The sequence below is a fragment of the Chlorocebus sabaeus genome, chromosome 21, assembly GCF_047675955.1.
Source record: "Chlorocebus sabaeus isolate Y175 chromosome 21, mChlSab1.0.hap1, whole genome shotgun sequence".
Lineage (NCBI taxonomy): Eukaryota > Metazoa > Chordata > Mammalia > Primates > Cercopithecidae > Chlorocebus > Chlorocebus sabaeus.
In genome coordinates this window covers 96,691,747-96,753,734 of record NC_132924.1, presented here as the reverse complement: position 1 = coordinate 96,753,734, position 61,988 = coordinate 96,691,747, and the positions used below count along the sequence as shown (strand labels likewise).

Here is a 61,988-nt window from a genome sequence, read left to right as displayed (position 1 = left end):
CCATGGGAATAACTTTCTGGTGGTGAGTTAGCCAAAGGATTTTTCATCATAGGGCATCTAATACTCAATTTGAAGTTGTTTATGTTGCTGTAATCTCAACCTCATCTTCATTTCCCAAAATGTCATGCCGTTGGGAGTCTGTGGACGTTAATCGTGAGGACTGATGTGGTCAATGTAGTTTGGAATAGTGGCATTAATCATAAGTTTGCAAGATGAATGCTTAGAGTGTGAAACCAAAGAGGACCATGAGCATACAAGCCTTCAGCCCCCACCCCTCCAACCAGGAATTCTCAGAAATCTTGCATAAGACTTTGAGCTGTCATGGAGGGAATTAAGTTTTCAGTTGACTTTATTTGGATCTTAGATATAAGTTTATATACCTTTATATGAGAAATGTTTTTTCTCATGTCAAGTAAAATGACATACTAGAAGATGTGCCTTTTTTATCCTGAGACTTTGGGGAACCTCTGAGTCTCCACCAGAGCAGTGTGCTCACTTTTTGAAGGACTACACTACACTCTTCGTCTTGGTGAGTTGTGCCACACCACTCCTACAATCTGATTTCCACCTCCACTGTCCCATGAACTTGCCGTCACCAAGGTCAATGTTCTGGTAAACAGTTTCTAACTCTAGGACTCAATGAGGCATTTTATGCTGTTGAACGTGCTTTCCGTAGTGCAGCTCTCTGCTTTACAACACATCTGACTTCTCTCTGCCCTCTCTGATCATACTCAGCCTCTGTCATTCTCCACACTCTTCCTGAGTGACCTTATCCAAACCCATACCCTTAAATACTATTCATAACACATGACCCACACATCCTTACTTCCAGCACAAATCCCACCCCCAAGATTCTAGACCCATACATTCAAATAGACAGGCACCTCAGACACCATGTGTTTTAAATTAAACTCATCTTTCCCCCTCCCAAACCTGCTTCTGCTATATTTCCTACCCCGTTTTATGGCATTCTGGACCACCCAGATGGCCCAGCTAGGAATACAAATGTCATGCTAGTCTCCTCTCTTTTGTTGCCCAGTGCCCCCAACCCACCCCCTATAGCTAACTAGTAACCAATTCTGGGGAGTTTATGCTTTCCTAGTCTCTGTTCTATCTGTTCCAGCCTCTTTACACCTACACAGAGTTCATCGTTCAGTCTGCATCACTTCGTTCTTAGATCATTACAGCGGTCTCCTAACTGGTCTTTCCACCACCAGCCTAGGCCTCACTGAATCCATTCTTTTGTTGGTTACAGAAGTCACATTTTTAAAACCTATATAAATATCATGTCACTTCTCCTCTTGAGCTCCTTTGATGCTCCTCTTGGGTTTTCATAATTAAGTCCACATTCCCTAGCTTACGCTAAGTTGCTCAGGACAGACTCCTGTGACACTCAGCCCATATCAGCCTTCTTATTCAGATAAAATTGTACTGGCTTTCAAAAATGAATCTTACAAATACATGCTCTGTGGTTCAGATTGTCATATAATTTGTCTGACAGAAACTTGGTAAACATGACAATTTAATTGGAACCTAATTTCCAGTTTTGGTGTATCACAATGATGCCACACAACTCTAATCTATCTGGGAGATGGCTTTTTAGCTGTGATTTGTCAGCCGATCATTTCTTCTAAGGGCTTTTGGAAAAGTTAAAAGTTACAATAGCTAAATAGTAAGGGAAGAGCTGGGACAAACAAAGTGTGTAACACCAGAGACAGGACTAATCAAAATAATCTAAATATCCAACAGTTCTTGAAATTGCTTAAGTAAAATAGGATTTTAACGGTATGTAAACTATCTTCTTTCTGAAGAAAAAAATAGTTATGTATGTGTTCAAATATGTATTGAGAAGAATTTTTAAAGATGCACTAGACCAGGCACAAGTGACTCATGCCTGTAACCCCAGCACTTTGGGAGGCCAAGGCAGGCAGATCACTTAAGGCCAGGACTTCCAGATCAGCCTGGCCAACATGAAGAAACCCCGTCTCTACTAAAAATATTTTTAAAATTAGCCAGTCATGGTGGTGCATGCCTGTAATCCCAGCTACTTGAGAGCCTGAGGCATGAGAATCGCTTGAACCTAGAAGGCCTAGGTTGCAGTGAGCCAAGATTGTGCCACTGCACTCCAGCCTGGGTGACAGAGCGAGTCTCAGAAAAATTAAAAAACTAAATAAAAGATATGCACTAAAGAGTTATCAGTAATTCTTCCATGTGGAGGTGATAATGGGGTTTTTTATGTTCTTTTGTTTATATGTATGTTCTGATTCTTCTTAATGATCACACGCTATTTTAGTTCTAAAAAGAAAAGGACATAGAGAATCTACACAATATTTATATTCTTAGTCCACCAAAATTATCAATACTAGAAGAAAAAACTAAAATATTAACTTTTTACCAAATTGTTTTTTACAGAATGACATAAAATCCTGTGGTTTCCAACCATTTTTTATACTAGCCTTTTTCCTCAAATTGAAATGTCTTTCCCAATCCCCACACCCATGAAACTTTTTTTTCCTAGCCTGGTCACTTTATTGTTTAAACATTCTGATTAGTGTCTGCTGGGAGTGGTGGCTCATGCCTGTACTCCCAGCACTTTGGGAGGCCAAGGTGGGCAGATCACAAGGGCAGGAGATCGAGACCATCCTGGCTAACACGGTGAAACCCCGTCTCTACTGGAAAAAAAAAAAATTAGCCAGGCGTGGTGGCGGGCACCTGTAGTCCCAGCTACTTGGGAGGCTGAGGCAGGAGAATGGCGTGAACCCAGGAGGTGGAGCTTGCAGTGAGCCGAGATCACGCCACTGCACTCCAGCCTGGGCGACAGAGCAAGACTCTGTCTCAAAAAGAAAAAAAAAAAATTCGGATAGTGTCACATTCTCTGTGAAGCTTTCTTGATCCAGAGTCTGCTGTAGATCAGGGATCTATGATAAAATGTGGTTCGCAGGCTGAAGCCATTCAACAGTTATTTTTGTACAGCCTGTGAACTAAAAAAATTTTTACTCTTCTGGAAAGGTTGGTTTCCTTAAAATTCCCACTACTCTGAGATAGAAGACACTTTCTAATTCAGCTTGGTCTCCCCAATCTAGAGGAGAGTGCCCTGTCCATAGGAGCCACTTGATAAATAAATGCGGAATGCATGAAGGAGCAGTGTAAGCTTCCTCCTCACACTAGAATGTAAGTTACATGAGGACAGGGGTTCTATTGCCTTTGCTCACTGTTTACCTCCAGTGTTTGGAAGAGTATCTGGAACACAGCAGGCACTCAGAAAATATTTGTGATTGTAAAGTGCACCAATATTGTTGCCATATTTCTGAGTTTTGTAAGTTTTAGATCAATTTGTAGTCTTTTATATCATACATTTGGCAATTTATGGAAATAAAAGTCCACCTTAAGAGCTTCAGAAAAACAAGGAAGAGGCAGCTTTAACTGTGTCGAGAAAGGAAGTAGTTATGAGAACTTCTTAAGAGCATATTGATTTCCCCGTCTTTAGGGCGTCTGCATAGGGACACTGCAGCCTGTAATTACCTCTTCCTTTCACCCAGTGGTAGCAACAGTCTCAGGGCAGGTATTAAATCAAGATCCTGCTGACATCGAGTTATGAAATACCTGTGGCAGCAGGGCTCATAAAGTAGAGGGACTCAGCATCCTGGCCCTGTTTCAAATCAGGATGAGCTGTACTGAGCTGTACTTTCAAAGATTAACATGCGCACATTAATCACAGCCTAAACACTTCATCTGCTCTTGGACAGTTTCTCTCCCAGTGAGTTGAAAGCTCTTTATAGAGGATGAACTAATTAGTTTTCATATCAGCTCTATGAGTTTCCAGGGAGGATGGACCAGGATCCCCGTTCTGTGCTGAATAATGATCATCATAATACTTTGCATATTTACAGTTCTGGATTCTGAACGCGTTGTAGAAATGCTTTTTTCATAATGAAAAATGTGCCCGCTTAGAATCTGACCATATTATACTTGTCTTATTATGTGCTTTATCACTTTGTTTCTTAGATTGATGTGAGAGCCTGTATCTTCATTTAAACTTTGTGAAGTCCCTAGTAAGTACACGTTGGTCTCTCTTAAGGCAGAGAAAGCCACAGTAAGGCAGCTTGTTAAAATTCTCAAAGGAGAAAATGTATCTCCTCATCACTTGCTTCTGGTGAGAAGGCTTGACCAGTCTCCCCAGCCTAACCAGCTCTTGGTAATACTCGTACTAGCCTTTTCCTCTTTATTCAGGAGGGCTGCCACACCCCGCTCCTGGGATCTCCGCATGGTTTGATCAATGACCCAGTTTATCAGCAAACTTCTGCTCCTCTGCCTCATCAGACTGGAGTGGAAGCTGTTCACCTCTCACAACCCTTTGACTTAGAAGAGCCCTGTCTTCATGCACACACAGGGTCAGAGGAAGGGAACCTCTGCCTTTGCTTTCTGTTCTAAATTCACACACCTGCACACATACATGCCTTTTAAAAACCTACATTTTACCTTTTATTTCCTTGAACAACAAGAATGAATGTAATTTTGAACACGAGGTGAAAATAGTGACGTCTCTACCAAGGGAAATGAAGATCTCCACTGTTCTAAGAACAGTAAACCTTGGGAGGTTGAGTCTGGATGGAAGAAGAGAGGTACAGTGACACAAAAGGAGCATGAGCTTCACAGTCAGAGACACCAGGCTTACCCTCTCTGTACCTCAGTTTACTCATCTATAAAATTGCAATGGAACCTTTTAATGTTGTTGTGAAAACATGAGACAACTTAGTTCAGAAAATACCAGTCACCTTCCCTCCCTCACATGGAATCAGGGCACCGACTAGCTCATGGGCCACTGGGATCCTTTTTAAGTGATGATGTCAGTTGTTATTCTATAAGAGAATGGTTGAACAGCAGAAACAGACTCAAAGAGCCAGGCTGAAGGACTATGGGAGAGATTTTCTAGTGAAACACAATCCTCTTGACTGGAGATAATCCAAAGCTCTGTATCTGAAGCAAACAATTATGTACTGGGTGACCCAGAGAGTTTGCCAAGACCACTGTTATAATCTGTAGGACACAAAGGATACATCACTAATCATAGTTAATACAAAGGACTTTAGAGGGACTTATAACTTTCATAAATTAAAGTGGAGCGCTAGAGTGAAGTGAAGGTAATTCACTATGTCTTTCTCTTATTTGAATTCAGACACTTCTTGAGTGATGGGGTAGAAGGATAGCTGGAAAAAATGCATGTGCCCCATGTCCCCATGTCTATTTTGTGAATGTTGGCATCGTTGTGATTTGTGTAGAGACCCACTAGACTAAGGCTTATCCAAGGAGAGTTCAAAGAGCCACTTGAATCATCCTTAGCATCAGCCAAAATGTAGCTTTGAATTTAGGGGTCTTATCTTCCAGTATTCCTCTAGCACTTATTTCCTTCCTACCATGAAACTTCTTTTCAATTTTATTCCTTCAACAGATCATTCATTTTTATAACAAATGATTGAATCGACATCTGGGTATCTATGGGACTTCTGGAAATATGGAAGCATCAGCTCCATCCTGGGTCTAGCATCCATGAATCTAAGATGATAATGACCCCAATGGGGATCTTTTCACAACTTTTTATCTCACTTTGAAGAAAGTTCTTACTGGGCACGCTGGCTCACACCTATAATTCCCGTGCTTTGGGAGCCCCGGGTGCGAGGATCTCTTGAGCCCAGGAGTTGGAAGCTAGTCTAGGCAACACAGTGAGACCCCATCTCTACAAAAAAATCAAATTGTTAGCCCGGTGTGGTGGTGCATGCCTGTAGTCCTAGGGACTCCAGAGGCTGAGGCGGAAGGATCAGTGGAGCCTAGGAGTTTGAGGCTGCAGTGAGGTATGATTGTGCCGCTGCACTCCAGGCTGGGTAACAGAGTCAGACTCTGTCTCAAAAAAATAAAAAATAAAAAATAATTCTTGCTTGCAGTCCTTTAGAAAGAGATCTGATCAGATTTTCTTGAACAAGAGGAAACAAAGAAAGGCAAATGCTTAGGACCCAAACCCTTTTTGGGCGAGAATGTAATAGTTTTTAATATCCAGTAATGTTACATACACACCTGACAGATGTATCAACTCACAGAAAAATATTAGTTTGGCTTTTTAAAAAAAGAGAAAAAACTTCAATACACATGTATCGAGATTACAAAAATCTGACAGATGTATCAAGTCACAGAAAAATATTAGTTTGGCTTAAAAAAAAAAGGGAAAAAACTTCAATCCACATTTATTGAGATTACAAAAATAACAGCACATTTCATGAACTCATTACAAGTCGGAGTTACTAACACATCCAGAGATAGGAAGAGCATCTTTAAATTAACTGCTTCTTGCCAATACAAATCTCACAACATAAAAAATAAATTTATTTTCATATTTACAGAAGAAACATGCTGATTGTTTCTTAAGATTCTCTTCGGAATTAATGGGCGAGATTATTTTTAAAGTCAGGGATCATTTTGAATTGAAGAAGTTATTTTAGAAACATCTCACAATGCATTTTGTGTAATACCACTGAACAGTTCTGCATCCTCTTCTAGAGATCGTGTTTTTATCGCAGGGCTTCTGGAACTTCCACCTACAAAAATAGCGGATTTTCTCTCAATGAAACAACACACATGATAAGGGAAAAATATCCGTAGGATATGTCTCTAGCAGTATCCTCCGAAAAGAACTCAAGCATAGGTTGATTATTGCTGCATGGTGATAATTTTTGTTACCATGTTATACATTTTATGTTATAAATTAGGTATCAAATCAATCACAACTCTGTGGTAAAATTTTTGACAAGTGGTGAATCCTTTTGGAATTTAGATTATATTCCCTGGTTTTCTTCTTAAGGGAATTGGGACATGTATGTCCTGGAGTGTCTTAAAATGGTCCTGGCCCTTATATGACTGAGAGGCTGGGAAAGTGACCCAGACGTTCCTCTCAAATGGAAATGTGCTCACTTTTGTGCCCGCTCCTAATGTTTCACACTTGGCGTGTTTGCTCTCGCATACTAAAATATTGAAAGTACTGATAAGTATTGTGAGAGGTGGACTTTGGTACCACCGTGCAACAGAGGACAACTCACTTACTGTATCTGTGCCCCTGTGTCTGTTCTCTGGTTACTTACCCGCTTTAGCTGTTTTATGCTGCTTCCCCGAATTGCTTCCATGAGATTCTCATGAGCTGATCTCTGTGGGGTAGAAGGTCGGGAACTGTCTTCCATTTTCTTCTCTTGCACTGACCTCAGAGAATTTTTTATTTCCTTTAGGATATTGTTTGGCTGTTTCTTGACCTTTTTCCCTTTTTTCTTTTTCTGTCCATTTTGTAATGCCCGTTGGGCACTCTCCTGTTGTTTGATGACTTCCGCAATGTTTCTGGTAATGAGCTTTTTCTCTGGGAGTGGAGGAGGGGGAGGAGGAGGAGGTGGTGGCAGCCTTTGGGAAGGAGGGGGAGGGGGAGGAGGAGGAGGGGGAGGAGGAGGAGGTGTGGCCACAGGAGACAGAGGACGGCTCCTCACAGTCCGGACTTTTTTGGAGAGTTTTGGGGATGACCAGGGTGAGTGCCTGGGAGACACATAAGGTGAAGAGCTAGGTGTTCCTCTTTGCCAGACTTTGGTCCTAAGATTGGGTCCTCCATCATATCCCTCCTGCTGTTTTTGCTCCTGCAAACGTTTTTGCCTCTGTTTATCCATATTTCTTGTCAAAATGCTCGTCATGCTCATTCTTGGTCCTGGGAGCTCAAAATGGTATCCCAGCCTCAGCAGCGTCGTGTTCTCCTTCAGCAGCTTGACAATCTCCATTTCCACCTGGCTGCCCATGATGTGCCTCTGGTTGTGGAAACGCAGCTCCGTGAGCACCGTGTTGTGCTGCAGAGCTCTCATGATGGCCAGGATCCCCTTTCCCGTTATGAAGTTGGAGTCGACGTTTAAATTGGTGATGTGCTCATTGACTTTGAGCATCTCCGCAATGGCCATGGCTGCACTGTCATCGGCATGCGTGTTGGCCAGACTGAACGTCTTCACCACAGTGTTGTCCTTGAGGGCTTCAGCAAAGCGGGTAAGGGTCTGTGTTGTGATGTTCTCAATGTTGTTCAGATTGACTTCTGTGGTGTCAGGGTCATTGCTTTTAATCTTGTCCAAAGCGTCCTCAATCACTGTAGGATTTCCACAAGGGTGAATGGCAGCTGGGGACTCTGTGTTTCTTCCATTGCTGTCGTTGGTCAAATTTATGTTCTCTATTTGACTTTTAAATATCTTTGGCTTAGAGTTATCAGAATTGACACTATCATAATTTACAGTTCCATTAATCCCTTTTGCAGTTTCAATTGTTCTTTCCTCTTCATCGCTGTCTTCTTCCTCCTCTTCCTCCTGGGACTCCTCCTCCTCCTCTGTATACACTTCCTCAGAAACCTCACTGTTACTTTCAGTAAAGATAAGCTCTTCCTCACTTTCCTCTTTGTCTTCTGCAACCTAAAGAGTATGATATCATTTTTAAGTACATTTTTTAACTTGCAAAAGTAGCACATGGCAAGTGACGTAAGTTTATAATGAAAAAAGTTAACAGTCCTCTGCTTCTGATCTGTCTAGTTCTAATGACCAAGGCTGACATTTTATTGCAATAAAGAGCAATAGCTTTTTCTACAAACATTTCTCTTGTTTTCTACAGAATATCCAGAATTCAACTTATTGAATAAAATTATATAATCATTTTGCCAATCTGAACAAATAAATCAGAACTTCAGCTTTGGAAAACCTTGATAAATTTGTCCACCTCCTGAGGACTGACTCTTACTGGTTAACTCTCCATTTACTTACAATGTAGCAAATTCAACTCTCCCCTCTGGAATCACTCTGTCGTATTTCTCCATCTCAAGCAATCAAATGACAACAAAAATATACAATATGTTAATGAGTTCCCCTTTTTAATGCTCAAAAATTCCCAAATTTGCCATCCATAGCAGATGTGAGAAAAGCCAACCACTCTCTGCCAGGCCTTGCCTCAGTGTAGACAGAAGCAGAGCTGTCATTTGCTCCTCCGGCATTTATCTGCCTCTGCGGTAGAGCCGGCGCAGGGATTCAGAGACTCTCTGAATCACCTGAGAGCTGCCTCTGTAGCTATCCCTTATCTGGGCAAGGGAAATCTAAAGGCAGGGCTGCTGCTCAGGACAGCAGGAAGTCAAAATCCAGTTTGATGCAGAGAACACATTCAGGTCACCCTTTTGGGAAGCTCACCTTGAAACCTCCATCTAGTCCAGGGTTAAATGAGACAGACTGCAGAAGAACAGGTGGGAAACATAATCACCCTTGGCACCCACTAGATTCTAACCAGTAAAGTGGATGGAACAGCAGAGAACAGTAGAAAATCTTGAAACAAGCCATTGCCCCAACCTGATGGTCTTAAATTATTTAGCATGTATCAATTATGAAAGGCTTTCAGGCAAACACCATTTCATTCTATCTTTGTCTTTCCTGTTTACAAGACTTGCTGTACAAAGAAGCCCAAGTGACCCCTTGTTTCTGTTTTTCTTGCTATCTTTTCTGATTTTTACAAAAATAAAGGTCTAGAAATTGCTGACAGAGTCTGATATTTTTCTCCTGCTGTCTCTTTAGTCCTTTCTCTTTATCTTTTCTGCAGCTCTGGGACCCTGCCCTGTCCTCCAAGCCCCGATTCTTCTCTCTATATTGGCAACTTTTTTCTGACCCCAAGGGTGCCCGCTGTCTGAGGCATGTGGATCTAGCTTTGGAAAACACCGCACTTATCTCCAGGCTTGTTTGCCCAGTTGCTGTCACAAAATAGCCTCCAGTTATCCACTCTTTGGAGTGGCAGGCACCAAGCGATGTCCTGGGGAAGGCGTCAGCCACTCCTGGGATGACTTGTCCAGTCTTAATTTACTCCCTTTTACTCCCTTCTTCAGGAGCAGGGAGGGAGAGAGACGGATACTCTGTGTGTCTGCGTGTGTGTGTGTGTGTGTGTGAGAGAGAGAGAGAGAGAGAGAGAGAGAGAGAAAGGTTTGGTGGCAGCTGGCTGCAAGTCACAATGCAACAACATAAGAAAAAGAGTGTGGCTCTAGCCAAGTCTGCGGGCATATGGGAGGGGAGACAGGAAGCCTTCCCTGTCCAGCAGTGAAACAAATTGATTAACCTGAGAAGGAAAGAATTGTGGGCTAACTTCTCCTCATCCCCATTCCACTCCAAATTCCTTATCATTCTAGTCCCTGTACAGCTGTGTGTGTTCATGTGTTTGTATGTATTTTTAGCTGTTTTAGTATTTGGAGGAAAGGGGCCTGTCTCAAAATCCAAGGTATACAGCCTTGTATGACACCATTACATTTTATTCCCTTTGGTTTTTTAAAGACCCTCTGGCTCTATCTGCAAGATCTGTTTTCCCCTCGTAATGTACCTGGACAGGTAATACCTGAAACTGTGAGTTGTCATATAGCATCTAAATGATAGCTCTCCCAGAAAGCCTTCTTTGACATCCCCTCTAATTATCCCTCCAATGCATTCCCTTAGCACTGTACTCGCCCCCAATAAAGTACCTGTCACTCTTTATTTTGGTCACTTGTTTTCCCCAGCAGATGGTTAGCTGTTGAGAGCAGCGGACCATGTCTGCTTTGCTCACCTAGCACAGTGCTTAGCATGTAGTAGGAGCTCAATAATTATTTGTTTACCGAATGGCTCTAAGTTGACATTGGTGAACCACAGCTGAGAGTTAGGACTAGACACAGGAGAAAGGTGACAAGCCCTCCCAGTTTGCCTGAGTGCGAAGGCTTCCCCAGGATTTTAGTCATGAAATCTAGACAGTCCCGGACAATCTGAGATGATTAGTCACCCTAGGTGGGGGACGTCTGCAGAAAGAAGAACAGAAGGGGAAAAGGTGTCTACAGAGGCAAGGTGAAAGGATGCAAAAAACAGACTTTGCTTACTTTATAAAATATTCTGTCCCTAGGGGCTTGTTTTATGACAGATTTCCTATATGCCACTGCTTTGGCATTAACCCTGATTATTTGAAGAATGGAGGTGGGAAGGAGGGTGTAGAATGAGGAGATGGGAGATGAGATGTCAAGAGACTAGACAAGGAGAAGAGGAATGTTAGCAAACTTAGAAAACAAATCAGGTAATAAGAAGAGTGGCCGTTTCTCCTGATTGCCTCCCTATTATGTACATACATATCACATTCAAAGTATGTGTTAATTGACTGTTTATGTTATTGGTAAGGCTTCTGGTATACCGTAGGCTATTAGTAGTTAAGGTTTAGGGGAGTCAAAAGTTATACATGAATTTTGGATGCTGCAGGGGCAGGAGTTGGTTGGCCTGACCCCCATGTTTTTCAGGAGGTAACTGTAGTTGAGCGGTTCTTAAGTTTTACTGTGTGTCATAATCACCTGTGAGAGCACCAATTGTTGGGCCCCATTCCCAGAGTGTCTCATGCATCAGATTGAGGGGAGCTCTACAATTTGCAGTTCTAAGAAGATCCCGGGTAATGCTGATGCTGCTGACTGGGCACCCACAATTTTGAAATGTTCATAACTTTCAGGTCTATGTAATTAACAGTTCTGTTAACCTCTAATGAATTTCTTAACCTCACCTTGTCTCAGTTCTCCAGTGCAGAAAGTTAAGAATGAAGCAAGATAATGGGAGAAACTCATTGGCACCTGTGCTGAGATTTAACCACTGTCAATAGGGGAGCTAGACCATTGGGATTCTAGGGTCCCTGGGAGCTCCAGTGTGGCGTAAGTTTGTGTAAGCCCAGGTGGGCAGAAAGGCTGGCATTCAACAGGTGTTGCATCTGCTCTTTATAAGCCTTTACAGAGCCAGCCGCCTGCTAATCAATCAAGACCCTCCGATCCTTCTCAGGGTCCCTACTTTACGGCTCTTCACTTATGCATCTACCTTGCTCCCCCAGCCACCCCACAGCTGCATGGAGGGTTTTCCTGTTGTGGGAATTGGATTTGCACCCTCCATCAGCAGGCTCCTGCTCATCACACCTTGCAACTACAGAGAGCTGGCCAGCAGGGAAAGTACTGGGAGAAAAGTTAACTAGCCTAGAAAGGAACTGAAGTCCATCAACACAGCAGCCTCTCTAATTGAGCTAATAAGCCATTAGCAGGGATCAGCAAAACCTTTGGCAGGATCAGGTGGGTTCGTCCGGCTGACGATAGGTTTTGCCCTTTGCTTCCACCACTAGCACGTCATTGCGACATTGAAGTCTTTGTTGGATTATTGATACACTGGTTGTATAGCCTGGATATTCTGAGACAGTTTTATCTTTTTTTTTCCTTTTTTTTAATGAGACAAGGTTTCGGTTTGTGGCTCAGACTGAGTGCAGTGGCACAGCCGTAGCTCACTGCAACCTCAACTTCCCATGCTGAAGCCATCCTCCCACCTCAGCCTGCTGAGCAGCTGGAACTACCACTTGCTAATGTTCCATCACACCTAGCTAATTTTTTTTGCTTGTTTGTTTGTTTTAGAGATGAGATCTCACTATTTGCCAGAGCTGGTCTTGAACTCCTAGGCTCAAGTGATTCTCCTGCCTCAGCCTCCCAAAAAAGTGTTGGGATTACAGGTGTGAGCCACCATACCTGGCCAGTTTTATTAGAGAGTTTTAAATAATTGTGATAATAATGTCATTATTATTTTGACACTCATTATCACATCAAAGAAAAAAAAAATCCCTCTTAAAACAATGGTTGTGGAGGAATTGACCTGCCCAAGTACTGACTTGTATGTGTCCTTCCTTCTAACACACCCCTTCTAGCTGCTCAATACCATGGCCTTGGCAGACCCTGGCCGGATCCCAGTGACCCTTCCTGCAATGATTGACATGGACAAAACTCACACATATCTTGCTGCAATTGTGGCCCACATAACCCTATCATCAAGATCATCTAACAGCCCTAGATTAGTGCTGTGGAAGTCTTGCCATTGGCTTTAGGCCATTTTGACTTTAGATGATTCTAACAGAGTGCAAGGGTTTTAAACTGTTTCTCCTGACCTCTGTTCTTCCATAATTCCGGAAGAATTTTTTTTTGTTATATGGACACTTTATTATCATTACTATTTTCCCAGAGAATAGTAGTCTTTTGGACTTCCTGCTGGTAATGACTCATTTGGCAAATTCAAAGTAACCGTTTACTGGGCAGTACACAAGAGATTCACAGACCTGAGCTCTGATATAAGCACATTTACTAATCTCAGGATCACCATTGTAAAGGAGACAGAAATCTTAGAGATCATCTATACAGCTGTGCTGCCCCTGAGTCCTCAGATGGGTTTCAGGATGTGTTATCATTTTGAAATTCTATGCAAAAGTTGGTGTATTTTGCACAAACCCAGGGCTATTTTAAGACAGTTCATAACTTATCAAAATTTCAAAGGGGTTCTTGATTCACAAAAGAAACACTGTCTCTAACTCCCTCGATGTCCAGAGGGAAAGCAAACCCTGAAGTGACTGTTCAAGGTCTAACAACATGGGAACAGAGCAGGGACTCTTAACAAGGCCCCGTGACTCTCAGTGTCATGTACTTCCCACCACCCCACCCTTCTTGGTGTTGGAACAGAACTATTTCACCATAGCTACTATCACAGTCAAAGCAACCAGTGTTCCCACTTTTGTCTTTATAGGAGAGAATAAATGTACTTAACTGAAAAAAAAAATGTATACATGTTTTACATACACATATATCTTAGGAACATTACCAACTTATAGCTCCAACAAGACTTATGTTTGGCAAAATATTGAATCCCATACACTGGTTGAGAATTATTTTCCACTTGAGCTTTCTGTTTGTAATCAAAAAGCCCCAATTAAGAATTTTACATATTATGATCCATTGGGTGACCATAGCATTTACATGATTATTTCAGCCTGAAAAATGATTTAATAGCAAGTATAAATGGGTTATAGAAAAATTCAAGTGATTAGAATTGAGAAGTTAGGGAAAACAAGTGTCTAGGTTTGGGATGGGGTGATGGGGAGGTGGAGTTAGCCAATGAAAAGTCCCGAGAGCCTACCTTTCCACATTCCCCCAGTCTCTCCTTCTCCAAGAGTTTTTGGGACTCCTTTTCCCAATAGGCCATCAGTGCCTCTCTGCTGAATGTCCCTGTGGGGGTTTTCTCAGTCAGGCTCTTCTGCCTTAGCCCCACGGGAAGGTTGCGGTCAGGTTCAATGTCTTCCAACTCTCTCTCTAGCTCCTTCAGCTCCTCAGCTGACAGGGAGGCGAGGAGTTCATCCTCGTCGATGGATTCATATTTACTGAGTCCTCTTCGGTAGCCAAAGGTAGACATGGTCCCTGCTTTGTCAGACCCAGAAGGAGCTTGAAGGACCAGGCATTCAAGGCAGCCAGAAGCAGGCAGGGAGGCAAGTGGCAGACTGGTCAACAACTGGTGCTAGGAGTGGCTGCGGGAGCCTTTTAAGAGTGGTGATACAGGGCTGTGACAATGCAGAGAGGGGTGAAAGCATGGGCTGTTTTAAGCATCAGACGTCAGCTAGACATTTGAACACAAAGAATGTCACATCGGTGGTGGATGGAGGTCTCAGAACCAGTGGGGATTATTAACATACTGGCCAGGGCCATATTTAGCTGAGCCTGATAGCTCATGAGGACAGGCAGAGAGTGTTTCAGATAAGGAGTAACATAGTTCTTCTCACTTTGTATTCAAACAACAGGGGAATAAAATTTATTTTGAAAATGACTTGCCGCCACCACCATGGCCATGAAAAGATTTTTTCATTATAATCTTAGGGTTGAAAAATGTCTCCACAGTACTCCATGGGTAGTTATTCTGGTTCTTCTATAAACATACTGTGGGTGCTACGGATGGGGACAGAAGGTCATAATAATATAATATTTCATAATTTTATTGTACTTTGCAGTTTACAAAGCACTTTAATAAGTTTTTCTAATCATAAATCCTGTGAGATGAATAACATGATTCTCATTTATAGATGTTGGCAACTGAGGCATTGAGAGATTAAGTGTAACGTCAGAAGTCAGAGAGCTGAAAGTACAGAGAGGTGTCTCTCTCCACTGAACGAAATGCTTCCTCCTTCTCACCATGATTACTAGTGAAAAACTAGACTTGCAAATAAAACTCTAAAAAGACAAACAATAGTACTGGGTATGATTTGTTAAGGACTGACATTATGCCATTCCAGTGCTAAGCATTATCTCCTTTAATTCCACAATCCTGTAAGGGGTACATTAGTGCCCATACTTTACTAGTACGCACTCAGAGAGGTTAAGTTACTAGCATGGGAGCACAGAGCTAAGAAGTAAGACAGCTAGAATCTGAGCCCAGATTTGTACCTGGCCTGAAAATGGAAGAGATGTGAATTTGAAATTATATATACAACTTGATCAGTATGTATTATATATATATGCAACACATCTTCTTATGTACTCCATACATTTGCACAAATTAAAAAAAGAAAGTATATATGACCATTTTGTTATATATGTTCAAATAAACCCACAGTTTGTAGGACTTCATAAATATAATACCATTTTATAGATATGTAAAATCTATTAAAAATATTAATGCAAACAAAAATACATTTATCAATACATGTAGAGTACATGATATTCTGATTATACCTTCAGCAGCTGGTGAATATTTGGGTTGTTTCTAGCTTTGGGTTTCTAGCTTTTATCTATGAATACAGTTCTATGAACATTTACATACAAGTGTTTGAGTGACCTCAGGTTTTCATTTATTTTGAGTAGCTATGTAGGAGCAGAATTACTGGGTTATATGATAAATTTACTTTTTAAGAAACTGTAAAAAACTGTTTTCCAAAATGGCTGCACCAATTTACATTCCCATCAACGATGAATGAGAGTTCCAGTTTCTTGACATCCTCACCTATTATTGATTGTCTTTCTATTATAGTCACTTTAGAGGGTGTCAAATGATAGTTTTAATTTTCATTTCCCTAGTAACTAATGATGTTCATCATTTCCTGTGTTTATTGGCCATCTTATATCTTCTTTGGTGAAATATTTATTCAAATCTTACCTCCCCCTTTTAAAAAAATTTTTTTGAGACAGGGTCTTGCTCAGTCACCCAGGCTGGAGTGCAGTGGAGTGATCATAGCTCACTGCAGCCTCAAGCTCTCGCTTATGTCCATTTTTAAATTAGGTTAATTATCTCCTTATTATTGAGTTGTAAGAATCTTTATATATTCTGGAGACAAATATTTTATTAGGTGTATGTTTGTTTTATTCTGGAGCTTGTCTTTTGGTTCATTTTGAAGAGCAAACTTTTTAAATTTTAGTGAAGTCCAAGTCCAATTTATCAATTTTTTTTTCTTGTATTGCTTGGTGTTACAGTTAAGAAATATTTTTCTGGCCATGCATGGTGGCTCATGCCTGTAATTCCAGTGCTCTGGGAGGTTGAGGGGGCAGATCACTTGAGCCCAGGAGTTCAAGACCAGCCTGGCCAACATGGCAAAACCCTGTCTCTACTAAACATAAAAACAATACCTGGCCGGGCGCGGTGGCTCAAGCCTGTAATCCCAGCACTTTGGGAGGCCGAGACGGGCGGATCACGAGGTCAGGAGATCAAGACCATCCTGGCTAACACGGTGAAACCCCGTCTCTACTAAAAAATACAAAAAAATAGCCGGGCGAAGTGGCGGGCGCCTGTAGTCCCAGCTACTTGGGAGGCTGAGGCAGGAGAATGGCATGAACCCGGGAGGCGGAGCTTGCAGTGAGCCGAGATCCGGCCACTGCACTCCCGCCCAGGCGACAGAGCGAGACTCCATCTCAAAAAAAAAAAAAACAAAACAAAACAAAATAAAAACATTACCTGAGCATGGCGACAGATGCCTATAATCCCAGCTACTCCAGAGGCTGAGGTGGGAGAATCATTTGAACCCAGGAGGCAGAGGTTGCAGTGAGCCAAGATGGCACCACTGCCCTCCAGCCTGAGTGACAGAGCAAGACTCTGTCTCACAAAAAAAAAAAGAAAAAAGAAAATTTTTTTCCAACCCAAGGTCACAGAGATTTACTCATATTTTCTTCTGAAAGTTGTATAGTTTTAGGTTTATTTATGTTTCCTACCCATTTTGACTTGTGTGTATATATTCATCTTTTTTATTTTTTTATTTTTTAGAAGTATATATTCATCTTTTTTATTTTTTATTTTTTAGACAGGGTCTGACTCTGTTGCTCAGACTGGAGTGTAATGGCACCACTACACTCCATAGCTCACTGTAGCCTCTACCTTTTGGGCTCGGGTGATCCTCCCACCACCGCCTTCGAGTAGCCGGGACTACAGACGGCAAGCCACTACGCCCAGTTAATATTTTTTTATTTTTTGTAGAGATAGTGTTTTGCCATGTTGCCCAGGCTGGTTTCAAACTCATGGACTCAAGTGCTGCCCCCGCCACAGCATCCCAAAGTGCTGGGACTACAGGTGTGAGTGACAACGCCTGGCCCAAATGTATCTTTTTGCACACAGATGTTCAATTGTCCTAGCACCATTTGTTGAAAAAACTATCCTTTCCTCTATTGAATTACCTTGGCACCTTTGTGGAAAATTAACTGACCATAAATACAAGGGTTTATTTCTAGACAGTCAATTCTGTTCTGTTAATCTATATATCTATTCTTATGTAATATCGCATGGTCTTAATTACTGTAGTTTTATAATAAGTTTTGAAATCAGATGTGCATAAGTCTATCTGACTTTGCTGTCTTGTGAGAATGTTTTGGGTAACTATTTTGATCTTAACTCATTATGGTATTCTGCTCCAAAAATAACTGTGACACTTCAGTGATGCTAATGGGAGAGATGATGGTAAAATTAGAAGTAATGAGTTCATTTTTTTTTTTTTTTTTTTTTTTTTTTTTTTACATCCTGTAGCATATGCTTTTGGGTAACCTCAGCTCAGCAAGGGCCCATCTTTTTTATTTGAAAGGGTTTGATTTTTGGCAATGACATCAAGTCATGATAGCCAGATCTGATGCATAAGATGAGTCACTCAGCTGTAGTATTACATTTTAGGTAAAAAGATGAATAAGGATTACAACCATGTAAAAATCTATGTGCTTTTGGGAAATAAAGAAGAAAAGATGTCTAAATGATAGCATGAGCTCATTCTTTCAACAATTATATATTGGCCACATGTGATATGTTGAGTACTGTGCAAGTTTTAGGGTATATAAATATGTGCAAAGAAACAGTGGAATTGTGTTTTACCCTATCTCATGTTTGTAATCGTTCTGTAACATCTTTTTTTTTTTTTTTTGCTAATTTTTACTGGACAATTGACAAAACACATGTTACATGCCAGATTCTAATTTAGTTGCTTGGTTTAGAGAGGTGAACACAATCAACAAAGTTCCTTCCTCCGTAGAGCTTACATTGTAATTGGGAGAGAGAGACAATATCTAGACAAACATGTAAATATAGAACATATTACATAGAAGTTCTTTGGAGAAAACTAGAGCAGGGTAAAAGGGAAGGAAGATTATGGGGGTAAAATTTCATCTAGGAAGATCTCTGTAGTAAGGTAACATTTGAACATAGTCCTGGGCTCAATACATGCAGACTACAATATACAGTTAGTATTCAGATATTTTAGAATCACAGATTTTCAGATTTCAAAAGGACTTTGAAATACATGAATTTTCTATCACTTCTGTATGTGATCATCTGGTGTTTCCTTGAACATCTTCAGTGAAAATAGCACATCTTCAAAAGCTCACTTCGTTGTTGGATGACTCAAATCTTAGAAAAATCTTTTTATTGCTTTGAAACTAGTCTCTTGAAAAATCAACATATTTTAAATTTTGTCATTGGAACAACCCAGAATATGGTCTCACATGGATTTCTTCCCCCGCCCCCCCCCCCCCCAAATCTTATGTTTCCCATGAGTGACTCTGAAATGGCTCCAAAAGAGAAGGCTTAATGCGTTTTGTTTGTTTTTGTGTGTGTTTTTGCTATGTGGCAGCATCACTGGAAAAAACCATTATGGTCTCTCAAAGACACTACCTTAAAAACAGTAGTCATTTAGATATCCTAGTATATTTGTTACAAATCACTCCGATTATAATAATAATCACAACTCACTAATGATCTTATGAGTTGGTTCAATTCCTGGTTCCCCCGTAAGTATCCTTCACAAGCTTTAACTCTCCTGGATACAATTCTGCTGAGTGATCAAACACTCTCCACCTGACCCTGACTAGAATTAAATATGGTGAATAATTTAGTTTTCTTTGGAACCTTGTCTACATTGAAAAAATCCAGTCACCTATATGTTCCAAGCATCAGCATTTTGTATTTTGAGGTTTTTACTTGGTCACATTATGTTTTTGGATAGAATTGTTTTTACAGTCAATAATACTCCAAGCGTTTTGACAGTTAATATTTTTTATTAAAAAAAATCTGCCTTGGGGGAGAATTTTTTCATAGTTCTGGCTTCCCAGTGAGATATATTCAGATACACTCAGATGCATACTATCTCCCAATATATTGGCAATTCCCTTTTTAGTGAAAACAGAGCTTCCCCTTTCAACTTTTTTTTTTTCCTTTTGGTTTCCTCCTGAAAATACTCTCATTTGTTTGTTGGTCTGTTTATTCAACACACATTTACCAACTACCTTGTATGGAACAAGTCTGTGCTGGAAGCTGGGATTATAAACAGAAAATGGAAATTGATCTAGTCTCTGCCCTCAAGGAGTTCATACTCCTGGGAGAGGCAGACAACTGACAGTAACATAGTGCAGTGATGCCTCTAGCCAGGCACCAGGGAGGGAAGAACCGTGGGGCACAGATAAAGAAGCAATATAGCCTACATGAATGGAGTTGGAGAAAGTGCAGAATCAGATAGAGCTTTCCAGGCCAAAAGAGCAACTTCTGGGCAAATGCACAGGAGTATGGAAACAAAAACAAAAACCAGACTGTTTGGCATAGGGGTGCAGAGTAGGTGAAGATGAGGCAGACACTGGCCCTGATTCATGTACTACTTTTTAAAAATGGCTTTTGTATCTACCCCTCCCCACTCTTAATTGCCCCCAGTATCATGCCCTTCACATGGTAGGTGCTTATACTTGTTGAATATTTCTTTATTTGAAGGGCCTTCTAGGCCATGTCAAAGAGCTTTGGACTTTATTACTATCTAGTGCTAGGTGGATGTAACATTACCCCATAGCATCATCCATAGCCATAGTTGCCTAACAGGACACTGTTCACCTTAGCAAGTGTCCTGATTTAATGGAGACTCAACAAGAGAGTGGCAAAAACTCACCAGTTCCTCCAAAAATCAGCAATACCGGACCTGCCCTGCCAGTAGATCTGGTGTTTCCACAATTAGTATTTAGAGGGTGATCAGAGAGACCTCCTAAATGTACACATATCTAATTCCTACTTGAGCCTAACACTCTATGGAAGGAGACTCCCACTTGCCTATAGGTGAGTCACTTTGCTTTCAGCTTATGTTCTTGTGGAAACGTTGCAAGCGTTTAAAAGCGTTGCAAGGCCCTACCAATTGTTTGTTTTCTAACTTTATTAATCCCCAAATTTCGAGAAGAATTTGGTAATTTCAGAAACTATTCATATTTTAAAAGATTTGTTTAGGCATTCCTATTTATATCCACCAAACAGAGTTAAATGAATATATTATACAAATATATTTAATTATTAATTATATATATTTATATGTCATATGTAATATATATTTCATATTTAATTAAAATCCTCATTTCCACTGATCCTCTGCTTTATTCTACTATAGGCTTGTATTTTTATTTTATTTATTTATTTTTTTGAGACAGAATCTCGCTCTGTCTCCCAAGTTGGAATACAGTGGCATGATCTCAGCTCACTGCAGCTTCTGCCTCCCAGGTTCAAGTGATTCTCCTGCCTTAGCCTCCCAAGTAGCTGGGATTATAGGCACCCACCACCACACTGACTAATTTTTGTGTTTTTTAGTAGAGACAGGGTTTCGCCATGTTGACTGGTCTCGAGCTCCCGGTCTGTAGTGATTCGCTCACCTCAGCCTCCCAAAGTGTTGGCATTACTGATGTGAGCCACCACGCCTGGCCTTCTATAGGCTTTTATCACTCACAGATTTAGTATATGTATTTTGGTGATGAAGGAAGGAAGGAAGGAAGGAAGGAAGGAAAGAAGGAAGGAAGGAAGGAAGGAAGGAAGGAAGGAAGGAAGGAAGGAAGGAAGGAAGGAAGGAAGGAAGGAAAGAAGAAAGGGAGGGAGGGAGGGAGGGAGGAAATCTCCATCTGAGTATATCACTGGTAGCTAAAACTCAACCTGCCCCAAACCAGTGTTTTAATTTCCATTTATACTTTCCCCACCCACTCTCCCAGCCTTCTATGTTTCTTTTCTTTTTTCCTTTTTTCATTTCTGTTGTCACTTTTTTTTTCTTTCCAACTTTTATTTTAGGTTCAAGGAGTACATGTACAAGTTGCTGCATGGGGAAACTGCATGTTGTGGGGGTTTGATGTACAGATAATTTTATCACTCAGGTAATCAGCTTCTACATTTCCGAATATAGTATCCTCATCCACCATGTGCTGCAGACTGTGTGCTACCTTTGTGTCCTGCCTTCGCCAACATCATTATATTCCTTTGGAAGACCTAAGCTCTTATATTTTAAACAGCTCTTGAATCTTACTTCATTTCTTGCTGTTCCCCTTGCTTGAATCTAAGCCTCTGTCCTCATTTTCTTGGATGATGGTCATGATGAACTAGCAGTTTCCCTGGTGCATTGCTGCATGATTCTTTCCCCTTTACCACAATGCAGCCAGAGTTAACCTTTTAAAACACAAATCTCATCAACTAATTCCCTGGCTAAAACCCTTGAATGGTTTCCATTGTCCTTCAGATAGAAACTTCAACTGTAAGCTCTGGCCCTTCCAGCATCAAGCCCTACTCATCTTTCTAGCTTCAACTTGGGCCACTTCTTCCACCTCTCACACTTGAGCCACTTTGGGCTGAATTGTCCACACATCCTTCATCCCCAAGTCATTGCACTGCTCCTTTCTTGGCCTAGAAAGCCTTTGCATCTTCTACTTTACTCAAATCTTAAGTAACACTTCCTCAGGGAGGTCTTTCCTGATGTCTGAAGCCAGCTTAGTTCTCCCAGCTCCCACAAAACTATTTCATGGTAGTACTATCCCACTTGGGATTACCCGTTTCAAATAGGTCTTCACAGGAAAGGCCTTTTCTCCAAGGAAGAAAACATGTCTGCCCCATTTGCCATTCTCAGGGGCTAGCATAATTAGTAAGTGTTCGGGAAGTAATTAAACACACACACACACAGAGAAAGAAAGCAAAACAAAACAATGCAAAACTGATGAGTTGGAGAGTAGGCAAGGGTGAATCCAGCGTTATAGAACCCAAGAATTATACAATGTTGGGAACCTCTTTAATAATATAAAATTATAAATACAAAATTAGTTATAAAAGTGAAAATGTATTTAAAACAATTAGTAGAAATCATGATGAAGCACTGGGTCTTAGGTGATTTAGACTTCTTTCTTCTGTGATGCCTTTAAGGAGTTTATTAAAACTGCTTTCAGAGAAATGCCACTTCATTGTAACCTGGCTTCTCTCCCCACCAAGAGCTCTCTACTACTCCTGGAAGCCCCAACACCCACAAGGACCTGAAGCTCACTCTTCACGGTCAGTCTGCCTTTCAGTACGTCCCCCAGTGTAATGAGTGAGCCCAATTGACCACTAAGTGCTCATATCTCGTAGTGGCATTTTTGTCCCTTTCATGGATGCCTTTCTTATTTAAATTGCCCTCAGTTTGCTGGTGAGTAAACATTGATATCATATTATAAACCAAAAATAAGATTCTAAGCACCTCCCCCCTCCTCCATTCTATTGAACAGACAGCCCTTTGGGCCAAGGGAGACCCCAGAGAAACCTGAAAAACTGAATTTTGGCCATGACAGGAAGGTGGTCGGACACACCTCATTATACCCTCTCCGTTTTGGAGTTTAAGCACAACTGGCCAACATTAACATCAGAAATCATAATGAAACCGCCTTTGCAAAATTATGACAGAGGCAGTGAAAGAGATCTGACTTAACTGACTCCATCTTGCTTCTAACCTCCAAGCTGTCCTTGTTCATTCTTGAGTGTAGGCTGAACTAATTTTGGGAGAAACTTAGTTTATAGTTTAAAACAAAGATGATAACAGCCCTTTCCCAAAGTAGACTTGCTTCTTTCCAGGAAACTAGATTGCCTTTGTAGGACTAATATTAGCCACAAGATTAGGAATCATGGTTTACGAGTCATGCAGCTGGAGGCTACAAGATTCTGACCCTTCCTAAACTGCTCCTAGGATCAATGCTTGAGATATTTTGCAGACCCTGCACCTGATAGCATCACCCAGATGGATAAACTGGCTCATCTGATCTTGTGGCCCCAATGCAGAAACTGACCCAGCACAAGAAGACAGCTTCGACTCCTGTGATTCCATCTCTGAGCTGTGACCAATCAGCACTCCCGGCTCACTGGCTTCCCCTCACCCACCAAGTTGTCCTTGAAAACTCTGCTCCCGAAATGCTCAGGGAGGCTGGTTTGAATAATAAAACTCTAGTCTCCTGCACAGCTGGCTCTGCGTGAATTACTCTTTCTCTATTGCAATTCCCCTGTCTTGAAGAATTGCTCTCTCTAGGCAGTGGGCAAGGCGAACCCCTTGGGAGGTTATAGTAAGACTGATAAAACTTCTCTGGTGGCAATAAGATTCCAAATTCCAACATGACTCTGGTATAGCATCACATATTCTCTGAGGGCTGCCTCCTATGAGACTTAATTTACTTAACAAGGGCCTTGGCTTCTGCAACCTCCTTGTCTTAGCTCAAACATTTTTCTACTGACTTCCTACGTTTTTAGACAAAGTTTAACTCTTTCAACTAATTGCCAGTCAGAAAATGTTTAAATCCACTTGTAAAATGGCCCCGATATCGTGCCTTTTTCTTTTTTTTTTGAGACGGAGTCTCACTCTGTCACCCAGGCTTGAGTATAGTGGTGCAATCTCGGCTCACTGCAACCTCCGCCTCCTGGGTTCAAGCCATTCTCTTGCCTCAGCCTCCTGAGTAGCTGGGACTACAGGCACGTGCCACCACGCTCGGCTAATTTTTGTATTTTTAGAAGAGACAGGGTGTCACCATATCAAACTGGTCTTGAACTCCTGACCTCATGATCCACCTGCCTCAGCCTCCCAAAGTGCTGGGATTACAGGCATGAGCCACCACGCCCAGCCTATCCTGCGTCTTTAGGCTGAACTAATGTACATCTTCCATGTATGATTTATGTCTTTACTTATAACTCTTATCTCCCTAAAATGTATAAAACTCCCTAAAATGTATAAAACTATAACCCAACTGCCTTGGGGACTCTTTCTCAGAATCTCTTGAGACTGTACCTTGGGCCATGGTCACTCATATTGACTCAGAACAAACCTGTTTAAATATTTTACAGAGTTTGGCTTTTTCATCAACAATATGTTACATTATCATTGGCAAATTTGGGAAACTGGAAGTTCTTTTATTCTCACAAATGTTGAGTCTACTGTTAACAAGCTATTCCTAACTTTCACCCTCCCTCTGCACCTGCCTTTTTAAAATAAAGTCTTAATCTAATTTCTCTCACTGCACAGGTGCAAGGTTGCTGCCTGAAATAGATCTAACATGTTTCCCAGTTACACGGAAGGGTTTGGGTTTTCAACATTTCCTACGGATGATTTGTAATTAGGCTGCTGAACTAATGTAATGGCTCCTAAGGAAGTTAAGCTTCCGACATTGCTCAGTCAGTTTGCTGGGAGCTTCTCAGATAGCTGGAAAGAGGCTCCGGGGGGAGAATGTCAGGCAGAGGTCAGGCTCTGTACAGACAACAACCAAACAGGCCAAAGGGATCAGATGAGAACTGGCAATATCCTTATCAAGTCTTCACTCTTAGGTTTGGCAGCCAAGCAAATCTCCCAGCTATGCCAGCCTGTGGTAGTGAGCATGAGTCAAATTTAAAATTATTCGAGCTATTTATAATATCTTGCAATTTTATAACATTTATAGTTTATAAAATACTTTTATATGCAGTCAATGTGCCAGGCAGTACAACCTGCTAATATGATCTCCATTTAATAATTATGTATATTAACACTTAACGTGTTTGAGACAACACTTGCTGAACTAAACACTACTGAATTAGTTCCATTTTACAAAGGATAAAAGTGGGTTCAGAGGTTCTGAGAGGTTAAAAAATCCCTGTAAGTATGCCCAGCTAGTAAGTGATGGGTATGGTTATGTTCTAATGAGTCCAAACTGCTTCTCACATTGAGATCTACTAGTTAGGCATTCAAAATGTATCAAAAAGAAAGAAGGATGGGATGAAAGACAAAGATTTGTAATAGAGCATCTAATGCTTCACCTGTGTATAGTAGGTCTACTTATTGTTTGTTACTCTGATTCAAACATGTAATAATGAGTCCTACATAAGCAAATAGAAAGATAAACTGATAATGTTAAAATTGTAAAGACCAAAGAAAAAGATTTTCAGAAAAAAAAGAGAAATAGCTGAATTTATCAACCAAGTCTTTCATCTTACATAGTAGATGGTGAATATGGAATTCCACTTATGAAACAGGAAGCAGATTTAAGTTCTAATAAAAGGACATTTTACTTGAGGTGGACTAGAAGGTTCTAATAAAGCTCACCTAAAGTTCTCATAAAGGAAATTTTCCTGGAGGTGGAGTAGAAGGTCTTCCATTCATTCCAGCAATTACCTGTCCTGAAACCCCTAGTGTTGGTCTGACAAGTTTGGACAGAGTTGTTCGCTGTAGTATTAAGATGAATGATGTGGAGGGTGAGCACCCAAGACAGGGATCTCCTTGGTATGGTTCCTTCCTCAGGGTCATGACAACTGTCACTTTAGAAGACTCCAGTTCCTGCAGGTAAGTGCTGTATTAAAGGGCAGAAAAGTTGAGATCTTTTGTGAATGGGGTAGAGAGGTAAAGTCAGTTTCAAAGTACAGGAATACGAGGACTCAGTGTGGCCTGACAATGGGACAGTTAGTGCTTGAAAGCTGATATCTGGTTACTGAGACTTTTTATTTGAAATTTTATCATGAAAATCAAAGGCACTCTCTTTTCACACAGACTTGCAGCTCCTAACTGACCTTTACTTCCACAGCGCCCTGGCCCTGCGTTCTTGAGATCTAGGGCCTGTTGAATATTTGCCTTCTCTGATTGCCCCCGCCGGGAGTCCCCAGTTTCTCTTTGTTCTCCTTTCTATGCATCTTCAGTGAATCGGAGCTGGTTTTCAGAGAAGTTACAAAAGACCCATCCCACTGGTAACATGATCCCTTGCCAATTCCTGCCCTTAACAGGACTGGAAACTTTCACTTTTAGCTCTCCTACCTACATGTTTTGTTGCATTCGTTTTCTCAAATATATATTTTTAAAAGGTAGAAAAGTTATATTACAAACAGCATGAAAATGTCACAGGCTGGCAGAGCAAGCTAGATGTGTTCGGGTTGAGGTCCAGTAAGATTGGTGAAGGCAGCGCTTGTGTTGCCCTTGAAGAATGTGTCATCATCTGCTTTTACTGGCCTTATCAGCAGGGCAAAACCAATAAATCATGTGCTGCCAGCACAAGAACCAAGTGCTTTCCTCCAAGCCAGATGATTCCATGGTTGTGCTGGGCCTCTCAGGGAGGTTGTAAACATGGCATTCTCTGCCAGGAAGACACATGCTCCTCCTGTTCCTTTTTTTGTTTTGTTTTGTTTTAAGGAGACATATGGAGGTGAAATTTACATATCATAAAACTCACCTACCTTAAGTGTAACATTCAATGATTTTTTTTCTTCTAGTAAATTTACTGAGTTGTGCAACTATCACCACAAACCAATTTTAGAACTTTTCCATGATCTCAAAAAGATCCCTTGTGCCCATTTGTAGTCAACCTTTGGCCCTATGCTCTAGCCCCAGGAAACCTCTAATCTGTTTTCAGTCTCTTGATATTCACTTTGTCTGGATATTCTATATAAATGGAATCATACAATTTGTGATCGTCTGTGTTTGGTGGCTTTCACTTAACCCAATGTGTTTGAGGTTCACCTAACCTAATGTGTTTGAGGTTCACACATGTTGTAGTGTGTTAACAAACAGGATCCCATTGTCTGGATGTGCCACATTGTGTTCATCCATTCACCAATTGATGGACATTTGAATTGTTTCTGATTTTTGGCTATTGTGAATGATGCCTTCCTATTCTTGATGAGCTAAAACTGATGATATGGAAAGAGCTTGGGATTTGGAGTCAGTTCCTAGGGATTTGGAGTCAAGTCCTAGCTCTGACATTTACTACTTTAGTTAACTATAAGATGTGTTTTCTTATCTATAGAGTGGAGATAATTAGCCCCATCCCTCCCCTATTCCTAGAGTAGCTGTAAGAATCAAGTGGGGTGATGTATGTGAAAATCTTTATGAACTGTAAAACCTAGAATAAATGGGAGGCATTATTGAAGTAGTCTTCCCAGATGTATCCAAATGGTCTAGATGATCCTCAAGATATTTTCTATATTCATAGAACAAATTATGAAGCCTTTGGCTGTAGAAAATATCTATACTTTTCTTCTATGGACTTGGGGTTCTCATCCTTTTTCCTTTATCAAAGTCCATTATTTAAAAAAATGTTCAGATATCATTCTACCTCTCTTAAATGTACTTATATTTTAAACCTTATTTTTGATTGTCAGATAAGGTTTTCTGTTGAAGAGAGGGTCTTCAGATACTCCATAATCATTGTAGGAAGTATGAAAATCATTATAGTTGAAGTTCTGATTTAATCAGGGCACCCCCCAACCCACAGACTCAATTTAGTTTCTTGGGTACTTCAGGTGATTATGAAGGGCAGGCCCCCAGTGAGGGGACTGGGTGCAGAGTCGAACCTAGGTTGATGGGTTCCAATGAGTCAAAGGAAAGTCTAAGCAAATGTTGGCAGCCTCCAGTCAAAGGTGATTAAAACTGTTGCTTCACTGAAATGATATTAAACCAATGTGGGTAACCATATATGTAGGGGTATTCAGACACTCAGGAACATAGCAATTGCACAGAACATGCAATTGCTGACCACTGCATGTCATGCCTGGATATTTAACTTCCACAAAACCTAGAAAATAGCTTCCATGGGAAAACAGCGTAGACTTTGCTTCAAACAGAAAGAACTGGCTACTGTTTTTCACACACACTCAATCCAAAGGTAAGTATCACTTTTAGTGCCCTCCACGTCTTCTACCTGATCCAACCATATAGGATGCTTCCAAGAAGTTTTACCTTAAATCTCATTGAGAGATTCCAGAGTGGAAGATTTCCAGAGCAACAGCAATGGCTGTTCCCAGTTTCCTGGAGTCTGAAGCACAGAATGTGAGTGCCTGTCAAGTGCCTCTGATAGAATCACTGGCTAATCCAGCATTAGAACTCAGGCGCTCCCAGTGCCCAGATTCAAATTACTAGACTGTCTCTTTCCCAAAACAGCAAATCCCCCGACATCTCCAGCACTCCCTGAGGTTACACAACACGGGGAACTGAGGTCAAATAAGTCTATTCCTTCTACTCATCTTCTCCCCTGAGAAGCCCTTTCTTCCCTTGACAACAATTGATAATTAAGGCTTTACTAAGGAAAAGAATATGTGGTGGGTTATTGCCTAGAGACAATTCTCTGCAAGTTTTCATTCCGTGAATGTTGTCAAAGTATTTAGAAATGACTGTGAGATGCCATATGCATTCCTAACATTTTCTTTTTCTATTTTCAGGTATAATGACAATCTACAGTCATGTACCATACGACCAGGTTCTTGACTTTTGCAGCTCTGACATTGGCACTGCCACTATGTAGTAATAATGATGAGAGCTCAGGTTTCATGTGCACTTACTCTATATTGGATATAGTGCTTTAGACACTTAGTTCATGCCTTGTCCAAAACCAAGCAGGTAATAATTTGCAGAGCCTGACTCGAAGTGGCTCATAGTCTGTTTTTATTTTTATATTTTAATGATACTATTTATCTGTATAAACTTAAGACACTGTAAAGGTAATTGATATCTTTTGTGGTATCTTTTTGTATTTTTTAAATTGACAACAATTGTATATATTTATGGTATACAACATGATGCTTTGAAGTATGTGTATATTGTAAAATGGCTACATTGAGCAAATTAACATATTCATTACCTCATATACTTTTTTTGTCATGAGAACGCAAAATCTACTCTCTTTGAGGTTCTCAAGTATACAATGCACTATTTTAACTGTTGTCACAATGTTGTACAATATATTTCTTGAACTTATTTCTCCTGAAATTGTGTATCCTTTGACCAACATTTCCTGAATCCCCTCGTCTCCCGTCTCCTGGTGACCGCCATTTTACTTTCTGCTTCCATGAGTTTGCTTTTTTTAGATTCTTCATATAAGTGAGATATTTGTCTTTCTGTGTCTGGCTTATTCCACTTAAAAAAAGTACAAAATATGTGTCCTTGCCCACTGCATTACCTGCAGTACTGCAATAACGTGCCATATTTCAATGCATGTGTGTATGTCTATGTGTGTATTACATATGTATGTGTCATGTACTTGTGTGTATATATGTGTATAATGTGTATGTTGTTTCATAAAAAACTTGAAGCAGCCTACATTTTATAAAAATAATTTCAACATTTATTTTAGATACGGGGGTGCATGTGAAGGTTTGTTACATGGGTATATTGCATGATGCTGAGGTTTGGGGTCTGGATCCCTTCACTCAAGTAGTGAGCATAGTACCCATTAAGTAGTTTTTCAACCCCTGCCCCCTTCTGCCTTCCCCCTTCCCTCCTCCCTTCTCCCCCTCCCTCCTCCCCCTCCTCCCCTTCCTCCCCCCTCCTCCCCTTCCTCCCCCCCTCCTCCCCTTCCTCCCCCCTCCTCCCCTTCCTCCCCCCTCCTCCCCTTCCTCCCCCTTCTCCCCTTCCTCCCCCTCCTCACCCTCCTTCTCTTTCCCCCCTCCTTCCCCTTCCTCCCCTTCCCTGTCCCTCCCTCTCCCTCCCTCTCCTGCCCTCCTCCCTTCCCCTTTCCCCCTCCCTCCTCTCCCTTCCTCCCCACCTTGCTCCATGTAGTAGTCCACAGTATCTATTGTTCCCATCTTTATGTCCATGTGTACTCAATGTTTAGCTTCCGCTTATAGGTGAGAACACATGGTACTTAGTTTCCATTCCTGCATTAATTTTTGTAGGATTATGACCTCCAGCTGCATTCATGTTGCTGAAGCAACTTATAATTTTTATATTCCTAAGTAATTTCTGATTGGAAGGTGGCTATATACATAAGACCATGAAACTTGAAACCAAAATTTGCATAGGAATTTCTGGTAAAAGGTCAGTGACAAGAGAAAGGCTTACGTACGTTCTCTGTGTCATAAGATACTCCATCTTGTTAGAGTTTCCGTGCTGTCTGACCCAAAGTTTCTGGTTGTTCAAAAGCCTGCATTAAAGGTGGTGTTACCTATGAATATTTGCTGCACATTGATACAATCGTTTTCACATCTTCTGCACTGACAGCCTATTACCAGGAAGCATGTTCTGTGGCGAATTAACGTGATTAAACCATATTTTTCAGGAGGCACTTACTTTCAATGTCCTTCTTAAAATTATCTTTAGCCAGAAATGGAGATCCTATTTAATGATGGCCTATGGGAAGATAAAACATGCTTAATGAGAGTTCAGATCGGCTTTTTTCCACCCGGACTCTCTGTGTGATACAAAACAAAATCCACAGGGACTAAAACAGTCACAGACATCTTGGCAACATGGAGGAAGATGGCATCCAAACTCTGCCATGTTGATTCCACAGTGGTTAGACAGGCTCCACTGTAGAATGTTTGGCTTCTTCTAATGCTGACTGGGTAGGAGCAGCTGTTACCCTTTCCCGGATAAAGTGACATACTCTAGAAGAAACAGAGTCCTAATGAGATGTAAATTAATTCCTTTTTCCATCCAGCCATCTCAAAAACAAATACACTGCTAGAAAAACCCAAAATATGGTGAGCAAAAGATCAAATCTGATTTAGATATAGCAATTGCTTGTTTTTCATAAGACACATTTTTCTCTTGCTTCATAAATGCCAAAAAACCCACTTTTAAAAACCCATAGCATGTGCAGTTAATTCATATCTTTATATCCAAGTATTTTTTGAATATTATCTATACAAATATATATCAAATAAAGTGTCAAAGCTTTAGTGAGCAAAAGTTTAATATATGAAGTATCATAAAGCAGACTTATAACCTCAATATGATTTTTTATTTATTAGAGTAATATTTTTAGGTAACAATACATTTAACCACATCTAAGAGTACAACACAGGAATAATAAAATCTTGTATACAAGATGTTACAATTAAAGATAAATACATTACAGTTTAATTTACATATAAAAATATCCTCTAGGGAATACAAGAAGTTAAAATTATAGCCCTAATTGTACAATTTTTTTCATACTTATTTTTCTTTCAAAGGTAACTAAAGCTAAATACAACTTGAAAACTTTACAGACCAGTGAGATATTACTGTTTAAAGAATATAGTAACAAGGTAAAAATAAATATAAGAAAAATACACTATTAAAATCTAAGAAAAATAACATTAAATAATTACATTATAAGATTACATAACTCACTCAGAAATTTAAAACTATTATTTCACCATGATGTCACTGATTATTTTTGTCACTTATTCAATGTATTTCAACAAATAATTACTGAACTCCATGCTCTAGGGAATGTGTTTGGCCCTGAGAAAGCACTGGAAAACAAAACAAAGATAGAACCTGCGCTCATAGAGCTTATAGTCTAGTGGGAAGACAGCAGGGAACACAGGCAGCTGTAATATAGCATGACAAGTTCTGTGCTTAGGCTTCCCATCCTAGAGGAAGCAACATCTCAGCTGAGACCTATAGGATAAGTGGGATTTGATCAGGTGAAAGGGTGCAGAAAAAGTGGAAACAGAGTTCCAGATGAGAGAAGGAAATGCAAAGACCCTGAGGTTAAAATAGAGCATGGTCTATTCTACAGCAGTGGTTCCCCATACAAAGGTCCTCAGATATTTGATGGCCCACAGTGAAATTCTCACTCATCAGTGGAGAAATGAGAGCAGCGTGAGGTCTTTTCAAAGTAAAAGTCATTCCACTTGAATGACTGAGTTTATAACCATCTTATTTTCCGACATTAAAATGACCCCTCTTTTATGAAATGATGGTGATAGTAGATGGTATTTCTTAATGACTCTTTTTGAAAAATCAACACAACAAAACCTGTTGGTGTATGACACCTTAAAGTCTGGGGATCACTGTTTAAAAAATAAAATTCTAGAAGGTTCAAGGGAAGAGAGGAAAGGGAGACATCTAGAGATGAGACTAGAGAAGAAGGCAGGAGTTAGATCATGAAAGTTCAAGTGAGAACTTTGGAATTGAAGAGCGATGGGAATGATCTTAAGCAGAGAAGAGAAAGTCTACTATATTTGTAAAGGCTATTCTGAGATGCTGTGTGTAGAAAGTGTCTGGGACAGGGCAGGACAGAGGCAGGGGAGCCAGATAAGCAGCACTGTATTATCCAGGGAAAAAGAAGATAATAGACTTAGGGCCAAATGGGGGTGGGGTTGAGGGGTGGTGAGTGGAAGATGACTTCAGGAGACAAACTTAATAGGATTTGGTGATTTGTCTTATTGGGTGAGGAAAATGGATGGTCAAGCCTGACGTCCAGGCTTTTTTCTTTGGAAACTGAATTGAGTATTGTGCTAACTATTGAGCTCGAGAAAGAGCTTTTTTTTTTTTTTCTGAGTTCATCTGGGGACATGTTGAATTTGAGGTGTCTTTGTGTTCAAATGTTCACTAGGTCAATTGTCTACATAGGTCGGGAGAACATGAGAGAAAGAGTTGAGCTTCGGATAGAAATTTTGTAGTCTCCAGCAAAATGATTAAGACCATGGATGCGAATAAAATTTCCCAGAGAACAAAGCAAAGAAGGCTTAGGATATATAACTTAAAGAACAAAGAGAAGAGGGCTTAAGATATATAACTCTAAGATTGGCTAGAGATGAGCTAGGCAGAAAGAAGCCAGAGACAGAGTGTCCAGGGAGGTGGGAGGACACCCAAGAGAACAGGTTTTGCAAGAAACAAGGAAAGAGGTAACATTTCAAGCAAGGAACAGGCAACAATGTTGAATGCTGTAGGAATCAATTGGAAGAGGGACTGAAGAATGTTCCCTGAATTTAGCAACAAAGAGATTGTCAGGGACCTTGAGAAAAGCAGTGAAGGGGTAGATGCCAGATCACAGTCTGTGAACTTACAGGCAGGAGGAGCTCTTTTACACAGCAAGACCTTGAGAGACAGGAGAATCCGGCCAGCAACTGGCAGATGTGGGTTTGAGAAAGTGGTTATCTGTTTTTTAAACATAGAGACTTGATGTGGATATTGTAGGAGCCACTTGATAGGGAGAGTTTGATGACTTGTAGCAAACAAAGATACAAATCTAAGTTCAAAATACTATCTTTAAAAAATGCTAATGTCTTTAAAGACATAAATCATGGTGTTCCCGTAAGAACACATGATACAACTATAAAACTGTCAATGCATTTAAATACACTTTACAATTAAAGATGTAAAATAGTTACAAGAAATTATCTGAGAGAATCACATTTCAAAATATTTTTTAAAATCACATTTTAAAATATTAAGTTATGGCAATTTTAGCTCTTGTCCATAGAGATCATACTCTTTAAATAATATGTATCTTTGAATAGCTGGTGGTAGAGGAAGCTTCTCCATTGAGGCTGGCTGGCAGAGTTTCTGGAGACCCAGAAGTCTTCGAATTTTTAACCGACACAAATGCTTCAATGAACAAGGATTCTCTAAAAGGAAAATAAGCAAAAAAATTTTTTAAAATAGTGGCTTGACCCCTAAGGTATAACTATTTCAGAATAACATGAATAGTGTATTCTGAAAAACATGTATGCACACTTTAGCAACGTGATTTTAAGTGAAATTCAAATTGTAATTGAACGTTCTAGTCTACTACTCTAGAATGTAAGTTCCATGAGGGCAGATATTTAGTCTGTCTCTGTGCCAGGAAGAGAGTCTGGCTCATGATAGGTGTTCAACTAGAATTTGTGGGATTAATAAATGGACTTAAGAAAGCAAATGCTCACATCTCTTCTTTATTTTTTAGAGCTAAGTATTATAGAGATAGATTTCTTTACCTTCTTTCTCCTACCAATCTGTCTGATAAATAATTATCCATGAAACATAGATGCAGATGATTCCACATATCATGAATAATCCAATCTGAGTTTTGTTTCCAGTGTCTGATACTTAAACCTTGTATATTCTCAAAAAATATACTAACTATTATTTAAATATCTGATATTTTCAATTCTTACTTTATCTATATTACAATTGCAAGATTGATATTTTATAGCAGCAATATGAATGAATGAAGGAGCAGCATAGCATTCAGGCTTAGATGTGCGCTCTGGACCTGGTCAGCTTGGATTAAACTCCTAGCTCTGCCCCCTAATATTTGTGTGACCTTGGGCAAATCACTTGATGTCTGTGAGTTTGGTATTCCCATCTGTGAAATAAGGATAACAACAGTACTTATCTCATAGGGTTGTTTGAAGATTAAACAAGTCATGTAAAGTATTATAAAAGTGCTCAGTACATTGTAACCATTCGATAAATATTAACTGTCATTCAATGCAATAATAAACATGATCACATCTCAATTACGTTCGATGATATAAAAAATTTATCTTTTAAAATTAAAAACAATGTTCTCAAAAGTTATTGATGCAACATTACCAAAATAAGCAGAAAAAAAAATCTAAAAAAAAAGTACGATTTTTTTTTCCTAACAAATACGCTGCCTTACAGATAGCTGGAGGACTCCTGACATCCAGTGGTTAATCACACTCATAGCAATCAACTGGCTTCGACTCAAGTCACAACAATATATGATGGAAACAATAAAAAAACTTTCTGCCCTTATTCTTACTTGGATTGTCTTTCCAAAGTCATCAGAATTGGTAAGTATTTTGCAAAAAAAAAAAAGTGAGCAATCAATTTCCATTTAGAAGCAAAATCTGTTCTTTCTATGACAGGAAGTATAATGGTATCGTAGAAAGAGTCTGTGTTTTCAAGTAAGACAAACAAGAGTTCAAATCTTCACTTTGTTATTTTCTATGTCTATTACTTTGAGAAATTAATTTATCTAAGCCTTAGCATTTTTCTCCCCTTGGCAATCTCCAAGCTAAAAAAAGAAGGTTTTAAGCTTTTTATTGGAAAATAAAATAAAGTACACATGTATAGTTTCATAAGTTACATAAGTAATTATTGATTGAACATCTATAATCACCTCCTAGGTCTATAGGAAATAGGACTTTGCCAGAGACCAAAGAAATTCTTCTACAATCCATCCTTCCTTATTCCTTTCCCCTGCCATAAATAACTACTCTTCTGACTTGTAATCACTTTCTTTAGAGTTTCATCATCTAAGTGCACTATGCCTGCACTATAGTATTGACAATATATTTTTAAAATTTTTGCTATGTCCTTTAAGTCTTTTCTGATCTGCAGGTTATGCTCTCCATCCCCTTCTTGTCCTTTCAACTAATCTTTGAAGAACCCAAATGCTCTGTAGTTTCCCACAGCCTGAACTTTGCTGATTGCATTTTCGTGGTGCAGTTCCATGTCCCACTGTCTCCTCTGTTTCTTGCAAATTGGTAACTGGCTCCAGATACTTAATCAGGCTTGGGTTTGATCTCTTTGGCAAAACTATAGCTAGTTCTGTGTTCCTTCTTTGGGGGCTATGTTGAATCTCGTTGACTACATCCATTAATTTATTGGGGGCTATATAATGGTGGTATCTAATTATATCTTTTAAAATTATTTAGAATACTTTTATAAAGGAATGTTTTTGCTCATCTACTCTTTAGTTACTAATGGCACAGTTTATATATATGTGTGTGTATATATATATGTAAAGCAGAATAAATGCTTAAGTCTTTCTTTTTACAAGTTTTTAAGATAATGAGTTGATTTTCTATCATCTTCTGGAGCTGACCAGTTTTTTAAATAAATGTATATTTAATAAATCATTCTATTGTAAAGATACAAGCACACATATATTCATTGCAGCACTATTTGCAATAACAAAGACATGGAATCAACCTAAATGCCCATCAAGAAACTTTGGTACATATACACCATAGAATACTATGCAGCTATAAAAAGGAATGAGATCATGTCCTTTGCAGGGACATGGATGGAGCTGGAAACCATTATCCTCAGCAAACTAATGCAGGAACAGAAAACGAAACACTGCATGTTCTCACTTATAAGTGGGAGCTGAATGATGAGAACACACAGACACGTGGAGGGGAACAACACATACTGGGGCCTGTCGGAGGGTGGCTGGGGGAGTTTCAGCATCAGAAAGAATAGCTAATGGATGCTGGACTTAATATCTAGGTAATGGAATGATCTGTGCAGCAAACCACCATGGTACATGTTTACCTGTGTAACAAACCTGCACATTCTGCACATGTACCCTTAAAACTTAAAATACAAGTTGAAGGAAAAAAAAGAAAAAAAAAGAAAAGAAACCCACAAATCATATATTTAAATAGATTGGTTTTAATTCATTGAAATCATTGCCCTTTTTGAAACTTAAATTGTCCCATCTTTGGCCAGTTGTAGCCTCTTCAAGTTAGCGCCTGAATTCTTTTGTCATGAATCGTGTAGTCTTTGCTTTCTTTGCTTTCTGGTATGACCAGATGTTCCAGGTTCATCTTATTTATTTCCTTCCCCAGATGCAATCATCCATTTCTCAAAAACAAAACAACCTCCAGCAAAAACCCTGGTTTCTTTTCGTAGGAAATGGCATTTCCAGGCCAAAATCTGTGTTGCAGGAATGCTCATTGCTACTAGGTTTATCATTATTTCTAAGACTTATCTGTAAACAGACAGATGCACACACACACACACACACACACCCCTGACACACACACCCCCACCCCCTACAGCATAGTCCTCATGCACACAGATGCTTTCAAGATACAATAGCTTATGAGTTTATATTGTTACTTCTAATTCAAATTCAGGACTACAGGATTTTTCTTTAATCGCTTCTCTATTACATCTGTATTTTCTTTCTGACACACTGACAATCTTTGGTTTCAAGGATACAAAGAATGGAATTGGAATGTTCCTTAATTACTCATTTGCTGAATATATCTCTCATTCTCAGCATAACAATATTAATATTATATCACCATCAATATTTTAAGATATTTAAAAATATGTATTTTAATTATTAAATATTATTTATTTTATCTACTTACTAATATTCAAAAATGAATAATTGTGCTGTATCTGTCTTATCAGCGCATATAACCATTACGTGTTGCATCTTCTCACTTTTAACTCTCACTTAGTCTTGGCATTTTGTTTAGTGTTAGTCTTGTTTAATACTAGTTCTCATGCTGCTATCTCACTAATCATTTTGGGTTGTCTAAAGGCCATTTCTTAGTGGATCATTCAGACGTCAGTAAGAGGAACAATATTTCCTGAGTTCTTGCATACTGACAACAGTTTGCCTACATTGATCATTGGAAGTCAATTTTGCTGTGTAAGCATCCTTAGCTCACATTTTCCTTCCATGAAGAGTCTTAAATATGTGACTCCATTTTCTTTTGGCATAAAGTATTGTTGATGAAAAGTTTAATAATAATCTATATTTTCCCTTATAAGTCACTTGTTCTTTTTGCCTATGTGCCCAAAGGATATAGTATTTTGTATATTATAGTTTCAAATCTTTCTTTTTTATTACAAGTTTTTCTTGAAACTTAGTTTTTTATATTTGTTATGTTCCCTTGATTTGGTTTTCCTTTTCAAGGAATCTTATTATCCATGTATTGACTATTCATTGTCGTCAATGTTTTTAACTCATTGTCTTTCAAATCATTTTATCTAAGCTACAGGGATGCAAAAGCATAAGAATGATACAATGGACTTTGAGGACTCAGGGGGAAGGGTGGGCCAGGGATAAAAGAGTATACATTGGGTACAGCCTACACTGCTTAGGTGATTAGGTGCACCAAAATCTCAGAAACCACCACTAAACAACTTATCCATATAACCAAACACCACCTGTTTCCCCAAAACCTATTGAAATAGACAAATATATATATATATAAATCCTTTTATCTATTTCTTCATTTATATTTGATTTAAAATTTTTCTTTCATATCCTCTTATAACTCTCAATGTATTGTCGACTGTGTTGCTAGTTCTTGTTTTCATTCTAGTTCAGTCTTCACATTTGAAATTAATTTTTTCTAATTTTATTCCTAATTCTTCCTCAGTTGTTAACTGATTTCTGAATTTTTCAAATTTTGACTCATGTTGTTCATTCATATCTGATATTATTTTCCTCATGCTTTTTAGCTCATTTTGAAATAGCAGGTTTGAATTTTGATTGTTCTGGAGTGTGTTTTTTTAGTTATGTATTCATTGCCCATGGGGATATCATTCTGTTCTTTCTGTTTTTTCTTACTATTATGGGATTTGACTGTGATATTTTCTGTTGTTCATTTTTATTTGCATTTAGTTTTCTTGAATTTTTAGAAGGATGCTTGGTAGCAGATAGCTCTTCTAACTTTACAGAGCTTCTTATTCTATTATTTTCTTGCAATGACCCAAAATACGGTGGTTAGATCTCTGCGGTTTCCTGGCTCTGTCTGCCACCCCCACTTTTTTGTGGGCCCTTTCTTGTTTCTGTCCTGCTTGATTCTTGATTTTACTCTCAATGAGGGCGTAAGTCCAGGAAGGGAACGTAGAGAAGTGGTTTTCAAGAATGCATAGGGTCTAGACTATTTTGTAATTTCCCTTAGCCTTAGCTTTTTATTTGTAAAAAATAAGCATGATAATACTTAACTCTACAATATTTCATAGCACACTGTACATATACATTTCAGATACCTCACATAAACTTACCATGTAATAAAAACATAAAAATGCTACTTTAGTTTTAAAACTAACTAAATGTATTAAGTAATTTAAATATTCTAGACACTAAGCACCTTATATGCATTATTTCTTTAGATTCCCACAACAACCTTATGAGGTTAATACTATCCTACATCTACTTTGCAATGGGAAAACCTAGGCATAAGAAGAATAAGTAACTTGCTCAAAGTCACACAACTAGACTGTCTATCTTGGTCTTTTTATAGGAAATAAAAAATCCTCCTCCACTTAGAGAAGCAAAAATGGTAACAATAAATTGTTGCTTTTTTTTCATGAAAACATCAGTCCTGAATTACATATGCATTTTATAATCTAGCAATCCTACTCCGAGGCAAGGCCAGAATTCCATTTCATTCTAGGTCTATCTGACCCCAGAGCTCAATTTCTGGGCTAACAATACTATATTACTCTTCAGATTCTCCAAGATTCCTGTTTTAGTTGCCGCAAAATCTCTTCTATTACAGAACTAATTCCAAGAGAAGGCTGATTCAGGTATATTAAAGGTGTCAAATTATTTAAATGCCATATAAAATTCTATAATGCTTCTTTAGGCTTCATGAAATTAATGTCCAACTAGTTTTTGAAAGTTTATTTTCCCAAACTCATATTTTGAAAGCGAAAGCATCTCACATCTATGATATTTTTCTGGGTTTTATTTGTATTTGGATTATTTTAAAATGTACTTTCACTGAAACTTGTATAATTCATTTTCATGATCAACTTTCATCTAGAAAAGACAAAATGGCCTGTCTATACATACTAACCTATGATGGTAGGACTTTGTCAATAAAGACCTCAGAGAAAGCATGTCAAAAAGAATAATTCTAATCCCTTCCATTAATTCATTTACTCCATATTTATTGAAATGTACTACTTATTAGGCACTATGCTAAGCCTTGCGGATATAACAAGAAACAAAGTAGATCTCTAACCATGTGGAGCTTGCAGTCTACATATTGTATGATATTATAGAAGTTAATTTTAAAGATAAATTGTAATCAGTATGTTAATATAGTTGTAGTGTTACTTATTACACAATTACAAAGCCAGAAAATAAAAAGAAAAATGAAAATATGTATCCTACAACAGAGGAGGTGTTAAGGATGATTTTAAAACCCAGATAATTCTGGAAATACAGTAGAGTAGCATAGAAAAAGTATCAAAGAAGACATTAAGAAATTTCCCCCATATATGGTCTTAATTTAAAAATTGTAGGCGAAACTTTTGGTTTTTACCTAGTATTTGGCGGATTTCTGGCCATTCTCTCTGTACTTCTAGTGCAGACTTCAGTTTAGCACACAGAGGAACATAATCCATGTAATCTATTAGTACGCGAGTAACTCTGCCTACCAAGTGCTTCATCCAAGGAACTGTAATAAACTCACAGAACTGAGAGAATTGATAAAATTTAATTTAGTAATATTTTTTAGTATACCATATACATAAACACTCAATTGTGTTATGGAAAAATTACTCTTTGTCTTATTACAGAAAATAAAAGATCCCTCCTTGTAATGAACAAAAATTAAAAATAAATTGTTTGCTTCTCTCTGTGAAACCATCAGCCCTGAAGACTCGCCTGGCTTTGATGTGACTGTGGTCAGCAGAGCATGGAGGAGTCACGCTTCTTTCCATCTGGCCCCAATATTCCACCAAACAGGCAGAAGTGACTAATTGCCTACATTTTCACATTCTTCTACATTCAGTTTTCAAGTCAAGAAAAAACAAACAGCATCTTTTTTTTTTTTTTGGCAGGGGGGCTAGATTTATGCTTATATCCCCATATCATTGCAAACAAAAGTTGAAGAAAAATTAAAATAGAAAAATTAGAGTTTATTTTTCTTGTCTTGTAACATCCCTACTTGAATGAATAGGTCTTAAATTAGGATGATGACCCAATATAAAGCAGAAAAGGCATAACTCACCGGGTTATCTTTTATTACACAAGATGTCCATCCTGGCAGCACCTCTTCCTCTATCTCTGACCACACAAATGAATTTCCAAAGATGTCACCATGCATGCAGTCAAAGCACATCTCCACTTGATAGCCATTATTCAGCAATAGCCTCAGCATTACCTCATCGTTTAGGGCATACTGAATGACACTGGGGAAACGAGTGTCATTCACATGCATAAAATAACAATTGACATTGGCGCCATGAGAGAGAAGCAGTCGGACAATTTCATAATTATTGGCCCTCACTGCCACAAGTAGACAGTTGAGGGGATCTAAGTTTGGGTCTGCACCTGCAGCCAGAAGGACTTCTGTGCAACGAACATCATTATTAGAAACGGCAAAATACAGCGCAGTCTTCCTCTCATCGTCATAGCTCTGGGAAATGTGGTCAGCAAGTGGAGTGTTGACATCGAAACCATTTTCAATGAGCAGCTCTAGACACTGTGCACTTTGCCCATCTGCTGCTGAGTGAATTGGTGTTAGCCCACTTTTCCGAATTGCATTTTTAGATGTTGCTGGGATAAGATATTTCAGTGCACTAAAAGAAAAAAAGTCAAATATCTACGTGCCATAAAGAAAATCAAGAAATTAAATAAACTACCATTCTCACTAGATAAGTGATGCAAATCGTATAGTTTCCCTTATTTTCTCTAGATAACTTTGTACTAAAACATTTAACCTTTGTCTGCAAGGTACAACTATTTAGTTTAGTGTAATGTAGCTCAGTTTTGATTTAGCTTTCTGTTCTAAATATTCCTAGGAAACTGAATCTTATACGTTTTTTCCTAGAATTGTGGTTCCTCGGGAACCCTCCCCATCTTCCAATTCTCCTCTGAACAATATAATATTTACAGACAACCAATACTATTTTTAAAAATATAGGAGAAAAGTAAGCCTTTCTAATGCCATAGAGGACTGTTTCGTAATCTTGACCATTAGGATCATGGGGTCATAGGAAGTGACGCTGGATGTTATTTAGTCCAACTGCTTCATTTAATAGAACAATCTGAAGTCTGAAGAGGCAAAATGATTGTCCAAGGTCACACAGTTAGATGTAGAACAGGACGAGAATTTGGGCCTTTTCGAATTCTTATGAATTATTTCTCTTTCACTAATTCCTACACAATCTATTTTAAAATATTGACCATGTACATTCTGTCTGCTTCCATATAACTTGCAATTGAATTATTAGCCAAAAGAAGAGTCTTTAATATTCCATCAACCTTGCATCAGTCCAATTGAGATAACCAACCACAGTTTATATTTCTAAGTACATGTGATATAGTTGTGAGTTTCACACTTGACTAACCAGCTAGACATGTATGAGAGCTACATGGCAAGGATAACCTGATCTCCTGTGCCTACTTTATGAATTTATGAACACTGGGATTAAATCCAGGTAAACTCTAACAACATGTCACTTAGCATCAATTATGCGTCACTGGCCACTTAGCCAATGGCCCACTGAAAACTATAAAGCCCAATTACTTCAAAGTTTTTGATCTTATGAAATATATTTAATTGCCTAAAACCATCTTCTCATGGTGGGTAGTTTAATATAGTGATCTAGATTTCTACCAATGTGTTAATTTTGTACATTTTGTGATTTAAGAATCTATTCAACCATTTGTATGGAATGAAGAATTCTAAACTTATAACGAAACTTTTCTGTTCAAGAATATATTTGACATTATACTGTAATATCTTGGATATGTTAGGAAATAATTGGAATAACACTGATAGTATTGTTACAAATTTTAATCCTTTGTCAAGGGCAAAATTTTTAGAAACTCTGTAGCCTTTTGTTAAATACGTTTGCAAACAAAAAGGCACTCTTGAGTGGCTTGTGCAGAATTCTCACTTACAGCTTAATTCCTTCTAAAAGAAAATTTATTTTCGTTATAGAAGCACTACAAATTCATTTTTTGGAAGTACAAGAATATCAAGAGGAGGAAAATTAAATGAGCTCTAAATATCTAAATATGGAGCATCAAAACCTGAAGATTATATGTATTTCTCCTCAGATTTTGAAAGGTATTACATATAGACTTGTGATTATAGTGTATACACAAATTTGCATTTTTAACTCCAATAATTATCCTATAATTTATCACTCACAGATAATGCCCCTCATAGGCAGCTCGGTGTATAGGAAGATGCCCTGCTCGATTAGGTACATTTCCGCTTCCTCCATATTCCAGCAGGAGGGAAATGCAGTCGGGATTGCCACCTCCTGCTGCCTCAAACATCACCGACGCCCCATCATCCGCCAAAGCAAGCACATCACCACCTGGCCGTATAAAACATGTGGCATGATGATAACTGGATGGTATTGTTTAAACAATCCCCTTAAAAACAACCTGTTGTGGTACTGGGTGCAGTGGCTCACGTCTGTAATCCCAGCACTTTGGGAGGCTGAGGTGGGCGGATCATGAGGTCAGGAGTTCGAGGTCAACCTGGCCAACATGGTGAAACTCTGTCTCTACTAAAAATACAAAAATTAGCTGGGCATGGTGGCACATGCCTGTAGTCCCAGCTACCCAGGAGACTGAAGCAGGAGAATCACTTGAACTGGGAGGTGGAGGTTGTGATGAGCCGAGATCACGCCACTGCACTCTAAACTGGGCAACAGAGTGAGACTCCATCTCAAAAACAAACAAACAAACAAACACCCCCCACAAAGCCTGTTGTGTTCAATTCTGGTTAGGACTTAAAAAGTACAGAATTAAGGGCCTCTATGTTTTCTATATTTTCAATAAAACAGTCATGAATGCCTCACGCTTCGTTTTATTAGAAAATCTTTGGGCCAAAAATCAAGGGAGAAATGAAGTCAATTTTCTTGAAAGGCAAATTCTTCCGAAAAAGGCTCATTAGACTTTTTAATTTAAAGACAAGAATTTTTTTGGTTTTTTTGTTTTGTTTTGTTTTGTTTTTTGAGATGGAGTCTCACTCTGTCGACCAGGCTGGAGTACAGTTGTATGATCTCAGCTCACTGCAGCCTCCACCTCCCGGGTTTAAGCAGTTCTTCTGCCTCAGCCTCCTGAGTAGCTGGGATTACAAGCATGTACCACCACAGGGTTTTGCCATGTTGGTCAGGCTGGTCTCCAACTCTAGGCCACAAGTAATCTACCCACCTTGGACTTCCAAAATGCTGGGATTACCGGCATGAGCCATGGCGCCCGGCTCCCTCTAGTTTAACTTAACAAATACTTACAGTTAATAAAGTGTTAACAAATACTTTATTGCCCTCTTATGTGCAATCAGTGTGTGTGACCCCAAGAAGAATAAGTGTGACTACTCTAAGGAGCTTAGAGGGGAAATGAAACAAAATATCAGACAGCACAAGCTGTATGATATTCCAGTGACACTGACATTAAGACAAGGAGACATGATGTAGGGGACAGGGGTTCTGCTGCTTATGGTGAGAGCTGGGGGCCAGCCGTTTACTTCCGTGCACCTCCATCTCCACATCTGTGAATGATGAATGCAGCTTACTTCACAGGGCTTATTTGATACTTAAATGTGCTTGTATTGGGAGACCTCAAAAATGTTAGTCTTTTTCCCATAGGGAATCACTGGGGATCATGTGGTGCTAGCGTTCATTTGTGGATGAGGACGCTGAGAACCAGATATTGAAGGAACAAGGCTAGGGACTCACAGTGAGTAGTGGCTCAACCAGTTTAGGAGTTAGGTCTCCTTAACTCATGGTTCTGTAGTTGTATAAAGCACCTGGAGAGTTTAAAGGAGGGCAATGTCACAATCTGTTGGGAAGAATTAGGAAAGGATTTAGGGAGGAGGTGTCTCAAGAGATTGACTTTGAATTGTGCTGAAGAGATGAAGGCAAGGACCTGACCCAAACCTAGAGAGAAGGAATGTAAGGTATGTTTGGGAATATTGCTAGTGTATTTTGACTGGAGTGTAGGATACAAGATGGGAGCAGTGAGGGATAAACGTGGTAAAACAATTTGAGATGATGCAGTAGGGATTATTTTTTGGATAGCTGACACTATTGTAGCTGTCCTTTAGGAAGGGAAGACAAGTTGCAGTATGTACTGTGATTCTCTGATGGGAGATTAGAAACCCAGAAAATGGTTAGAAAGTATTTACACTGGTCCAGGGAGGATTGAGGGACCTGATCAGGATGGCAGATGGATTGCAATGAGAGGACAAGAGAAACGCTACAAGAGTTTGCAACTGATTGGATTTAGGAAAGCAGGTGATGGAGGAATTAGAGATAAACCCAACCTTTTGATCCTGTCAAGAGAAATTATTACATCAGAAAAGTGGAAAAACAGGAGGAATTCAGTTTAGGAGAAGATGAACATGAGGCCCTGATGAGCCATCTATGTGCAGATTGAACTGTCTTTCTCGAGAGCAATCAGGACTGGACTTGTAAATGTGCAGGTCACAATGCATAGGGCTTAGCTGAGTTGTATAAGGGACCAGCTGGGAAAACCTGATGCCAAGTTCCATTTAGCAGAGGAAGAGGAGCTCCCCTAGTTACATTCAAGGGAGGAAGAGTGAGGAGAAAAGGAGAGTTCGAGAGGCAGGACAAAAGTCAGGAAAGCGTAACTCCTTTTCACATACCTTTGTGGATTAGATGTTCTAACACATCACAGTGACCATATTCGGCAGCAACGCCTAATGGTGTGACTCCAAATCCATCTCTCAGGTGGACATTGCCTCCGTGTTTTAGCAGCAGAGATATGATATCTTTTCGGCCTTGCTTGGCTGCTTCATGCATTGCTGACCATCGCTTGACACAGGGCTGGTCCAGACTCGTGTTGTGTTTGATCAGAGTTGATACCATATCATAGGAGCCCTTTTTGACAGCTTGAAAATGATTGTTAAAAACAACAGTAAGTATATTAACACAAATACTTTGGGGGTATTAAACTAATTACTGAATTTAATATTGAAATAGATACTAGCTAATAACTTTTTTTCTACAAGGAAAATAATGTATTTCTCATATCCCTTCTATTTCTCATACCCAAGTTTATATTTGTGAAATATAAGTTTACAAGATGACACTACCTTTCCTTTAAGACCTGGAGGAGGGGTAAGAGTTTCACAGAAAATAACATATATCACCAGGATAGGATGCTGTGTGCCCTCTTTCTAAACTTTAATTTCTTCACCAACAGAATGGAAATAACATTTGTTGTTGGGTTACACAAATTAAATAATGTATGTAAAATTCTTAGTGTAGTACCTAGTATATAACAGGAGCTCAGTAACTGACTATTATTATTATTCAATCGCTCTTAGGATCTGGGAACCTCATATGTAAATAATGTTCATCAGGTTTCCCCTATAGAAACAGGGTTTTTTCCCTCACCACAAAAGATAGCAGTAAGTATTGAATGAACTTGTCTTTCTTATATATATATTTTCTTTCTTTCTTTCCTTTTTCTTTCTTTCTCTTTTCTTTCCTTTTTTTTTTTTTTTTTTTTTTTTGAGACAGAGTCTCACTCTGTCGCTCAGGCTGGAGTGCCATGGCACAATCTCAGCTCACTGCAACCTCCACCTCCTGGGTTCAAGCAATTCTCCTGCCTCAGCCTCCTGAGTAGCTGGAATTACAGGCGCACGCCACCAAGCCTGGCTAATTTTTATATTTTTAGTAGAAACAGGGTTTCACCATGTTGGTCAGCTGGTCTCAAACTCCTGACCTCGTGATCTGCCCCCGTTGGCCTCCCAAAGTGTTGGGATTACAGGCGTGAGCCACGGCGCCCGACCCTCTTTCTTGTATTTTTAATGGGTGATTATCAATAAGATCATTTAGAATCTGCATAGGCCAGTTGCTCCCAGTGAGTGAAGTGAGGGCTAATGTAGTACAATTAAGGAGGTTCACCAAATCAGTTGTCTCTCTCCTTCTCTGCTCGTCTCTAATGGCTGAAATTATACTGTTACGAGGTTTTTCCTCTTTTGGATTATTAAGAGATTGTCCCCATTTAGATGTATACACTTCTAAAAATGTAACTTTTTTTTTCCTTGTAAGTAAAATCTTATTAAAAAACAGATTAGGATGAGCGCTACCCCCTACAAATGACGATATACACAGTCACATTCACTCATTCATTCATTCACTCGCTCATTTACTATTCAGTTAATACGGCTGGTTCTGCTAAAGGCTCTGTGTTATGCTCTGTGGACAACAAGAAGAATAGACAGATTTGGATTTCACTCGTAGAGTTTACGGCCTAGAGAAGAAGCCTATGCTACCTTCTATTTAAAGAGAGACTCAAAGTCTGGGCCTATACTGGGAAACGTAGAAGAAGATGTGAGTCCGCATGGAACATTCCGGGGTAACCAGGAGGCAGAATGCAGAAAGGATCTAAAGCCAAGGCGAGGAAAGCAGCTCCCAATGTGGTAATGGGAGGGTGAAGACAAACTTTGCCTACTTCATTTGGGAGCAGGCAAGCTATGCCTGCAGGAGACTCCAGTTTCTCTCCCTCTTCTTGTCTAAAGTAGAACCTGTTGACAAATGCCTCTCTCTGAATTGCCCAACTGTCAGTGGCAGCTCTAATTACAGTGAATGACCTCATGCTAGCTGGTGTTATTGCAGAGCAAGCATCACGTAAGCTAAACAAACTAAGAGATCCTCATGGATCTTCTTGCTCTGATGGCAGGTTTTATAATTAGAGAAAAAAATGTATTAAAATAATGAGCCTCTTTGCCCATCATCTTTTAACCTTTTGTCTGACTCAGAAAACATAGTGATTAAAATAGTTTCTCTTCATGAAAATAACTGCATAAATGTGTCATCTTCAACTTAAAATAGTTTTTAAAAAATCATAACTTCACTTCCAATTTAGTTTTATGAAATCAAGAATATATTTTCCATAGAAAGAATAATGCAAATAGTAGGAAACCCCTTCCAAGCTAACTCACGAAGACATTCTGAAGCAATAAATGACTGAAATAATGAAAACTCATAAAGCACGGTACTGGTGTAACTTAACTGATTAAGTAAAATAATTTTAAAATGTCTTGTTTTACATATGGATATATATGTTTATATATTATATATAATTTTTTTCTCTAGAACTTAAAATTCTAAAATTTAGAATTCTTTAGAATTTTTTTCAGAAATGTTCAAATTCTTTATTAAGTTTTTAAATTTATAGCTTCAATAGTAATGCTTAAAACTGACTTTAAGTTGAAGAGTTTAGGGAATTAGATTAAGAATTTTGCATAGATGATAGGAAAGGGTTATCTTGATTATCTTGACAAGGACTGGCGGATTAAAAGCGGAAATGGAGTGAAGAGGATGTGTATTGATTTGTGAGAAAGAAAATGTCTGAAGCAAAATGAACTGATCTGTGAATGGCATAAGGCCATCAGGAATGGAGGGCAGTGGGACTGAAGCGTTATGCCAGATGATCCCTGAGTATCCTCCTTACTCTGGGCTCCACTGGCCAGGATCAGCTTGTGCCTATCCAACTAGGCAAAGGTGACACCAACTCCAGGGGAGTGGGCAGAGAAGGAGTCCAAGTGCAAAAACCTTTAGTAAGTGTCAGATCATCACAAATCAGGTATCTACCACTCAGCAAGTCACTGTATAACATGACTGTAGTACATCAAATTACCTTAAATATGGAAGGGCCAGATGACTGATAGGGAATAAGGGCCCTAGAGGGACCAAAAATGATTTTTTTCTTGGCCCTCTAAGGGTATCTCATAAATAGAGAGAAGGATGATGGCATTAGGATAAGAAAAACTAACATGGCATTGTATAGACAAAAAGAATAAATACTTTTTTCCCTCTTATCTCTCCTCTACAAGTTAAGGGACTCTGAATAGCAAATCTCAAAGAAGACCATATATTCAAGAACAAACTGAGGAAGTGCCATGAACAATCCATTTTCCTGTAAAACCTAAGAAGACTTGGCATGGCTTCCACAACAAAGGTGCTGATTAAGGTAACCCAGGAAAAGTCCCTCTTCCCCAGATGTGTGGCTGATGAGGATGTACACGAGCACCTCCAGAATATTAACTTCATGGAAACTGTAGTCCTCTCTTGATCTTACCACTTAGTTTTTAAAATATATTGTTTCCTAAAATTAATTCTATTTCAATTCTGATAATTCAGTGATAGAGTTCCTTTCCTACACTTTAGATATTGCTAGCACAGAGAATGAAACCAACATGGAACTTTGAAATGCATGTAAATGTTTACTGCTCTGTTGTAGGCCTTAAGCATTAAAGAAAAATATAAATGAAGCCAAAAGAAAACAAGGAGTGATAATCACGGCTTAGTTGTCCTTTAAGAAATAAGTGGATTGAAACTTACAAGTGGAGAATAATTCTCTATTTGCAAAGTGAAGCAGTATACAATTCTGGAAGTGTATCCTTTTTGTGCAGAAATTCAAGGTGATCTATAGAAACAACACAGATGTTGTTGCAAATACTCTGTGGTATATTCTGGGCTTTAAAAAATAATATAGGTCATGGGCCGGGTGCAGTGGCTCACGCCTGTAATCCCAACACTTTGGGAGGCCGAGGAGGGCAGATCACAAGGTCAGGAGATTGAGACCATCCTGGATAACATGGTGAAACCCCATCTCTACTAAAAATACAAAAAATTAGCCAGGTATGGTGGCGGGCACCTGTAGTCCCAGCTCCCAGCTACTTGGGAGGCTGAGGCAGGAGAATGGTGTGAACCTGGGAGGCAGAGCTTTGAGATCGCGCCACTGCACTCCAGCCTGGGCAACAGAGCAAGACTCAGTCACAAAACAAACAAACAAACAAACAAAACAGGCCGCATTACTAGTGGCGAATCAACACCCACAGATACATATTCTGTTTAATGTCTATCGAGCCCACTCAGGAAAAGAGTTCTGGTTTATTTATGGAAAGTGTCATGTGACTGATTTAAAGGCAGGCTCAAATGTGTGCAGAGACTATCATTGGTTTCTCAGTATTTATGCTTCCCCTTTTCCTTTTAGCCACAGAGGCCCCAAGTATTTAGCTTGCCACAGACCATCCAGGTAGACACTAAATGTCCTGGCCTCCTTTGCCCCAAGGTGTGGTGGCATTGTGACAAAATCTGAACTAATGGGACATGAGGGGAAAGGCCATGTGCACTGTCCAGGTCATCTTTTTAAATTGAAGATGCTTGCCTAGAGCTTCCTCTTTCCTCCTTCCTGCTGCCTGGAAAATGGTGACATTGGGAGCAACCTTGGAAACACACTGTAATGTTGACACAGCCACTCTCACAACCCTGGGCCATTCTGCAATGTGTGAGAGAGAAATGACTTCTTTCTCTTTAAGTCATTCCTGTTTATTTGTTTGCTTTGTGGATCTGTTTTTGGTTTTTGTTACAGAAGCTTTGTCTGTATTCTAACTATATGGATTAGACTGTTTTTCTCATCTTATCTGAATTTGTGAAGGCTGAAAGCTCTGACATGGAGCAAGAGTAGGCAAGAAGGGGCCAGGCACGGTGGCTCACGCCTGTAATCCCAGCACTTTGGGAGGCTGAGGTGGGCTGATCATGAGGTCAGGAGATCAAGACCATCCTGGCTAACACGGTGAAACCCCGTCTCTACTAAAAACACAAAACATAAGCCGGGTGTGGCGGCAGGCACCTGTAGTCCCAGCTACTCTGGAGGCTGAGGCAGGAGAATGGCGTGAACCCGTGAGGCAGAGCTTGCAGTGAGCCGAGATTGCACCACTGCACTCCAGCTTAGGTGACAGAGTGAGACTCTGTCTCAAAAAAAAGTAGGCAAGAAGGAAGGAACCAGGCCAAAATGACACCACGCTGTGGAGACCGTCTTCACTGAGCAAGCTATACTGGGGCAGAACACTTGCCTCGGAGTCTGCCACTCCCGTCTGCTGATGTTCCCCTATACAACCCTCAAGACAATCCAAAAGCAAGGCTCTTCGAAGCCTTCACAGATTTACTGCTCTTTTATTCTCCTAATGTAATTTAAATATATACTTTATTATAGCACTTATAACACTAATTTTCCATTTAAATTACATTTAACTTTCCTCCTAGACTCTGAGAGGAGGAAGATTCGTCCATTCATGTTTATATCCACACTGCCCAGGACACTCTCTAACTTAATGTGACTTTTTTTTTTTTGAGACGGAATCTTTCTCTGTCACCCGGGCTGGAGTGCAGTGGTGCAATCTTGGCTCACTGCAACCTTCACCTCCCAGGTTCAAGCAATTCTCCTGCCTCAGCCTCCCAAGTAGCTGGGATTACAGGCAGCTGCCACTAAGCCCAGCTAATTTTTGTTTTTGTATTTTTAGTAGAGATGGGGTTTCACCATGCTGGCCAGGCTGGTCTCAAACTCCTGACCTCGTGATTCGCCCACCTCGGCCTCTCAAAGTGCTGGGATTACAGGCGTGAGCAACCGTGCCTAGCCAATGTGACTTCTTAATACATGTTTTTTGCATTGATATTGTTGAATCAATGCCATCAAATATAAATATTTTACTAATGTTCATGATTTATCCAAGTTTGCTTAACAATATTCAGATTTTCTTAATATTCAGGCTGCTTAATTTTTTTTAAGTGATTCCTCTGTGAACAGGAGCTGTGATGGTTCTTAACTAGCTATGACCTTTAATGTCTTCCTCTGTGATTACTGGTAAATAATCTTATGTCCTGTCCTCCCTCTCCTCCTGCTCCTGCTCCTCTTCCCTCTCCTCCTCCTGCCACACAGACAACTTCATAATGGCTCTTCCCTCTTGAGCATCTATTACATGTGAAAGCTTTTATATATTTTTTCTCTAATTTTTAATCACAATTCTGCATGGTAGGTGTTGTATTTCCATTTTATACTTGAGAAAACTGAGGCCCATGACTGCTAAGATTTAAACCCAGTAATCTCCATGGTAACACCAAATTCTTACTCCACCATCCTATGTCCCTAAGAGAAAGGAAATGTTATCTCTGGGTCATTTGGAGTTAATCTTATCACTCTCTCCTTTCACAAACGGACTTGCCAATTCTTATTGTTCAACAAATAGCAGGATATACGAGACAGAGCTGGTAAATGTCACCTTCACATTTCCCATTCTTCCCTTGTTGTGTCACAGTGTACCCCTCATAGGTGCCATGCTCTGTGTCTGTGTGCTCAGAATCTGCTGGCTCCCCTTCCTTCCAGCTTTGCCTGATCAGTCTGATGTGAACTTGATCTCTCCCTTTGGGATCCCTTTCCACCTCTTGCTTCTGGCTACATATTGCACATGCAACCCTCTTTACAAGTGGATCCTACCTAGAGAATATTCCTTTAAAATTGCTATCTCTGGCTTCAAAAAACTAATTCAGATCCCTCCTGGTTAGTTGCAGTCTCTACAACTGGATACTGAAGGATATAGCCATCTTTCATATTTCACATCCTTGCAGTATAGGAAAACAAAATCACAGGACAGAAGACAGGGGGTTTAAGCAAGTAGCTCAGGGAATGGAAGGAACTGAGATCACAATTTTAGCCATTATACAGTGATTTCCAATAAATAGCTATTATTTGTTTCAAACGATAAAAGTTCTAGAAAAAAAGGTCATTTACCAATCAGAAGGGGGGTCTCTCCTTTGTCATTTTTTGTGTTGGGCCACACTCCCTTTTCTAACAAAGTTCTTACATTTTTCACCAGACCAGCTTTGACTGCCAAAGTCAAGGGTGTTTCTCCATCACAGGTCTTGAACTCCCAGAGTGTCTTATAGGATGCTGTGACATGAAAGCATTATGTTGAAAAGTTGAAAATACTGACAGGATGTCAAACAAATCAGAGCAACCCAATATTATATACATCAGATTGAACAAAGTCAATTGATGAAAATGAAAAGACTTTGACAAAAGTTTACCAAATGACGGTGAGGATAAAGTAGATGTACCTGGAGTTGCTAATCAAATTGACAGCTAGAAAACCAAAATCTGTTTCTAGCTGCTGTTTTGAAAATGGCGCGCTAGGTCTCATTTCTTGATACGTTACAAAACAGTGCTTCAATTCTTTGTATTATAATTTATATTGTAACTGAAATTGTTTTTTGTGAAATGCAGTCTGTGAATGTGGGAAAGAGAATGTACTTGAATGTAGGTATCATTGGGTCAAAATGATCCTTAACATCATCTATATCTGTCTGTCTAGCTGTCTGGTTTTCTAGATGGCTGGCTAATAATCAAGTGTGTATCTCCCAGAACGTACAACTGTCATGCAACAGTGAAAGCTGAACAATAGGGCACTCTCAAAAGTGTTCTGTAAGATGCTGAGATGTGAAAACACTGTGTTAGAACATAAAAGTTATTGTTAATATTTAACACTGGCTTGATTTGCCACAACATTTTTTAATGCTTACATTAAGAAAAAAAATCAATGTCATGTAAAGACAAATATTTTCAGTACTCCCTGTTGTACTATATAAGAATCTTTTGGAAACAGTTAACTCAAGAGATAGTTCAAAATGAAAAATTTAAAATTGACTTCCAAAAGAAAAGAGTGTTATATATAACTCAATTAATTCATGACATATAGAAACTTTTATCACTATTATGTGATAACCACACCTTTCCACCAACCTGTGTCTCATTCATAGGTAAAAGGATGCAAAAGGTAAACCCCGAATGTCAAAAAAAGTCCTAATTTTTGTACTCTGAGTTTAAAACACGGGTGCTGCCTTTTTCAAATTCCAAATAATATTTTAATCCACCTTTTCTTTCTGCTAGTTATGTTCACTGAAAACACTTATAACATCAACATGTCAATATTCTTGCCCTGGTTTGGTCAAACATGTTTTATGTTCTCTTACCATCCAGAACAATCTCAAGTATTTGTTGAATGGGTTGAACAACAGCTTCGTGTAATGGAAACCATCCTTTTTCATCAGCTTCATCCATTGCATATTTATATTTTACATACTCCTGGAGCTCAAGAATGTGACCTAAATTAAACACATCGACTGATGACTAATCTCTGTTTTTGCAAGGTGGAATCTCCAGTCCATCCCACTGTAGATGGTACCCTCATTTACCTTGTTTTATGGCCTCCACAAGTTTTCTGTTTTGACCACTTAGGGGTACAAATCTATGAGATAAAGAAAAACCATATTTATACTAGATACTAGTGATATATTTCAAGGAACCAAAGATTTTAATTTGTATTGCATTTTTAAACTTAATTTTAATAATCAAGATCCAAATGAGACGCATACAACTGATTTTATCTCCTTAAAAAAGTAAATGTATGGGAGTCAGACACAGAGTATATTTACAATGCATTGATCTAAGAATATTAGTGAAGATGGTGAACTAGAAGAGTACAATGCTATCTCTGAGAGATCTCAAAGCAATAAAAAAGGAGTGAACAATTGGAGTCAGATTCAGAAGAGCTAGGTTCAGATCCTAGCCTGATTTTGTGATTCTGAGGAGGCCAATTAGCCTTTCTGGATGTGGGTTCTTCATCTGAAAACTGATGGAATTAATAGATCTCTAGGGTTTTTTCTAATTTTTAAAATTCTATGCTAAAAAAATGTTTATTGCTTTGAACTTCATAATTGCTAATAAGGTACTTATTTGGGAGCTTATGGTCTAAACTATATATGTGAGTTTTAAATCAACTGTTCCACATGTGAAAATAGGCAGGGCATTTACTAAACAAACTCTCAATCACTGGCCCAGCAGGTCATGATTTAAATCCTCATGGAAGTTTTCTGGTGTGTGTGTTTGTTAAGTGGAAAGAAGGAATTCCATAACAAATTTACTTAACTCTGTTAAGCAGAAACATCTGCTAGCATACCAGGTTGTGAATGCCTTCAAGGGACCTCTAAAGTTCTAAAGCTTGTTGGAGATAAGGGAGATATTTCAGATCAGGAATTTCAATGTACTACGTCTATTTTTTCAAAGCTCAAAAGCAACCATTTTTAAACACTGGATCTCTTCAAAAGTACTACTAAATTCCAGAATACAAGATTTTAAACACTGTAACGAAAAGTAAAGGTAAACTAGTTTATTTCTGTCAGATGTATAATGTCTTTTTTTAAGAAAGAAATTTACTTTTGCAGTTTTAGACTCAATAAATCCTACCTACATAATACATCACTTTTAGGTATATTTTAATTTATTAATTCTTATCATTTAGATAGTAGATAATCAAATAGGTGGTAGTTTGTATATTACTTCGTCATATAAAATAAAAACCTGCAACTCTTCTCTCATTCATTAACTAATGGGCTACGTGGTTTAGCATTATTCTTCATATTTTAAACATACAACAATGGAATATATTACCTATAAAGGGTTAGCTGACTCAGTAGCAGAATGAGCTCTAGAGTGTACAGACCTCTGTATACCAACCTGTCTGTATATTTGTTGTATAAACTGTACTTGCAAATATGTTCAAATTACTCATTGCCCTTTTTGAATCTATATTAATTTAGAAAACAGGCAATTCTATCCAACCAAATTCATCTAGGAATTTTCCACATAGGGTTTTTCCTGTTTTCCACATGAGGTGAGGATTTGTGGAAGATCAGATTGCTAAAACTTATGTACAGTGGCCCTTGGAAAGCTGTTAGATTCCCTATCAGAAAGGAAAGGTCAGTTTTCCTAGAGGAGGAATTAGGAAATGGTGTTCATTTTATCTCACAACAAAATGAATGCCATAAAGAAACTGTGCTGAGGATAGTTGGTTTGAATACTACCTTTCAGGATAAAGTGCAGTCTTGCTGGCTTCAATGGATTCTTGAATACTTAGCTGAATATCATAACTTGTAAGATGGTCTTCATCAGGGTCCTCATTAGTATCCATTCCTGCGTATAATTTTGAAGGAGACGAGTTGATATTATCAACAAATGGCCCAAAACAGTACACAGTATAAACATGAAAAATGCATAGTGAAAAACTAAAATGCATTTTTGATTCCCTGGTTAACAAATACAAATGCGGGTAACATTTGAATCCACATTACATGCGAGGTTGATTTTGTTAACTTAAATGGCCTTTTTTTTTTTTTTTTTTGAGGCAGAGTCTTGCTCTGTCGCCCAGGCTGGAGTGCAGTGGCCGGATCTCAGCTCACTGCAAGCTCCGCCTCCCGGGTTCACGCCATTCTCCTGCCTCAGCCTCCCCCGGGTAGCTGGGACTACAGGCACTCGCCACTACGCCCGGCTAGTTTTTTGTATTTTTTAGTAGAGACGAGGTTTCACTGTGTTAGCCAGGATGGTCTCGATCTCCTGACCTCGTGATCTGCCCGTCTCGTCCTCCCAAAGTGCTGGGATTACAGGCTTGAGCCACCGCGCCCATTCTAAATGGTCTAACTGTTGAAACCTTTAATAACCTGCCCTTTGAGCATTTCTCTTTCTAACTTTTGACTTTTTTTTTTTTTTTTTTCAGTAATGACTGCAGTTGGGCTCATAAGAATTCACTTTTTCCTGAGCTTCTGATTGATGCCAATTTTGGCCCATCAGTTTTCTTGGAGGGTGTGTATATAGCACATTAAAAACTTAAAAATTGATCCAATGAGGATAAGATGGATAGTGGCTGTAAGGGAGAACAGTCATCCTTTTACATTCTTTTTCATTTTTTTTTTTGAGATGAAGTCTTGCTCTGTCACTCAGGCTGGAGTGCAGTGGTGTGATCTTGGCTCACTGCAACCTCCGCCTCCTGGATTCAAGCAATTCTTCCTTCTCAGCCTCCTGAGTAGCTGGGGTTACAGGTGCACGCCTCCATGCCCGGCTAATTTTCATATTTTTTTAGTAGAGACGGGGTTTCTCCATGTTGGCCAGGCTGGTCTCAAACTCCTGACCTTGTGACCTGCTCGCCTTGGCCTCCCAAAGTACTGGGGTTTACAGGCGTGAGCCACCGTGCCTGGCCTTTTTACATTCTTTACAAACCATCAATGGTCAACTGCGAAGTCTGACTGGTCTCAGAGCATCATTTGAACATTGTGATAGGGACCATTTTAACTTCATCCATAGACCAGAAACCAGCCCTCCTATAAAGTCCCTATTAACTCCCTTACACAGTTCTGTTACAAGCCACTGCTCTTGACTGGCCCATCTCGCTGAAGAGAATACAGAAAAATGTAAATTAGTCTTCATTTGCTTATTTCTCCCAAATATCAGATTAGGAGAATGAATTTACCATCTTACTCTTTACTATTGAATCAATTGCTTTATTTTATTTAGACAGGACATTTAGTAAATATAGAAATAAAATTTCTATAGCTGAGTTGACTGGCTAATATGAAATTAACTTCGATTGATGGTACTTTTCAAGGCTTTTATAGTCTGTATATGAAATTTTACTTTATAGTATGTCTTCTGAATGACAGAAAAACAAAAGGGTACTCTGCAGGCAATTTCCAAAACACAGTTGACACATGCTTTACCTCTTCTCATTCTTCCTCAAGGTTGGATAATTGGATAATAAATGCTAACATCCAAGGCCTCTAACCTGTGGGCAGAACTCATTGACAATATTATGATTAATTGTTCATTGTTCTATAGCAGTGGCCTTAATATCACCTCAGAACAAAAGGTATAGAACCATGCTAATGTTCAGAGACCACACACGAGATAGTCACCATGCTCCACCAAGCCTCACACTGTGGTTCTCAGACTCCTCAAAAGCCACACTAGAGATCTTACTCACCATGTAGACGTAAATGGTATTTTGCTTTTTAATGTATTGTTTATTGGTTCATTGTGTGTCTCTTCTCCTTAGAATGTAAGTCAGGAATAGCAGGGAGTTAGTCTGTGACCTCAGTGCCAAGAGAAGCATCATCTCCTGGTTCGTGCTGTCTAAATATGTGTTGAATAAATGAATTAATGAATTAATAAGTGAGCATTGAAACATAATCCAGGCTCCTCTTTGTTCTTAGAACTGACCATTTCTGAATTAATGAATTAATAAGTGAGCATTGAAACATAATCCAGGCTCCTCTTTGTTCTTAGAACTGACCATTTCCTTCGGATATGGAGTTTCTTTTTTTTCTAACTAAACAAATTTGATCGTTCACTCTGTGCTTAGCTTCATTTGTCTCTCTTCTGTTCTTTTCCATGATATTCCTCTTTATTCACGAGGTCCTCTCAGCTGATCCCCACCCATGGTTCACACTGTGTCAAGGCTAGCCCAAGACATTCCTCCTATGGAAACCCTTGGTGTCATTCTTCAGTTCCTCTCTAGTTGTCTTAGTCTGTGAATATCTCTTCTTATGTAATATTTTTCCAATGTCTTGGTTTATACTCACTCATTCTGTATTTGCTTTACAAGTTCTTTACATACTTGTGTTTGTGTTTTCACTTGGACCATTAGTTTTCTGAGAGGAAACAAAATCTCTTTTCTTTTTTCTCTTTTCCCTCTATTCCCACTCCTTGTCAACTATAGCAAACAGGTGCTGTCTGTGGTCACTGGAATAAAAGTTGTTGACTCATTACTAGCAGACAAGTACTGAGTCTGTCAGCCAGCACCAGTAGACGACAAAGTTCAACCTGCGGCCTCGCCTGGTGACTTTCTCAGTGATATTACTGGGGCGATAGGGGGGATTGTATGGCTCTGGGATTAGTAATAGGATACAGAGCCTTTCACCTATTTAAATCACCAGCTTAAATCTAACCCTGTTTGAAATTTGGGCTTTCAGTGTATGAGAGAGTACAGAGTCCATAGAGAACTGAGCTGGTCTGTGGAAAGTATTTTATTTCAATGTTTTTTGTTTGTTTGTTTGTTTTTGTTTTTTCCCCCTACTATCACAAAGGAAGTTACCTAGGTTCCTGTTTGGTATCTCTAATGACCGTAGGGTGAAAATGATGGGAACACTTTCTATGCAGAACAACTCCAATCTAGCACAGGTGTCTGCAGCCTTTTCCTGAAAGCTTGAGATGAAGATCTGCATGCAGGTGTACTAAGGTGCCAGACAGTCAGTCAAAGGAACATTACTGGAATGTACTTAAAGACATCAAGACACAATGATAAAGGCAAGAGAAGAGTAACTTATTTATCTAAACCTCACACAAATTTATCCTTTAGATAAATAAGAGTAACTTATTTATCTAGGACCAGCTCAGTTTTCTATGGAGCCTGTGTTATCTCATAAATAAGAGTAACTGGCCAGGCACGGTGGCTCATGCCTGTAATCCCAGCACTTTGGGAGGCCGAGGCGGGTGGATCACGAGGTCGGGAGATCGAGACCATCCTGACTAACATGGTGAAACCCCGTCTCTACTAAAAAAATACAAAAAAATTAGCTGGGTGTGGTGGTGGGTGCCTGTAGTCCCAGCTACTGGGGAGGCTGAGGCAGGAGAATGGTGTGAACCTGGGAGACGGAGCTTGCAGTGAGCAGAGATCACACCACTGTGCTCCAGCCTGGGTGGCAGAGCAAGACTTCATCTCAAAAAAAAAAAAAAAAAAAAAAAAGAAAGAAAAAGAAAAAAAGTAACTTATTTATCTAAACCTCCTTGAGTGGCTAGGACTCAATCCCACCTAAAGGCCAGCAACAGTCTATGGGAAATTATTTCTATAAAGCACTACTCAGAAGCATGAGGAAAGGTCAGACAATATTTGAACATCTTTAAGATATATGTATGGGTGTCTCGCATCTCAGTCTAGAGAAATTGACTTTTTTTTTTTTTTTTTTTTTTGAGGTGGAGTTTTGCTCTTTTGCCCAGGCTGGAGTGAAATGGCACAATCTCAGCTCACTGCAACCTCCGCCCCCCGTATTCATGCAATTCTCCTGCCTTAGCCTCCCGAGTAGCTGGGATTATAGGCACTGGCCACCATGCCTGGCTAATTTTTGTAGTTTTAGTATAGATGGGCCCCCCAATGTGCTAGAATTACAGGCATCAGCCACCATGCCTGGCTTAGAGAAATTGACTCTTAATAAAAGAGAAATCATTTGTTCTCCATAAGTAGCTGATTTACAAAGTAACTGATGCAATCATATTGTACCATCAGCCTCTTCATTCAAAGCACTGGTTAACCTTGCTTAGGGTCATGAAAACATTTGTTGAAAGCTATGGATTCTCTCTCCAGAGGGACACACGTTCACTCAAAATTTTGCAAGAAATTTTAAGGAACTTATGGAATCTCAGAGGTTTTTTCATGTTCTCCTAGTAAAAAACCACTGAATTAAGGATTCCTAAATGCTAAATGCCAAATATATTTCTCAGATATTAATAAGTATTAGTTTATTTTACAGATAGGCTAAGTAAAATCCTTAATTCAGATAGTGAGAAAAGGAACTTGGTGATCATGTAAATTTTTTGATACATTTGGCAATAGTAATAATAACTATAAATTATCAAGTGCTCACCTTGTTTTGAGCACTGTGGAAAGCATTTTGTATACATTACCTTGTTTTAAATTCTCATTCCAATTCTGTATTGTAGGTATTATAGATTCAGGAGGTTAAATGACCCACCAAATGTCTCAGAACGAATAAGTAGAGTCTGGACCGAGCAGGCAATACCTTCACTTTTAAGGTCTTTCAGAAGTTAGAGGAAAATATCTCACAGTCTGTTGCCTTTAAAAGAAAACACTGTGATCTTGCTTTTAACAGCCAGCTTTTGATGACAATCACTTCCAAAAATAAAAAATAGCTTCCAGGGACACATAAATCTTTTTCTTTGGCTCCATGCAATAAGGCTTTATATTACTTAGGGTGGTCTGAGGTTCCTAAGCTTGCCTTCATTCTGTACTTTTTGCCTTGGAGTCCAAACAACAGGATCAACATACCAGTTGGTGCCTGACTGAAATGGTCAGGAGGTTGGTAATGTTGTAAGGTCTGATGCAGGAGTGAACATGAGTATATGACACCTTTTTGCATCAGTTTTGCTAAACTGCCTCCAAACCATGATCTGAGCTATTGCCTTCCTGTAAAGGTAGCTGATAAATTTTTGACACCTGTCAGAGCTTCCTTTGAAATACAATAGCTCCCACAGCACGGAACCAAGGTTCTCCCTTTCCCCAAAAAAGATAAATACAAATTTCTTCCTCGTTAATTGTTTAGTTGGTTTACTCCTGCTTACATGCAGATCTGTTTGCCCCACCTACCCTCACACTCTGTTTTGGGCATAACAAAATTGAAACCATCTCCGTGAGTCCTAAACAAGGCTGGTCTTGATAGTAAGCAGAGTGGACAGTTGCTTCCATGGTGCAAGGAAGGGCTCTGTGTCCATAAATAACACACTGCCCCCAGCACCTGTCACATCAGTGTCATTCTATTGCATCAGCAAGAGACTCTGTCCTTTAGGGCATATTGTTCCATCTTCCAGTGTCCCTTTTAAAATTTATATAGCAACATACTGGCCCCTAGTTTAGAGCCAAGATGTCTTGGGATAGTTACTGGAGTACGTGAGGCTGGGAAGATGGCAGAAAGTTTAAGGTTAGGATCTAGTGGGAAGTGATATGAAGGGATAAGAAAAGGGCAATAGAGTACAACTTGGTTTTCTTTACAGTTTTATCCAAGGCCAGCCCAAATAGAAACCCTGAGGTTCTGAGGCAGATGCAGATTTCTGCTGTGTGGAATGGGGGACACTGATTCCCTGGGAATTTTTCTTTTACCTTGAAGCTGCTATGGTTCTTGAGTGTCGAGCTCATCTACTTGAGGTCCCTGAGAGAATCATCAGGATTTATCCTATTGGAGGAAGGGCAAGAGGTAAAAGACATTTTTTTTTTTTTTTGGTACTGTCAAAAAAATACAGTTGTTTTATACAAAACAATACTAAGTCTCATTTTTATGCACTTTGATCATTTGTATGCATACTTTTAAAGATGTGGAGAAATCAATAGAAATAAAATCCTTTGTCACTTTGCTTTTTATTTGGTGACTGAACACTTATTTTTTAAGAATTGCATAGCCTGAAGTGGCAAATCATATGAATGGGTTTGTTAGGATGATTTAAACAACAAAATCAACTAGTTCCCCGGAAATTTCAGATAGAAGTGTCACTCTGTCAGAATTGGGTTTTACCCCACAGTCACAGGTAACTTTTACTTACA

General features: G+C 39.3%; 2 protein-coding genes across 2 annotated transcripts; both read right to left on the bottom strand.

The window, feature by feature from the left end:
- Positions 1-6,016: 6,016 nt before the first annotated feature.
- Positions 6,017-14,383, bottom strand: LMOD2 (leiomodin 2). The gene is made up of 3 exons (XM_073008661.1): positions 14,013-14,383; positions 7,128-8,468; positions 6,017-6,587 (listed from the first exon to the last, which is right to left on the bottom strand). The coding sequence occupies exons 1-3, from the start codon at positions 14,283-14,285 to the stop codon at positions 6,561-6,563; spliced, it is 1,641 nt and encodes a 546-aa protein (XP_072864762.1). The 5' UTR covers positions 14,286-14,383; the 3' UTR covers positions 6,017-6,560.
- Positions 14,384-32,837: 18,454 nt separating this feature from the next.
- ASB15 (ankyrin repeat and SOCS box containing 15) lies at positions 32,838-61,762 on the bottom strand. The gene is made up of 10 exons (XM_007982780.3): positions 61,551-61,762; positions 55,696-55,804; positions 54,028-54,080; positions 53,806-53,937; positions 52,568-52,726; positions 45,630-45,875; positions 43,161-43,332; positions 41,010-41,580; positions 40,320-40,473; positions 32,838-33,908 (listed from the first exon to the last, which is right to left on the bottom strand). The coding sequence occupies exons 2-10, from the start codon at positions 55,800-55,802 to the stop codon at positions 33,736-33,738; spliced, it is 1,767 nt and encodes a 588-aa protein (XP_007980971.1). The 5' UTR covers positions 55,803-55,804; positions 61,551-61,762; the 3' UTR covers positions 32,838-33,735.
- Between the last annotated feature and the right edge of the window lie 226 nt (positions 61,763-61,988).

Coding starts and splice junctions, on each gene's coding strand:
- LMOD2 (XM_073008661.1), bottom strand. CDS start 14,285: ATGTCTACCTTTGGCTACCGAAGAGGACTCAGTAAATATGAATCCATC. Junction 8,469..14,012: donor GACTGGGGGAATGTGGAAAG/GTAGGCTCTCGG, acceptor CATACTCTTTAG/GTTGCAGAAGACAAAGAGGA. Junction 6,588..7,127: donor GCATAAAACAGCTAAAGCGG/GTAAGTAACCAG, acceptor CTATTTTTGTAG/GTGGAAGTTCCAGAAGCCCT.
- ASB15 (XM_007982780.3), bottom strand. CDS start 55,802: ATGGATACTAATGAGGACCCTGATGAAGACCATCTTACAAGTTATGAT. Junction 54,081..55,695: donor ACTGCACTTTATCCTGAAAG/GTAGTATTCAAA, acceptor TTTATCTCATAG/ATTTGTACCCCTAAGTGGTC. Junction 33,909..40,319: donor AGAAATCCGCCAAATACTAG/GTAAAAACCAAA, acceptor TTTTCCTTTTAG/AGAATCCTTGTTCATTGAAG.